Below are 71,762 nucleotides of genomic sequence, written 5' to 3'. Positions count from 1 at the left end.
TTTTAAAATATTTTTCAAATGATTTTTCAAAGCAAATTGAAAGATTTAAATGAAATTTTCAAATAATTTTGAAATTGATTTTGAAATTAATTTTCAAAATATAATTTTTCAAATGATTTTGTAATAATTTTTCAAAGTATTTTGAAGTGATTTTCAAATGTTTTTAAAATAATTTTTCAAAGTATTTTGAAATAATTTCCAAATAATTTTTAAAGGATTTTAAAAAGATTCTCAAATAATTTTTAAAGGTTTTTAAAATAATTTTTCAAATAAGTTTTAAAGAATTTTTAAAATAATTTTTAAATAAGCTTTAAATAATTTTTAAAATGATTTTCGAAATAATTTTTAAAGGTTTTTAAAATGATTTTAAATAATTTTTAAAGGATTTTTAAGGTAATTTTTAAAATAATTTTAAAGTGATTTTTAAAAGAATTTTTAAAGTGATTTTAAAAGATTTTTAAAAGAATTTTTAAAGTGATTTTTAAAAGGATTGTTTAAAAGAATTTTTAAACAAATTTTTAAAAAGAATTTTAAAAGAATTTTTAAAGTGATTTTTAAAAGAATTTTTAAAGTAATTTTTTAAAATATTTTTAAAATAATTTTTAAAAGAATTTTTAAAGTGATTTTTAAAAGAATTTTTAAAAGAATTTTTAAAGTAATTTTTTAAAAGATTTTTTTAAAAGATTTTTTAAAGTGATTTTTAAAATGATTTTTTTTTTAAAAATGATTTTTTTTAAATGATTTTTTTAAAAAATAGTTTTTAAAAGATTTTTAAAATATTAATTTTAATTAAGTAAGTTGATTTATTTGATTAAATTGAATTTATTTAATTAACTTAAATTTATTTGAAGATTAATACTGTTGATTCAACCTAGATCCATCTCACCCAATTCTAAGTTATCAATCTAGTAATCTTAAATAATTTTGTGAGATGATTATCTTTAATTTAGGTTATGTCTAAGGATTAATTTACATTTAAGTTAAACTTAGGTTTTTCAATTAGTCAATTAAATATACATTTCAAAGATTGGTTCCCAGTCAGTGGCGAGGCACTAAGCCTTCTTGGGTATGGGAACATCCACCACTTTCTAGACAGAGTCGCTCAAAGAAATTACATATTTAATTTTCTTTTTGAAACCCCTAGGTTTAACTAACAAGTGTAAATTATGCCTAGGTCCTTAAACTATCTAAACATGCATAAAAACAAATAAATAAACAAGCATCAATCAGTTCTATCTATTGGTAAAGATGATCTTTCTATCGGCTCCCCCTAGATCATAGCCTCGATATGGTCTATCAAGATAATGGATCTGATCCTTGGGGACCCAATATTGTCCAAGTCCAACTTGATTAACCAAGTTTGACCTGGGGACCCATGCTTGAATTATGTTTATATTATTTCTATTAACTAAGGATAGATATGATTTATATTTACTTTTGGTTTTGAATCCAAGTCCGGACTTGTTGTAAACGGCTCGCTGTTTTCCAAGAATCAGATCCAAATTCTTAGAACCCATGGTAAACCGTTCCAACGTGTCCTTGAGTTCTTTAATTTGAGTTTTCAAATTGAAATTTTCTTCCTCAAGTTGTTTGACTTGAGTTGAGTTTCCAATTTGAACTGGCTCAGTTAAAGAACTCAAGTCAGTCGCTTCCTTAAGGGTTGCTACCTCCTTTTGGAGTGACTTGACCCGAACGTTGGATTCAGGCAACTTTTTTTAACAAGTAAGGTACTAATTCTTGCAATTCATCTAAATGAGTTTCGGCGAGTAGGGCACTTACAGTGGAGTTCGGTCCTTCGGAAACGGATGCGGATCCGTGGCTTCGCTCAGACTCGGTTTCTAACTCGTTCTCAGTTTCTGAATCAGTTTCGACAATGTTCGCTTGCACTGGTAACGCGACGAAGCTCGTCGGTTCTTCTTCATCAGTCTTGGATTCATCTGATGACTCGGACCAAGTCGCCTTTAACACCTTCCTTCTTTTCTTCTTGTTTGGACAATCTGGCTTGTAGTGCCCCTTCTGGTTACAACCGTAGCAGATGACTCCAGTCTTGTCCTTCGTCTTCGTTTGAGTCACTTTTTCAGCTTGCATATCTTCCGTACGAGCTTTACCAGTTCGGAAATAGCCTCGTCATCGTCTTTTGCGTCTGATTCGTCTTTGGACTCGGGTTTGGTTTTGCGATTTACTTTAGCTTCCCGGGTTCTGCTTGTGCCTGCAATTAAGGCAATACCCTTCTCGACCGGGCGTGCATTAGTCTACTCATGCAATTCCAATTCAGAAAAAAGTTGATCTAATTTTATTGACGAGAGATCCTTGGATACCTTGTACGCATCTACCATGGATGCCCACAAGGTATTCCTCGGAAAAGCGTTGAGTGCATACCTTATAACGTCCCTGTTCTCCACCCTTTGGTAGATCGCATGAAGCGCGTTGACTAGGTCTTGTATCCGGGCGTAGAGTTGGGTAGTCGTCTCACCTTCCTGCAATTTACTATTATACAATTTAGTCAAAATTAAATCGTGTTTACTTACTTTAGCGTCGGAAGTGCCCTCGTGCAGGTTGATCAGCTTCTCTCATAGCTCTTTGGCGCTTGAGAAGGGTCCAACTCTGTTGAGTTCTTCTTTTGTAAGTCCACATTGTAGTGTGCAGGTTGCTTTGGCATCGGCTTCAACATTCTTCTTTATGCTAGCTTCCCAGTTGATACATGAGACTAGTTCTCCCGCGCCGTCACATGGAAGTTCGAGACCGGTCTGGATAATAATCCACATCTCGACTTGCGTCTTGAGGTGGTATTCCATCTGGTTCTTCCAATAGCCAAAGTCGTCTCCGGTGAAAAGCGAGGGTCGGGTTGTACTGAAGCCTTCTTGGAGAGCCATGAAAGCAGAATCTCGCACACAAAGAAAAATAATGCAAAAAAATGTCACAGGACTTAATCCTGGATTAGTAGTGCGGGAAAAAAATAGAAATGGAAATTCATAAATTTTAAGAAAAAATAATAATATAATATAATATTATTAAAATAATATTAAAAAATATTACCACAAATTTTTGAAAACGCAATATTTTGCTAATACGGACCAGTAGTGAAAAGATGACAGTGAATTTTTCAAAATTAATTTTGGAGGGAAAAAAATGAAAGGCGTGAAGTGCTAGGGTAATTGTACCAATTCAGAGCAACCCCACTTTGATACCAATTGTTGGATCGAGAAGTGCTAGGGGGGGTGAATAGCGCTCGTGGCTTTCACTCATTTCGGAATCGGAAAACAATCGAATAACACAGCGGAAATAATAAAAACAAGCAACACAAACACAAGATGTTTACTTGGTTCAGAGCCTGTGACGACTCCTACTCCAAGGCCCACACTCGTTGAGCATTTACGTTGGGAAACAATTATAATCTCGAAGAGTATTACAAACTAAATACAATCATGAACTGAAATAAACTTTATACCGACAACAACAAAATCGAAACTGAAGCTCCGAGTCGTCGGGATGTCGCTACAACACTTCTGAAGCAATTCTTGAGCAGAACACAAGAGAAGGAAAGTTTTGAATTGATCTGCTCGGTCACTGCTCGAGATGTCCTTTTATTGGACGTTTAAGGCGCCTCCAATGCTAGCCCAAGGCGCCTCAAACCCAATTCTTATCCCGGATAGAACGCTGAGATGAGCTTCGGATCGCTACCTCTTATCCGCCTGGAGGCGCCTTCAACACCACTCCAAGGTGCCTCCAAGCAGCGGTCCAAGGCGCCTCCAAGTCCCATGGAGGCGCCTCCAGCTCCACTTCGTAGCCAGCTTCCGCCTTGTACCTGAGGCGCGTCCAAGCTCCATGGAGGCGCCTCGGGTACTGTTCATCCAAGGTGTAAGTTGCTCCTTTGTTCTTGCAAAATGTGTTAGTCTCAAACACATACCCTGCAAAACAAAGTTAGCACATAATAGATATAGTAACTGAAATATCGACAGTCAACGGACTGTCCGGTCTGACTTCGGATCTCCATCCGGAAATCCTAGGTCGACCCGACTCCTACTGTTCCCTCTACGGGGAACGCATCATCACCTACTCCACTCAGGAGATTTACCTTTTGCCAGTTCGGTCCTCCAGACCGACTGGACTTTTGCTTTGTGTCCGATGCTTCCGGTTTTCATACTGGATGTCTGGTCCTCGACCCACCCAGACTTCTACCTGGTTCGCGACACCATGATTTTAACCTAGGATTATCGCCCCCTAGGATTTTTGCCCGAAGCTTCGACCCGCCAAGACTTTCCGCATAAGGTTACCACCCCCTATGACCTAGGGTTACCACCCCCTAGTGTTTTCCATTTGCCTAACCGCAACTAGGACTTTCCTGAAACACTCAAACATACACATTAGATAACAATTAAACTTAATTTTGGATCACTTTGCCATTATCAAAACTTGAGTTCGATCGTCGGATGCTTCCCGCACCAACACTATGCTCAGCCTCATATATCCATCACAATGAAAATTTCTAATATTCTATTATCTCCTCATCATTTTCATTTAAAAAAATAATACTTTTAAGAAGAAACTCCCCCTCAAAACATGTTCCAATATTTTATCATTGCACCAATAATGATTTGAAGTTCCTAAACCTTTAGGAAACCTAAAACTGAAGTCGTGAGGTTAAAAGTTCAACTTTGAATCTAAACCTCCTCCTAAACTCCAAATTAGTCTCCTTTAACTATTATTTCTTATTTTCATCAAAAAAATTACTCTTAAATATTTATCAAAAATACTTTAGAGGGTTAGGGATGGTTAACTCGACTAAACGTAACTTAATGGACTATAATTACACCACTTAAACCTAAATCAGCCTTTCTAATCAATTAGTTTCAGCTATCAATCGATTCAGAACCAATCGATTCTGGCTTGTTTGAATCGATTGGCGTTGGGTGCCAATTGATCACTCCATGCAATTGATTTTGTTAATCGATTACACCCACTTAATCGATCACCTGATCAGTTCCGTGAGTCTCTATGCTCATGGAAATTCACCCTGATCAATTGAATCGATTGATTAGTGTGAGGTAATCGATTAGTCTAATCGATTATCGTTTCTGATTTTTTTATTTCTAACAACAATTTCATATTCAATTTTAGAAAATCATAAATAATTCTATGATTATAGAAAAATCATGAAAATTTCCATAGACATTACTCATGTTATATACTATCAGGGAAAAATAATTTTATATGAAAATAATTCTCATTTCAAAGATTGATATAAAATTGGAAGTCATTGAAAACTTCAATATTTCACTCTACTTTGTTTCCAACTAATCAATTGTGATTCCTATCAAGAGATATATTTCATCAAGGTTTTTTAAAATAATTTTAAAATATTTTTTCAGGCTAAAGTTTCCAATCATGATCTTTGGGCTAAATGCACATGATTTGTACACTTGCTTTCTCTATGATTGGATTTCTCAAAAATCATGTATTTTGATGAAACTATAAACTTAAAAAGATATACTAAATCAACATCTTGAGTTTTATTTATCCACCTAACACCTCACTTTATCTAATGCGTCTCAATACACATAAAAGGTATCCTTATGGTCTTGTGAGATGTTAAATAGGTTTTCCCTAAAACTAAGGGATCATGCATATCTAACTAGGTAATTTAACTTTGATCATCCAACCTAGGATGTCAATTGATGTCATTATCCTTAATTTTAAAAAATTTAAAATAATGCATGATAATGAATATGACATACATCAAAATGAGTATTTTTTAAAAGGAAAACTATCATATCTAAATGGTATATGTATGACATGACATATATCAAATATCATGGCAAGATGTATGATATGATAACATGTCATGTGATAGGGCACACAATCATGATAATCTTAGCATAAATAAAATACCTAGATTTTCTATCTAAGTATCACTAACTAATTGCTAAACTAAAAGTAACCTAAGTTTTCCCTTATCTCGTAAAAAGATATCAAAATCTCAACATAACATTTCTTTAACTTCTATCATAGTTGTGTCAATTTGATCAAACTCAATTCATAATAATTTTGATTGGCACACTTTTACCCTTCAAGAGTAAAAATCAACTCTTCATTTTCAAGGTTGACCACTACCTTGAAAATGTCTTAAAAGAGTCAACTTCCTCACGGTTGGATTAACCACCCTTCTAATTAGAGTTGACACACTCTAAATCCACCTATGATGTAGTGAACACACTCTTCGGAATCCAAAATCTATTGGTACTCCTTGGATTTGTAGATATTCATTAAGGATAACTTCCCTAAAGACCTTCCTAGTGACTTTCCTAGGCTTCTTAGAAGTCTTATCACACTAGTCTCCTTAAGGTAAACTCTAGGGATAACTTTCATTGTAATCTTGGCTTGACTTCTAGACCTAGGATTAGTTCCATAACCATATGAAACTCTATGATATGAGGGTACATTCTTCTTGGCTTTTGGTTTGTAATCCAAACCTCTCTAGCCATTGAGTAACTCTTGTTTTCCTAGACCTATGTTTTGTTCTATTGACCCCTTAAGTAAATTTTCCATTCTTTTATATGATTTTTCTAATTTCTCAAGTTTTGACTTCAAAACTTGATTTTCCATCCTTAAATCCTCAAAATTTGATTTTCTATTATTGCTTTGGATATTTCCCTTTTTGGGCACATATATAACTTGTTTTGGTTTCGCTTAAACTATTCTCTACTTTCCTATCTTTAGGTAAATTAGTTCTAGCATGAAAAGACTTGTAATTGTCTTTAGATTTTTCGTACTTTTTATTTTCATGATAAATAATATTAAAATGATAAAAAATTATTTCTAACATACTTTTTTATCATGATTTAAATAAGTAATATTAACTAATGATACCTTAGTTTGCCCTTGAAAGCTCCCTCTTGATTTGAGCTTCCTCCCTTGTTAAGCCTTCCCTTTGGACATTGATTTTGGTAATGTCTCTTTTGATTTCATATAAAGTACATAATATGCTTCTTGCCTTTGCGTATCACGAGTAAGGCTTCATTTGGCTTCTTCTTCATCTTGGGTGTCACTTGGGTCTTTATCTTCCCCAATTTAGGATATTTGCTCCTATAATGTCTTTTTTCCTTACACTCAAAGCAAATGATATGATCTTTCTTTTTTCTAATTGAAATTTTTATACCTTTGCTTGTAAGGGTGGCACATGATCTATCTTCATTTGACCTAGAGACAAAGGCTTCTTCTTGCTCCGGTGTCAATGATTGACGCTCCCACTCAATTCTTAAGGTGGATATTGTTGGAGCAATCTGGGTACCCTAAGTTTTGATGTTTGGGCAAAGATTTAAGTTAGGATTATTGTTGTATTTGATATGCATTGTGAGTGTGCATGATACAGGTACAACAAGGAAAGTCCAAGTGTGATCTTGGCAAAGGAGGAAAGTCCAAGGATGAGTCTTGGCGGTGTAAGTCCAAGCATGTAGTCTTGGCAACGTAAGTCCAAGTGTGACTTGGCAATGGATGAAGTCCAGGAGACGCGACCTCTTGGCAAAGGAAGACCCGACAACAATGACAAGGCCGATGGAAGCTTCAGAAGTCAAGACGTGAAGGATGGGGAGGCATCCGAGGGACGCAAGGCTGATAAAGGAGGCTAGAAGGCTAGGTCTAGGTTGGTCGGGCGAGAACGAGTGCTGAGTGAATGTACTCGGGGTAAAATCCTAGAATTAGGGTTTACTGTAGCAATACTGTAGCATCACTGTAGTAGTACTGCAGCGTTACTGTAGCAGTCGACTGGGAGCGAACAGAGAGTTGGTATCGAGCCGTTGGGTTGCAACGGTCGAATTTCCACGAAGGGCAGTCGACTGGTAGGCGGGGTTTTCTAACTTATGGTCTATTTAGCCAAGCATTGGAAGCTTGGTTAAGGTTGACGAAATAGAGGTGGTTAACCCCTATTAGTAGTCTACCAGTGCCCTATCTTCTCAAGAGTCCTTGGTGAAAGTTTGTGGCGAGGTTTCTCCACCCATAAGGAGCTACACGAGCTAGCCGGAGGTTTTCCGGGAAGTCATCCACCGACGGATCGGGATTGTCCACCTTACGAACAGCCGTGGAGTAGGAGTTTCATCTCTGAACCATGTTAAACAACGTGTCATTGGGTTTGCTTCTTGTTTATTGTTTTCTAGGGTTAGCTTTGCTTTTGTTTGTTAGTATTTTTGTTTCCGCTGTGCACTAACAAGTGTAGGAAGCGACGATTTGGGTGAGACGCTATTCACCCCCCCCCCCCCTCTAGCGAACGTCAAGGTCCCAATAGATATCTCTTCAACTTCATCCACGGATGTTGAGCACCTCTCAACCTCTGAATCCTCATGTACATGAAACAAATAGTTTCCCTCTTTGCCTTTCTCATTGAATTACATTAAGGATGGACCTTTATTAAGCTTTGCCAATTTGCATCATAGCTCCTTTGGCATCTTGAAATTCTCTAATTTTGCACAATATGATATTTAACAATAAATTAACTAATAATTTGATTACCTTATCATTTGCCTCGCACCTCTTGACTTTCTCTTTAGTTCATTTCTTCTTCTTGAGAAACTTTCCGTTCTCATCAATTGGAGTTAGAAATCCCTCCATTAGAATAAATCATTGCTCTATGTCCATCATAAAAGAATTTTCCACCCTTGATATTCAAAGATCAAAGCTTCCAATTCCAAATGGTGGAGGTGCTCAGATATTGTATCCAAATCCATCTTAATACTCTATTTTTTAACTTGAGCTCCTTGAATGATAATTTCTTGACTCATTGAAATTAGGGTTGTTGGTTGCTACTCAGAATATCGTACTGGTTCCCCTATACAAAAATTTTGTACGAGTCCTGAACCATTCCTAACAACCTATTGTGCTCTTTAGAAATTAAATTTGGAATCACAAGCAGAACTTAATATTATTGATTTCAAATTCAATTTATCTGTTCTTAAAAGTTTAGGCTTGGATCGCAAACGATGCTTAACATTATTAATCCAAATCCACCTATAATACAAATTTGATTAAATATTTATTTCAGAGATCGACTTCCAAGTTAAACATGGCGAGGCACTAGGCCTTCTTGGTTATGGGAGCATCCACCACTTCCTAGACAAAGCCTTTCAACGAAATTCAATATTTAATCTCCTTATAGTAACCCTAGGTTTAACCAATAAGAACAATCGAATCACAAAATCGAAAAACAAAAGAAACACAAATTCGAATCATAAATCTGAAACCTAGAATCATAAGCCTCTTGTGTTTGGTATTTCAAGATCTAAACAAAAAGATGAACTAGTTATGATGCGGAAAATAATAACTAGTTATACCTTTTGTAGCTTATAGATCTCACGATCTTCTATCATATTCTTCTTCTTATCTTGGACGTCGTGTGAGCGACGATCTACCGAGACGAGAATCACTTCCTAGACAAAGTCTTTCAACGAAATTCAATATTTAATCTCCTTATAGTAACCCTAGGTTTAACCAATAAGAACAATCGAATCACAAGATCGAAAAACAAAAGAAACACAAATTCGAATTATAAATCTGAAACCTAGAATCATAAGCCTCTTGTGTTTGGTATTTCAAGATCTAAACAAAAAGATGAACTAGTTATGATGCGGAAAATAATAACTAGTTATACCTTTTGTAGCTTATAGATCTCACGATCTTCTATCATATTCTTCTTCTTATCTTGGACGTCGTGTGAGCGACGATCTACCGAGACGAGAATCCACCCAAGCTTCCTTCTTCTCCAAGCAAGTTTCGGCCACCACCAATCTTCAAGAGATGAAGAACTTTCGGCCACCAACCAAGCTCCAAGAGATGCTAAGAAACAAAGTCTCCTTTCTCTACATCTTCTCCAAGCAAAGTCCGGCCACCAACAAGCTCCTTGAGAGTTGATGTCGCCGACCACCAAAGAAGAAGAAAGGAGAGGAAGAGGAAGAGAGGGTCGGCCACCACAAGGAAGAGAAGAGAGGAATACTAGATGATATCTTGTTGTGAGGTGAGACACCTCTATCCTCTCTTTTATATTCCTTGGTCTTGGCAAATAAGGAAAGTTTTAATAAAAACTTCCTTATTGTCCTTGCTATAGAAAGGAAAATTTAATTAATAAAAAAAATTCCTTTTCTCTTATTAATGTGGTCGGCCACCTCAAATCCTCAAAAAAGGAAAGTTTTAAACACAAAATTAAAACTTCCTAATTTGTTTTCAGAAATTTTTAAAATAAAAATTTCTCTTTAAAAATTTCCTTCATAGTTGGTTATAAAAGAAAAATTTTATAAATTAAAATATCTCTATTAAAACATGTGGATGATTACAAAAAGAAAAGTTTTCTCCAAAATTAAAATCTTTCTTTTAACTACAAATAAGGAAAGATATCAAATCTTTCTCTTAATATTTTGTAGAAAGCTATAAAAGGAAAGATTTAAATTTTAAAACTCTCTTTTAAAATCATGAGGATGGTTACAAAAAAGGAAAGTTTTATAAAAAATTAAAATCTTCCTTTTAACTACAAATAAGGAAAGATATCAAACCTTTCTCTTAATCTTTTGTAGAAAACTATAAAAGAAAATATTTAAATTTTAAACTCTCTTTTAAAACCATGGTTTCCACATAAGGAAATATTTTAAAATAAACTCCTTTTATTATTTTTTATGTGGTCGGCCTACTAAGCTTGGGCTCCAAGCTAGGGCCGGCCACACCTCAACCCATCCAAGCTCTATCTTGGCCGGCCCATGCTTGGGCTCCAAGCTTGGCTTGGTCGGCCACCTTGGATGGGTAAGAAGGTGGGTTTAGGTGAGTATAAGACTTTATAAATAAGAGGCTACGACAAGGACCAAGATGAGGAATTGGTTTTGGTCTCCCGATGAACTTGAGCTTCCCGTGTTCGCCCCGAATACCCAACTCGAGTTCATCAATAATATCTCATTCCACTAAAAAGTTATTATTGAACTACCGCACCAATCACATATTACTATATGTGCTCCTTCTTATCATGAGTGTGTTAATCTCCCTGTGTTTAAGATATAGAATGTCCACTAATTAAATGAGTTACTAACAACTCACTTAATTAATATCTTTCTCCAAGAGTAGTACCACTCAACCTTATCGTCATGTCGAACTATGTCCACCTGCAGAGTTTACATGACAATCCTTATAAGCTTCTCTTGGGGACATCATCAACCTAGATTACTAGGACACAGTTTCATTCTATAATCAACAACACACCATATAAATAATATCATTTCCCAACTTATCGGGCATATTGATTTATCGAACTAAATCACACCCTTTGATAAATTTAAGAAATGAATATTGAGTATATGTGCTTGTTATTATATCATGATTAAGAGCACACACTTCCATAATAACAAAGGTCTTGTTCTTTTATGCAGTCAGTATAAAAAGAACTAATCTTAAATAGTCCTGCTCAATATACTCAGAGTGTACTAGTGTAATTTTATAGTCAAGATAAACTAATACCAAATTATACTGCGACTATTCTAATGGTTTGTTCCTATCTATCTTAGTCGTGAGCTACTGTTTATAATTTATAAGGAACTGATAACATGATCTTCTATGTGTGACACCACACACCATGTTATCTATAATATAAATTAATTGAATAACTACACTTAGCATATAAATGTAGACATTTAACCAATATGATTCTTTATTTCAAAATAAATGTTTACAAAAAGCTAGGCTTTTAGTATACACTCTAACAAGGGCTTCAAGCTTCAATGTCTTCTTCTTCCTCTCGCTCGTTGCTCTTTCGGAGATTAGTCCAAGAAGAGCAGTCTCGCTCTGATACCACTTATTAGGATAATTTGGGAGCTAAAAGGGGGTGATTAGATTTAATCGCTTCGTCAATGATGATTTACAGTGGAAACTTGAAGTAATGTTAACACCCTTTATTTTACTTAGTATCCACCTCCTTAAGGTGACTAATCCAAGAGTTCACTCTCCTCACTCATAGATATACTATGAAAACCTCCTTCCAAGAGGCGGAAAAGCCTCGTACAGTCTCAACATGAGAAATACAACGAGAGATACAACAAAGATACAACAAGAACAAGAAAAGTATATACAATAATGTGGAACCTTGCTCTTGATCTCTTGCTCTAGACTACCTCTTGTTGACTCGGAAATACAGCAACACTTCACCTTGAATCGTCTAAGAATCAATGGAGAATAGAGTGTTGGTCCGCGGTGACTGGCTAGAAGGGGGGTTGAATAACATGCACAAATCAAAAGAAAACTACCCTTCTCGGACTCTCAGAATAACACTTGCATAAATTAAATAAGCAAAAAAATAACAAAAAGAAGAGGCACCAGATTTGACTTGGTTACAACCGAGGAGGTTGTTAATTCAAGGAATGTATCGCACTAGTATCTCCTTCAGGTAGAGAAACATCTTACAGCAATGACGTACAAAAATAGAAGCTCAACTACAAATGAAAGCGTACAAGTGTTGGAATGCTGATTGCTTGAGTTGATTTAAAGCTTCTAGACCAAGGTTGTATTTATAGCCTTGGTCGGGGGCGTTTGGAAGGGTTCCAGGCACCTAAGAGGGGATAAAATTTTATCTCCTTCACAACGGATCACATTTGACTGTGATCCGATCAAAATCCAACTCTGGGCGCTCGAAATCGCTCCGGGCGCCTGGACTGGTCTGGGCACCCAGAATAGTTTCGGGCGCTTGGATCACTAAAGTCAACTTTGTTGACTTTTGGTCCGGGCCCTCTGCTCCGGTGTTGCTTGCCTCAGTCCGGGTCTTCCACTCTGGCTCCGCTCGTTTGGGTGATTTCAGCCAACCGAAATAAGTCTCACCCGAACCCAATTTCGGCCTTCTCGAGCAACCTTCCGCTCCGACTTCTCATCCCTCGGAAACGTCGCGCGCTTCCTTCTTGTCCGCTTGCGTACTTTTCTGCAGCACCTCGTACCTCAGACACACTGAGCCCGTCGGCTCTCTCCCGTGTCGTCCTTCTCGCTATCTACATCTTTTGCTCGACTCCCTGTGCTCCTAAGCTCTTGCACACTTAGACACAAGGTTAAAACACCACATGACCTAACTTAACTTGTTGATCACATCAAAACAACCTTGGGGTTCCAACATAGAGGAGAAGAAGAATAGATTTAAATCTTCGTGAAATCCTTTATATCGCCCTTATTTAGGGTTCTCAATTGGCCTTACCCCCAATCGATTACCATATTAGATCAGATCAAATTCAACCATACAAAACACGCAACGACTCTTTTCTATTTCTCTCAATTGATTACCCCAATCGATTCCTCAACTCTATGTGTTTTCGCAAACTAGCCCTTAATCAATTACTCTAATCGATTAGGGATTCCAGAATTGATTGTCCTAATCGATTCCATCGCTTCGTGACAAACTGCTACCCAATCAATTGACCCAATCGATCGGCAATAACTAAATCGATTGAGTCAATTGATTTAGCCTTTGTTCTCGCAAATTTTCTTCATGAAACCCCCAATTGATTGAGATTTCTTCCCAATCGATTTAGCACTGACTAATCGATTGAACCAATCAATTAGATATGTCGGAATCAATTACCCAATCAATTCTAGTACCTTGTGTGCTCTATCGAATTAAGCCCTAATTGATTAGCTTAGGGTTAATCAATGGATCAACCCTAACTTACTTAATCGAAGTCTAGGGTTTCCTTGCCCAATATCTGGTCAATCGTGACCTATTAGGACTTTTTTACTAAGTGTTCGGTTAATCTTTGACTCACTTGGACTTTACATCTCATGCCAACTTTCCATTGGACTTTTGATCACCAAATGTGGTCTTCCTTAACCAACTTAGATTTTCTTCTTGCCTAACCACAGTTAGAACTTTCCTTTGCCAATGTGCGGTCCTCCTTGACTCACTTGAACTTTCCTTTATCTAACTACAATTAGGACTTCTCTTTGCCAATGTGAGGTCCTCCTTGACCCACTTAGACTTTCCTTTGCCTAACCACAGTTAGGACTCTCTTTGCTAGCGTGTGGTCCTCCTTGACTTACTTGGACTTTCCTTTGTCTAACCGTAGTTATAACTTTCCTTTGCCAATGTGTGATCTTCCTTAATCCATTTAGACTTTTCTTTGCCTAACCGCAGTTAGAACTTTCCCAGTCTAGTATCCAGTCCTCCATAACCTACTTGACTTCTCTCTCACATATTGTCAAGTATTCGATCAACCTTGACCTCTTCTTTACATATTGTACCTAAATATTGAAATTTAAGCTCGAACCCACTCGAGTTTAGTCAAATTGGTCAACCTTAACCCGAGGGTGATTGCACCAACAATCTCCCAATAGAAATTTCTTACATTCATGTACATGAATAACTCATGAACAATTTCCTTTGAATCCAATGGAGGATCTGATATCTGACTCGAATAGAGGAGAGTATGAAGGGATTTTTAGACATGATTAAATAATCAGATAATTGGATATTCAGGTAATTAGGGATAGAGGCGGGTCTAGTAAAATTCTATCCATACATGATTTGAATATCAGATTAAATAAATATACATATAATAGATTTTTTTTTTTTTTTGCCAAAATCCACTAACTATTTTGTTAGTGTTTAATCTATTTTTATTGAATATTATTAAATTAGGAGTAGACTATACATATTTAATCTTTTTTTTAATTAAATTTTTTTTGGATATGATATTAATTCTAAGATACTTTTGTTAAAAATGATACTTAGATACAATGAAAAATAAATATTAATATAGAAGATAATCGATCATCTGATGAGTATGAATATCAACGTATGATCTGTGATAGATATGAGGATTATAATGAAAATATATGGAAAATATGTGAAAAATATGAAATATGTTCCAAATCCGATCCATTATCACCCCTATTTATCAACCATCTAATAATATTTCTACAACCACATTTGTCCACCTTTGCGATATCCTTGGGATATGTTTTATACTAAAGACTCAAAATGGCTTCTTCGAGCTCTCTACTACTCTCCTTAGATGGACCACAATAGAGCATCATTTGCCTCAAAAGTCACCTTGAACTAGTTTGAGAAGTTGATGGTAATTACTAAACACTCGGATATCCTACCCTCCATGATTTCGAAGGCTCAAGAATCCCATAATCAAGATTTTGAAGGTTACTTTACTTTGGTATTTCTTTAAATTTTTCAATGGCCTCTATCATTTTGGGAATGAAATATATCTCACTTCACATATACACATACACATAATTTTAGTGCATTATTCCACTCGGATGGGTATGACACAGTGATGAAATATTCAAAGGAATAATATAAGAAAGATTTGAATGTCAAATGGGATGAATATTTTAAAGGCGGGCTTCATAAATTGTGTTCTAAATTTATCTATAGATAAATTAAAGAAAAAGATCATCTGTCTTTATGATTTAATTCCTAGATTACTATTTTAGTGCATTATCTCATTTAATCCGCTAGGAGATGATATCTTTCATCTCGATATCATCGATTCTATGATCCATCTTTTAGATGGAAGGGTATAACTGAGAAGAATAAAATAAATATTTGCCCCTAGTGTTTTTGTCAATTAGGTCTAGTCTTTAAAATAATGACTAATATATAAAAAAAAAATTTATCTCAATTTTATCGAAATTTGAATATCAGATTTTATGATTATAAGATTTCATGTGTGTGCTGATGAAATTATTGTATACTTTTAACAAAATATAAATTGTGGTAATTAGGGTATTAACACTAAAGCAAATAATTAAATATTTAAAGCCCCCCCTCTCTCTCTCTGTTCCTTTTTATTTGCCTCTCCCCTTAGAATATTCTTTGTTCCTCACTCTCACAGACACAGACACAGACACAGACACACACACACACAAACGCAGACACTATCACACTGCCTTCTCTTCGCTTCTCTTCTCCACTCTGCTCTCTCTAAAGCTCGCAACTTTTAATGGTCGCTGGCTCTATCTGCAGAGGTTGATGTCACCGCCTCTCGAGCATGACTACATAGGCCTATCCGAGCTCCACTCCCCGGCCGCCGTCGCCGTCGCCGTCGGCGCAGCCGAGGATGGGGCCCTCAACCTGAAGGAGACGGAGCTAAGGCTCGGCCTCCCGGGGTCTGAGTTGCCTGACCGGAATGACTTGGTGGGCAGCCTCAGCTTGGGCCTCCTCCCCAAGCCCTTGGTATCCGGCGCAAAGCGAGGGTTCTCCGACGCCATCGACGGGGCGGGAAAGTGGAGACTCGCCGCCGTTGGAGGTAGATCTGAGGTGGATGCTGGTAAAGGTGGCGCCTTGTTCTCCCCCAAAGGGGAGAACTGCGACGGGCAGCTGCCTGCCCTCGGGAATGCGGGAAAAGGCAAGGACGCGGTGGCGAAGGCGACCGAGCATGAGAGGAAGGCCGCCGGACAGGTAGGGATTGCGAATGGGAATGAGCGTGGCGTCGCGCCTGCTGCAAAGTAAGTGTCTCGGATTTTCTCTAGCGGTCTTTGATTGAGGAAATGTGTTTTTGCGATCTTTGTCTCATCTTTTATGTCTTTTTTGATGGGTCGTTTTCTTGCCTAGAGTGTTCATTTCTTCTATGAAGATGTTCTTTTTTTGGGGTTTCATCCAGAAAAAAAATACACATGTTCTCTGTTAAACATATACTGCATTTAATTGATTGCCCAAAGATTATCTGAAAGTACTGATAAACTTAGTTATTCATAGTTCTTCAGCATGGAGTTTCTTTCTGATATTTGCTTTCTATTCTTCCTTCTCATGCAGATAAGATCCATCTACTCTGACTGAAAATAGTTGAGATTAAGATGGTTTATTGTTGTTGTTATTGTCAAACTTGGAAATATCGCCGTATTTGTTGGGTTTTTTCCCTTGTTCAATTTCAAAAATATTTTCACTTAGTTTTGTATCAATTTTGCTGGCATGCAAAAAATGATGAGCATAACCGTTACAGGGCGCAGGTAGTAGGTTGGCCACCAATTCGTAATTATCGTAAGAACAGTATGGCTACAAATCCACCAAAGAACAAAGAAGATGCTGATGGAAAGCAAGGATCAGCGTGCCTTTATGTTAAAGTCAGCATGGATGGAGCACCATACCTTAGGAAAGTTGATCTGAAGATGTACAAAAATTATAAGGAGTTCTCGTTGGCACTAGAAGAAATGTTTAGTGGCTTCACCATTGGTGAGCGCTGTTTTTTCTCCAATATTTCCATATGAACTCACAAAATATTATTCCTTGCGTTACCTGTTCATGATAATTGCTTTCTTACTTTTTTATAGGCACCGTTTCATGATGAACATAAGGTTTCTTTTGTGCTATTTGATTTCCTTTTTTCTTTTCATTTTTTGTATATATAATATCTTGTTTTGGTTACTCTTCCATGTTGCTATAACTTCAAAGGAACGATATCTATTTTTACTAAAACATTAGATTTTTTTTAACATCTTTCTATTTCTTCTTTTTCTTTATAACCCATAGATGAATTTAAATTGTCAATGAAAAGTTTGTAGTTTTCTTCGTAGATGACATAGTGAAAATGCATATTATATAGATAAATAATATTATTATCAAATGAGGAAGGAAGCCAACATTAACAACCCCCATGTGTCATCTAATTTCTCCCTTCCTGGATCAGTCTAGCCCTCTTGCGTGCAAGTTTCCATTTGATTCCAACAACCCTTGCAATATTTGATGGATCGACTAGATTGTAACTGTCTCTTCTGGAGCTTCCCTTAGAATCTTACCATTGTGTTGGTTTTCTTATTTGAAAGAGTTCAAAAACAATTTCAGCCTAAACTATCTTGTACTTGTGGAAAACCGTATAATGTATGGGATTCTTATTGTTTATGAAGAATCTTTTGTCCTTTTTGTTTTTCTTGAATAGAAAATCTTTACATACTGATATTTCTTGGTTTCAGGAGTTTACTTGTTCTGTGTAATTTGTGTCACTGTAGGCCAGTGTGATTCTCATGGAATACCAGGGCTTTGCGATGGATTAGCTGACAGCAAGTTGACTGATCTTCTGAGTGGATCGGAATATGCACTCACTTATGAGGACAAAGATGGTGATTGGATGCTTGTCGGGGATGTGCCATGGGAGTAAGGACATAGTTTCTTAATGCAATTTTATTAACTATTATTTATTGGTCAAATAGCAAAGACTATAACAACGCCACTGACTTGTTACTGGTAATGATTTTTCATTTTTCTGTATATTTTGGTGTTGACCACAAGATATTTTGTGACTGCGATCGTTTGAACTATTGGGTAGCTGATTTAATGTCTTATTATTTGCCTAAGCTTGTTTTAGGTTGTTCTTTTTTCCTTCTTGCTTTTTCTGTTCCATATTTTATGTCTCGCTGTAGCTTAAAATTTTACATTTGATTTTAAATTTCAGGATGTTCACCGACTCTTGCAGGAGGCTGAGGATAATGAAGGGTTCAGATGCAATAGGACTTGGTGAGTACAAATAAACACATGAAGCTAACCTTAAGGGTCATTAAGCTTTCATGCACCATTAAAATTTATTCCTGTATATGAAGATTGCAGCATGACCAAGCAATATACAACATAGGACTCCTTTAGGCAAACAATGAACATGATTTATATATCATTGCATGTATGTATTTCTACTATGCTTTAAGTTTCACCACATATTTGGAAGCTTTTTTCTCTTTCCTCTTTCAAAGGAACATGCATTTTCTGCTCGATCCAGGATCCACTATTATTGCCTGATCCATATATCTTGAACCTTTTAGGCTCATGCCATACTCTATTATATATTCATTAGCCTTACCCTTCTTCACCTTCTAATACACTGCTAAAACACATTATCTGCTCTGCCAACTGTGTTATAGAATAATTATAGGTGCTGATGTTCCATCAACTCCAAAGTCCTAGAACTTCCGCTCAATACTACATAGCATCATACTCTTTGCATTTCCCTACTGGCTTTGCTGTTATGACAAAAATGAACCATGATATATTTCTCGCAGCTCCAAGGGCCATGGAGAAATGCAAGAACCATAACTAGATTCCGATGTTGGATCCCTAATGAAAGCAAATGCGACCAGATCATGTTCAGCAAAGCTCTCCTTGATACTGAAAGGTTTAACAAGGTTCTTGGCAAATCGTAACATACCTATTAAACTAGTTGGTTTGCTACTTCTTTACATGTACTAAGACTGTTAGATGAGATTCTCTAGGGACCTAAGCTTTCTATGATGTGAATTCAGTGTTTGTATGAGTCGCAACTATTGTGTCTTTATGTGTAAACACTTGGCTTGCTGTTTGGAACTGCTAAAATCATATTTTCTGTTTGCAAATGTTGTTTACAAGTCTTGTTGCTGATCTGAATCATGGCTTACCATCTCCATTCTGGCTAATACTTCATGTAAGCAGCTCTCCTCTGGTCATCTAAAGGTTATTACACTTCATGACCATTCTTATAGCTTTGACTTGCTCCCTAAATGAGTCTGTGTATATTAATTGATGCAGATATATCTATCTCTCAGAAATGTTTTTCAGGTGGGTTTCTGAAAGTTAATAATTTCATACAAGTTCCTCGCATTCATGTCATTTTTTTCACTCTTCTCAGTATCAGACATGCATGGTGAACTCTGCAGCTTTTTGGAGTTGTGTTGGGTTGGAACCTGCATTCATTACCTTTCTTTTAAAGAACCATGATAGATGCTGTGACTGTAGTTTACAGGCTATTGGTGGTTGGTTCATTCCCGTTTGTAACTCGGAATCAAGCTTCCTTTTAACAAATGATGGTGCTACACTCCACTTTCTTTTACTCATGATGTCTCTTGTTGGTGGCCTTTAAAGTAATGTAATTTACTTAACACCACTAGAAAAATCGCAACTTGGTATTCCTCTCGCAAACATTTAATATCCTACAAAGTTCTTAAACTTTGATGCTTCCTACCACATTTATGCTTATGAGGCTCACTGTTTGTATAGTATTTCCTTTGTCCAAAGTAAATCAAGAAAATTCCATATGTTGGCAGGCTGGATGCTCTCAAAGAACATTGCTTCTGGTATATTACCATCATGTCAACTACCTTTTTCCGTTACATGCTGCAGATATATTTATGCTGATTCTTCCTGGAACTGCACTTGTCGGATGATTTAGAATCTCACAAATGTTTTTAGCTGAGACTTCTAAAAGAAGCTAGACACACAATAATGCTCTTACTTTATTCCTTGTAATCGATATTCATTATCCTATTGATCCATCCTGAACAAACCTGCAAACATCCACTTCCACTTTTGAACTTTGTATAATATGTAACTTGTCTTCCATTTTTATTTATGCTATTTTTTGCATCTTGAGATTATGCTGATTCTTGATGAACCTACTGTTGCTGTTACCATCTTACATGTAATTTTGTGCTAGGACTATTTTTCAGATATCGAAAAAGCTAACATCTGCAAGCTCAGTGTTTTCTTCATATCAACCAAACAGATGAACAGAGTTCATCCACTCTGTCTTCCTTCAACTCCACTTTTGTCACTTCAGGTAAACATCTGCTAGCCTCAGTCATTTCTTTTCCTTTATCTGAAGCTTCTAAAGGAAAGCTGCAGATCAGCCAAAGGCCATGGGTGCTTTCCAATGCACCAGACAAGAAAAAAGACTAAAGAATACGAAGATGAAGAAAAAAAAAGATGATCCATCATCAACCATGTCTGATAGTGATGAGTGAAATTGAGTGGCAATTGATGGAAGAAACCTTGTGAACTGTGGATGTTGATAAGTAGGAAAGTGATGGGGAACAGTGACATGGTGCCATGAATGAGGGCCCAATGTGGCATGGAGAGTCGGAGACTGGCAGTGGGTGGGGGAACAGCCTTCGCTTAATTAAAAGAGTAGAAGGTGCCTTCACGGGAGTAGTGTACTTAGGGCTCTGAATGAATTAAATGTTCATGAGTAAATTTGATGTTATTCATGTTCATTTAATATATATAAAGTCAATTCAATAAATAAACTTAAACAATTCATTAACTTAAATAAATTTAAACAATTCATTAACTTAAATAAATTTAAACAATTCATTAACTTAAATGAATACATTTGAACACATATTTTTGTGTTTGTTAATATCCATAATAAAGATTGTAACTCCTAGGTTAATGGTCTAGCAGCAGGCATCTTCTTTGTTTTCCAAGTATTCTTTGTTTTCTAAGTATTTAAGGATCGAGTTTTAATTTTACGAACTAACAGATGATTTTTCTTAATGAATGGTTGATTTAAGAATAATGGACTAATGAATTGCCTGCAATGAGTGCTTCTTGATTTATATTGATGGTTGATGGAAAATTTTTGTTGGAGTCGGACTGATCATTCCATGATCAATCAACGTAAGTTGGATATTTGGTGTCAATTAAAAGTAATAATTATTCACAAATAAAGTTTGTGAATTATGTTAATCAATAAATTTTTATCAATGGTAAATAAGTAAAAAAATTTAAAATATACAAATAATTTTTATTGTCAATTTCAATAATGAACCAAATAAGTTTTAAATATAAAAAATTTAAATAATCAAATAAATAAGTTATTAAAAGAATCAAATTCAAATCAAATTTAGTTTAAACTCATAAAAAATTCATTTTAATAATTTGATTTATTTTAGGTTTAACTTGATTTAATTCGATTATTTTATCAAACGAACTTGAACATCATAAAATTTAACTCATTTATCTCCCTAATTGTAGTGTAAAAGCACTTATAGATAGATAGATCCTCTAAGTAATCTTGAACATCATAAAATTTAACTCCTTTAACTCGTTTACCTCCCCAAGTGTAGTGTAAAAGCACTTCCAGATAGAGGAACTAACAAGGAAGGCCGTTTACGTTCAGATTAGTCAGACATAAGGTGACTGATTGAATGCCACTACTAACAACTCTGTCCCTGAAACTAAAATATAGCTGACCACTAGAGTAGAATGTCATTTGCTCAAACATGATGAATTCAATTCCTGGGACCTGAAGCTACGAGTTATGTGGACTTTTGAGGTTCCTGAATCAATTGATTGGCATGTTATCAGCTAGCCATCATTCCAAAATCTTATACAGTATGACAGATCACGGCCACCAAAAGAAGGAAAATGACAGAAGAAACACAATGGCCTACTTGAAAATTTAGAAGAGTATTTTTTTTTTGCAACTAGTTAATAAATAATGATTTAGCCCACACAAGAAACAAGTGAGCAGTATGCTTCCTGTTTAATTAATAGCTAAGTAGACTCTTTCCTTCATCTTTTTCTCAATGTCACAAAACTCGGAAGGATTATCTCTCTTCTTCCAACCAAACCAAGCTTTGAGAACTTGTTACGACTCTGCGATGGCCTATTTCTTTCCATGGACAAAACTAATACGAAGGAGTCTTCGTCATGTATGAAGTCTCCCACTCCTCTTCCCTTGATTGCGCGGTTGTTAAAAAGCAGCTCCCACGGACTAACACAGTTGATTTATCTTCTTTTCAGATCGCATGAGATATTCCTAGAGGAGCTCCAAGATGAGAGTTATCACCTTGTACTACATTAACTGTTAAAAAATAAGGTGAAAGAAGGCTGGTCGCAGAGGAGATAGAGCTGATAATCAACTTCCTTTTCAAATCGCATGAGACATTTCCAGAAGGGCTCCGAGATGAGAGTTATCATTTTTTACTATCGTAGTTGCTAAAAACCCAAGGTGAAAGGCTTGTAGTTGCTAAAACCCCAAAAATGTGCGTAAAACATGCTCATGAACAACTTTTGAAAGGGAAAAGGTTATGGAAGAGGAAAACGGGATTGAAGTAAAAGGATAAGAACTTACAGACACTTCTTACTTCAAGAACTTAGACACTTCTTTGCATGAGTAAGGCTCAAGTTAGGCTTGAATGCCTTGCAAAGGCTCCTCAGCTCGTCTTATATAGAAAAGGAGAAAGCCTCGGGTGCTCAGTGGGCCCCATCGATAGGATTTCACCTTATCTGATAAGATCGAGTATGAGATGGCTTATTTAAAGAAGGATATTATTTCTTCTGTGGCATGACTAAAGAAGGATTCGATTCCTTCTTTTACAAAGCACACAACACACTTAGGTCTATTGACATGACTAAAGACTATTGACATGACTAAAGAAGGATTTGATTCCTTCTTTTTACAAAGCACACAACAGACTTAGGTATATTGACATGACTAAAGAAGGATTTGATTCCTTCTTTTTACAAAGCACTTAGATTTTGAAATTAGACATGCGTCGGAACGCATCACTTAGTAGATACGCTATCTGCTCCAGCTGTTGATCAATTTGTCTTGTTGCTGGTAACCAATCATGTCATCAGTTATCCTTTGTACTAAGAGATTCGCACTCCCGTATCTTAAGCATGTGTACTATACGTAGGCATTGGAGTGCATTTTGTGCTTGTACCGCCAATTGCTGTTGTATTTGATGAAGTTCTTCTCGTCTTTTGTCGTCAACCTCAAGGCTGATAGGGTATGATTTTGACTTGAGGTTCTGCTGGTATTATTCAACCAATGAGAGAGGTTGTTGAGTGCCTTCGAAAGAGTCTCCTCCGCCTTTGGTGTTGGTGTTCGTTGAACTTCCTGTAGAGCCCGAGGGATTAACCCCAGACCATTGAGAATAGCTTCCGGCCATTCTGAAATAGTCAGGTATGTGATTAGTCAGGATAATGAATCCGCAAGTAAATTATCCTTGCCGTCAATATGTTCAAATTTAATAGGAATGCCAGTGTTGATTATATAATTTGTGAATGCCAGCCATCGAATTCTTGGGGTTTATTGGTTGTTGTTTTTCCGAAGAAGCTAATGATAGCTTGACAGTCGGTTCTGATGAGTAATTCCTTCTTATCAAGATAGTAAATCTTCAATGCTTCCAGCGTGTTCATTACAGCATAAATTTCAGCATCTATAGTGGATTTTGGTGGTGCAAATTTTCCACTTTTCCACTAGCATAAGCACATACCTTTTCTAGGGATCGGGGGTCAAACTTATAATGTTTCCATTTGCAAACTCCGTCCTAGCCATCTAAGCAACCATCAGTTTCAAGGATAATAAAACTTTCTTCAAGAGGAATTTCCAGATTGGGAAGATTTCGAACCGTGTTTTAAATTTGTTTGACTAGAGACCAATCTTGGGAGTTCATACGCTTATCACCAGTTGGGCTTATTTTTGCATATAAGGGGTTTAGTAATTTACTCAAATTAGAAATATAATTCCTTGCATAATTAAGGATGCCTAGCCATGAACGCATCCCCTTCTTTGTCATAAGATCTTTTTCTTGAAATTCGGTAATTTTGGTAATGATATGAGGCTGAAGTTTAATTTGTAGATTGCCCAAGACAGCACCTAAAAACTCAATTTCTGGAATTGCAATTTTTAACTTAGTTGGGCTCAATATCAATCTATTTTCTTGACAAATAGTAAGCATGATTTTTAAATGCCTTGCATGCTCTTGTTCCGATTTTGAGAAAACCAGTATGTCATCTACGTATACGGTGATGAAATCTTCTGTGCCTTTGAAGCATGCATCCATTTTTCTTTGCAAAATTACGGGTGCATTTTTTAGACCGAAGGGTATAACGAGCCATTCATAAAGCCCATTTGGTACCCAAAAAGTTGTCCATTCTATGGACTCAGGGTGCATTGCTACCTGGTGAAAACCGCTCTTTCAATCAAATTTGGAATATAATGAACTTGTACCAACCTTTTGTAGTATCGTATTAATCCCTGGAAGATTATACTAGTCTTTATTTGTCAGATCATTAAGCCGTTTATAATTAAAGACCATTCTTTCTTTGCTTTTCCTTTCTTTACCCGTGATGGGGTCAATAGTTGTACCGGAATTAACAATGATTGTTGTAGTACGATGTCGACTCTTGTTGGGTCGTATAACTTGGAGCTTAAGTAATGCATCAATATGTTTAGTGAAAGCTGATTTCTACATTGGAGTTAGATGCTTAATAGGCTAGTCTTCAATTATGAAATCTGGATTTTTAATATCCAAATAGCACAAGATTTTGTTTTTAGCCCAATGTTGTAATGGGTTTTCTCCAATATAACCTTATTGTTCCAATTCTTTTAGCAAAGCCCCAAACTACTCAAAAAACGCTTTGGAAGACTGACCAATAGAATAGAATACCACTTCTTTTATTTGCAAATATTCTTCCTCTTCGAGATCAAGCTCTTGAATTGTTTCCTGTGTATTTACTGCGAGAAGAGTGTTTACCACAGTCAGATTTTTGTAAAAAGTAACAATGTTACCTTCTATACGTACTCCTCCATTCATTGCTCGAATAAAATTACAACTGATAATCATCTGAATTTTGTCTCCCAAGATCATAGGAAAACTGTAGGTGTATGGTATTAGGAAATTATTATCACCAATTGTCATCTTTCCTGGTTTCAACTTTAACCTTGCTGTTTGCTGTGAATTAATGCCAGAGAAGTGTACTAGAAAGGAATTTTCTTCTAGTGCCTTGCTTGGTACTGAATGTTGATCTACACAGCAGGTAGTAGCTCCAGTATCTAAAATTGCTTTTAAAATAAATTTTGGGATACCTGGAATATCAATTTCCACCTGAAAATTATATAACAGATTTTTGACGAGTCGAGGACTTGGACTTCCTTGAGTTAAAGAACCTCTTTCAGTTGTTTCTGTATAGAGCACATGAGCAAGTTGTGAAGAAGTAACCAAATCATTATCTTCATCTCCTTCTTCTTCAAGGTGTGTAGTAGCAAGATTATCAAAATCACGTTGAAGATCTCGTTCTAGGTTAAGCTCTTCATAAAGATTCTTATAATAAGAAACTTCCTGCTTTAGTCTTTTTATCTCAGATTCACACCTGGAAATGTATTTCTGTAGTTCCTGTAATAATTTGTTAGGAAAGAAAGGAGTGGAAGAAGGAGGTAGTATTGGTACCTTTTACCCAAAATAATATGGGTCGCATAAATTGCATGTGATTATTAAACAATTTGGGCAATGAATCCGTGCCCTCTTCTGGGTGTCCCTTTGGCATCCTGTGCATTTACTTGATTGCGGGGGGTAAGTGTCCACATTGGCTATCCATTGATGGACACACTCATACTGCTGATCTGTCACTTTAATCTGTGGTCGATAACCACCATCTATTTGTCCCAGCATAAAAATATTTTCAGAGAGTATTAACGTTTGTATTGACCTTTGTAGATCATTCGTTTCTTCTCCCTCTGAAATGTTGTAAATGGCATCACTAAGGTTTTCACCTTCTTGAACAGAGAGGATTTCATAGTTATCAGGAATATCAAGTTGCTCGAACATAGCAACTCTTTTACTGCTCCTTTTGTCGTTCAGACAATCTCGTGCAAAATGTCCTTCCTGTCCACAAAGATATCATTTGTATTTTTTATTTTTTAATAAATGCTTGCGTTTTTCCACCCTTGCATGTGTATCATGAGGTTTTCCTTTGTAAGTTCTGCTTTTTCATAGGTCATACTTCTTTGTGCCTGATCCTGATCCTGATCCTTTGTAATACCCTGGGATAGGTATTTGACTACAAAAGGATAGGTCTTTTAATGATCTTTTAAAAGCAGCATCTTTGCATTCCTGCTCCAAAAATTTATAAGAAAATAGTACTCTAGGGATTACACCAATTGTCAATCCCTTGTACTTTATGTCAAAGGCTTCTTTAATCCGCTTACCTAGGTCACCAGGCATTTTGAACCAAAATTTTTCAGATAATTCTGGTCCTGTGTATAAGCATTCTGTCTTTGATGCAAGGCGCATGTAATCATTCATGTATTGGAGGATATGTTTGACGTTTTCATAGGAGAGTTTTTCAAGATCTCGATATGTTTCATCTTGTATTAAGGTTGATCCTTGCGTAGGATCCTCGGATGAGAAGACTCGTCTCATTTGAGAAAGTATATTTTGAGTGTCTCGCCTGCCTTCTGCTGCTCGGATAAGTGCATCATATTCGTTGGGATATGTCATCCTCCACTGGACCCAGACTAGCTTCCCCATTTCCCCAAGTAGATTTTTCATATATTCAATTTTTTCTACAGGATCTGTAAAGCCTTGAGCAACAACATGGTTTAGGGTAATTGATTCCCATCAAGAGAAAACATCTTGGAATAGTCCAAGTTGCTCTGGTATTACAAAGATCGTTCCTCCTTGTTACTGTGCTGAGGGAAGGGTCCACATTTCAGTGTTTCTATTCCTTTGGAATTTGGGGTTTCTGAAAACAGGTTGCGTAGCTGGTTGTTGTGGGGTCATGCATGTTCCTTGTACAGCTGGGGTGTAACCTGGCAATCCCATAGCTATATCTGCTGGTGGTTGATATGGTGAAACCACTGTACTTGTTGAGAGACTTGTTGATTTGGCTCCTCCCGTGGTATAGAGTTTATTAGGCTCTGGAGAATTGGATACTCCATTTCATAACCCATAGCTAGTAGTTGAGAGGTTTCAGTGGCAAAAGGATTGTTGAATTCTTCTTCTGGTACTTGTTTGGTTTGGGATAACTGTGCTAAATATTGGATATAGGAAAGGTCACTATCTTCCTCAAGAATTTCATCAAAAGGATCCTTGGACTGGGGTATAGAGGCCCATGGTCTTGTAATCCCTGCAAGGTCTTCGGATGTTTCTTGTGGATAGAGAGCTTCTTCCTCAAAGAATGCGGATAATGTGTGTTTTTCTTTTGGTAAAAGCACATCCCAATTTGGATTTGGGTTTTTGAATTCTTCTTCATCATCCCATGATGGCGGGGGAAGTTCTACATCTGGGAGAGGCTTGGGGATGTCATAATTAACATAATAATCAAAATTTTCCACTAGGTTGTCCCAAAGTATCCCATCTTCTTGTGGTATATTTGGATTTTGCTTTGGGTTTCTTCTTAGAACTGCTTTCTGCTGGTGCTGGTGATGAGGTATTAGTAGACCCAAAACTATCCTTTCCTCTCATCGTGGTTGATAACTGAGTTACTTCATAAATATTTAGATGAATAATTTGTTCAAAAATTATTTGTGCAATAGTCATACTCTGTGGGATAAAAATTCTTTCATCAGAATGATTAAAGATTAAAACAAAAATTTCACCTCGTTAATCTGAATCAATTACTCCCGCTCTAATATCAAGCCCAAGATTCCAGGCTATGCTTGACCTAGCTGCTATCCTTCTATAGGTTCCCCAGGGGATTTCCAGGCCGAGTCCTGTTGGGATAAGGGCTCGCCCTCTGGGCTCTATAATAGTGCTTTGATCTGCAGCAAGGTCGAAACTTGCAGCTCCAGTAGTCTTATTTTTCAGCATCACAGCAGTCTTGGTTAACTTGTGGACTAGAATATAAGGAGAATCTTCTTGGTGTAAAGCTTCCAGATTTTGTGTATAATTGTCATCATATTCCTCGTTTTCTTCAATGGCCTTATATGTTTTTGTTAAGAATGCCAAAAGCTCATGCTATATTTCATCATTTTGTTCCCGAGCTGCATTGTAGTTAGTAAAACTAACAGATATTCGACCATCTACAAGATTACGGTTGTTTACCTCAGTTGGTTGCATGGGTATGCAGATTTGTGTTGGCCTTATTACCCAGTCCAACCCCAGTAATGGTGTGGTTGAGTACCATCTTCCTGGTAAGGCTCGAACACCATGGCTGGTTAAATAATCCACCACTCCTTGAATTTCATATGCAAAACCAACGTTTGGAGGTTGCATGGGTATGCAGATTTGTGTTGGCCTTATTACCCAGTCCAACCCCAGTAATGGTGTGGTTGAGTACCATCTTCCTGGTAAGGCTCGAACACCATGGCTGGTTAAATAATCCACCACTCCTTGAATTTCATATGCAAAACCAACGTTTGGAGGTTGCATGGGTATGCAGATTTGTGTTGGCCTTATTACCCAGTCCAACCCCAGTAATGGTGTGGTTGAGTACCATCTTCCTGGTAAGGCTCGAACACCATGGTTGGTTAAATAATCCACCACTCCTTGAATTTCATATGCAAAACCAACGTTTGGAGTGTTTGAGAGGCATCCTACCATTCCTCTAGTTATTAAAAGATTTGCTTCTCCTCCTTGCCATTGGTCATAGCCTCTTGTGAGGATTGAAAGCTGTATATTTCTGTAAAAATCATTAATTGTCATCATAATATCTGGAATAATATATACCATTTAGCTGCCTCTAGTTAAATCTACTTCCATGGTTGCAAGAATAGCTTGATCACCCATCCAACGGTTATCTCAAAAGATAATAAGTGCTAAGACTCCTTCCTCCTGTCGATGAAGTGTTTGTATACACACCTAAAGAATACCAAGGTGGATATACTGCATATGGCTATGTTGGAGTTGCCTGAAACTTTCTTCTTGAATGAAATTTCCGTTAACTTGATTGTTATTGACAACTAGAAGGGGCTCTTCTGACCGATGAATATAGACTCGATGATGTTCATCATCCCTTCTTGAGTGGTATAATACTTCTGTAGGAACTATAGATGCTCGCTCAGTCATGGATGATTGTAACTCGGCTTGCGAATCCAACTGCTGTTCAATAGTATAAACAGGAGAGTGTCTTCCTGTTACCCTTCGGTTGATTCTTTGGACAACTCTCTTTACATTATGTAGTCTTCGCTGGGATTACCGATATTCTCGAATCTGATCTTCAAATAATGGGGTCGACGTTATAGATCCCATTTGTTGTTCCGTCATTATTTTTGCTTGAGCATAGCCTGCTCCTGTTTTAATATGGAATAAGGGTCTTTAAAAACTCTTAGTTTTCCGATTGTTTCTTTGGTCTTGTTTTGAGTTCCTAATGAAAAGTTTTGGAGTTTGCAAATGATATCTTCAGGAAAAGATTGGTTCCTATGTTTGGATTTATCAAGGTTGGATACACTAGCTTGGATTTCTTCTAATTTTTTGGAGATTTGGACCAAAAGTTGTATTTGGATATTGTTTTGTTTAATAATGGTAGCTAGTGATGAGTTCGCTCCCTGATAGTCACTTGGTTTTGCAAATCCTACGACTGGAGATTCTATAGGATCAGTTTCTTGGAAAGCTTCACGGTATGAGGTTGTGTTTTTTTGTTATAACAAAGTTGTTCATAACAAGCTTAAGAAAGGCAGTTCCTTGCTAGCTTAGCTCACACAATTGCTCTCCTAAGTCACAAGCCTCTTGCTGTGATCTTCAGGGTAAAACTTGCTATTTTGCTAATTTAGCTTGCATAATATCAACTTCTTAAGTAAGCCTAAATAAACCTGGCTCTGATATCAAAAATGCGCGTAAAACATGCTCATGAACAACAGGTGAAAGGCTGGTCACAGAGGAGATAGAGCTGATTTAGAGACGTCCTTAACATTAATTTATATTAGATTAAGAGACATCTACAGACTTTTATGTTAGTTGAAATTTATAATCGAAACTAGCCTTTCAATGTTCCTAATATCTAAACCGAAGAACACTGGCGTTGCTAAATATACGAGTGAGGGTCAGTCAAGGTTCAACTTAGCATATTTTTAGCAGCACAGTTATCTCGAAGTTTATAATTGTTCATGCTTGAGTCGGCTCTGAAAATTGCTTTGATCGAAACATGATCAGTGTCAAAAATGTAAATGCTTGCTTGATCGTAGTGCCATCGTGAAAATAGTGAAACGTGAAAGAAAATGCAACAGTTTGAGGATAATGAAATAATGACGATAAGTCTGGCTTTGTATTGCTTTTAAAGACAAACTAGAATCTCAAATCTACACCGCAGAGTGAACTAAATGTTTTGCTTGCTTCCATGGTAGACAAAACCACTATGTACATGATGAAAACGATAGAGGGAGGTGTTTTACATGATTTGCAAGGTTAAACGTTGCCTCCCTTAAGGAAAATTATGCACCTTGTGACGCACACAATGGTCAGTGATTACTCCAGTTCTTTGGCGAAGTCTATATTGTCAACGAAGACCTGCAAAGAATCTCAATCAGAAAAAATAACAAAGTGGGTGGCAATTTATTAATCTAAAGAAGGAAGAAACAATAAGTTGAAACATTGTCTGTATGTTTCAATAGTGTTTGGGCTGTTGCTATTAATCATGATAGCAAAACCTCTCTTTCATCGAAAGATTGATTCTAAGTGAATGTAGCTACAGAAAAAGGAAACAGCTGAAGAAACAAACAAGTAACTCGTCAAATCAGTGAATATATGAACTTATGTACAAACTAGGACCTATAACATCATATTTGAGGGCCGCAAGATATTGAAATGAAATAAATCAAGATGGTGAGAGAGGTTCAACACAAATACATACACTTTTCCATCCATCTGGATCCAGACAGGCAGTAATCTTGGTATTGATACCGGGCAAAGGACCTGGCTCGCGGGTGATCCTTCCTCCTCCGTGTAGTTTTATAGCATCAGCTGTTTTATAGACATCATCTGTGCCAATTGCAATCTTTAAAATAAAAAAAAATAAAAAATCTCAGATCCATTGTAAAATATACAAAAGTAAAATTAAAGCAACATACATCACCAAAAAAAATACTGTTGCTAAGGTACCTGTGCATAGGCATTCCCTTGTTCATATTCCTTAACCCCATAATTGTAAGTTAGTTCCAGCACAGCATTCTTGTCTTCAGGGCCATATCCCATCATTGCTATGGTGTACTGAAAAAGAACTTGTAGATGGGTAACAATATGCCCAAGTTTGTAATCTTGTATTTGTTTTAAGGAAAATAACACAGACATAGTTACTAGAAGTGGTTAAGCTTTCTGCATAAAGCAATTTCAATAAAAAGTTGCAAGATATTATGCATGATCTCTAACAAGGCTGCTCTCAACACATGGATAGGTAAATTGCAGACAAGCCCATACAACATCATACTGCAGATTCAAAAAGGAAAGCTAATGGCCAAAGGTCACACTCACGATCCCATAAACATCAAATAAGAAAGGAACCAAACAGTTCTGAGGCCTTGGTTGGCATCCAATCTTAGAACAATGATATGCACAAGAAAAAATCTCAAGGAAATGCTCAAGGATAGACACATAAATTCATGCCCGCCATTTTACTTTTTGTGGGCCCCATCATTTTATGTGTCTATTATTGAGTATTTCCTTGAGATTCTTTCCTTGAGCATATCATTTTTCATCTTAATATGGACATTTACTTAAATTTGAACTAAACTAGAGAAATTAAAGAAAACACAAGAAAATACAACCAGGAGAATATTATCAGACAATTTTCAATAGATATATAGGGGTAATATGATTACTTTGTACTCAGGATTATCTCGTTTGCGGAGAAGCTCCATTCCAAATGCCTGAAGAAAACCAACAAATTAATGGACAAAGAAATGAATACACAACATCCACAAAGGAACACAAAAAGGTAAAATGATGTAGAAATGGCCTCAAAATTTAACAGAGAAAAAAAACCTTCTCATAGAACTCTATTGAACGTTCAAGATCTCCAACACGAAGCATTACTTGGCACAAGGGCTCAGGTGTTGGGCCCCTTTCAATTAGCTCAAATTTGTAACCGTCGGGATCTTCAATAAAGGCAATGACACTTTTTCCACCTTTTACAGGCCCAGGTTCCCTGGTGACTTTTCCTCCTTTGGCTTTTATAAGATCCACTGTCTTAGCTACCTATCACCAGAAGAGAAGTAATATTCCTTGAAGAAACATATCCGACAAGAAATGATAAAATTCAAAAAGAAAACAATGCATCCCGCCTAGATCACAGAACATTCAAAAATTAGAGAATTGAAAAGGCAACACACTGATTCAGAGAGGGGTCAGCACTATGTTGTCAAGTGTGCACTGCCTACAGCACTAGTGGTTCTCGAATAGAGTAAGACATCAAACATTTGAAATCTAAGTTAGTAAAGTCAGGCATCTTAAAGAAATGAATTCACCAAGAAAATGAATGGAAGAGAAAACTAAGCTACTTATTATGTCAAATTCAGGGTGATGTGGGAGTTATGCATGCTATCGAGCAAAACCGTAGTACCTAATGTGATGTGGGCTGTGAAATGATCTTAGGTAACTGTTCCAACAAATTAAACAGTTCGTCGGCAAAAAAACATCAAATCATGAGGTATGCATTCTGAGTTCTGAGGCAATAATTTCATCATCTACAGGAATGAAGAGGATGGCCAACTCTCAAAGCATTACTAAGAGGCCAAAAAGAGCGCTTAGAATTCAGATGCAAAAAACATTGTTATGGTTCTAGGAGCTTCATTATTTCTTCGGAAAAAAAAACTCAAAGCATGCCTGACCATATAGACAAACATACATGCAGTACGACCTCTCACTAAACAAAACAAGCATACACCAAACAAGTTGAGCCATCATACTTTATGATGTGAAAAACAAACTTACATCTTCAACAGCAATACCAAAGTGCCCAAAAGCAGTACCAATATCATACTTGTCGACTCCATAATCTGCAAAATTATGTTGAAGGAAATTAAGACTCAAATACTCAGATGGACATTTTGGCATATTATATAACAGGCAAAGGAAATGTTCAAAATTTCATTCAATGCTAGAGTTTTGATAGCAATGGTATAATTTTTTTACAGTACTGTACAGTCACGTGGCACACTTAGGCATGCATCAAAGTCTACGAGATGAATTCATATGACTTTTACTCCTTTAACCCCTTCCACTTAGATTATTTATTTGACTATACTAAAAGAAAATCAATTGAATAAAATTTTCATGGTACTATAGAATGCCAACACTCAACAGCTTTGACAATTAAATTGAGATTAACTTTATTCCTTTAACCCCCTTCCACTTAGCATTTTTTTTCTCTTTTAAAAGTAAGACTAACAATTCAAACAGTCAATTAAATTAAAATTTTCTTGTGGCATACCGCGTCAACACTAGGCACACTTACCACACATTGGAGTTTGATGACATGAACTCAAATGAGTTTTAATCTTTTAATCCCCTCAACTTAAACTTGTATACTTCTAAAAAAAAGACTATATCAATGAGATATTTAATTAAATTAAAATTTCAGAGAAACATGCTAGCACAATATAACAAACATCTCAATTAATCATAAGTCCAATTCGTTTGGATTTATCTTGACATGCTGACACATTGAGCATCAGCATGGTATAGTACTCCTCGGCATGGGGCGCCAGAAAGATTAGCAAAGCTGGCATTATAAAGTTTCAACAAGTTATTGGAAAAAGGTAAACTTCACATTTAAAACCATCGGAAAAGAGTATAAAAAATTAAAAATTAGTGGGTAAGCCCATGCCACAGTAATAGCAATTGTGCACAATCATTTAAATGAAGCTACTGATATAAAAAAGAAATAACCCCTGAAACTTACTATAAGTTAGCTCAACAACAAAGTGTGAGTCTTCAGGACCATATCCTAAAAATGCATTGGTATATTTTTCCTCAGGAATGTCACGCTTCCGCAGCAACTTCATTCCCAAGCATTCTGTGTAGAATCTGCATGAAATATGTCAATGACTCAAAACCAAAGAATAAATGTTAACATCTCTAAAACAGGACCTAAAAATATAGGTGAAACAACAAAAATTATAATTGTATAATACTTTATTGTCCTTTCCAAATCGCCAACACGGTAAACAACATGAAGCAATCTCCTGTTATCCTTTTTCACCCACTCTAAAGCCTCTTCTTTACCAATAGTGGTGATTGGTTGTGCCATGTTACCAGGAGAAGAGGCCTTTATACAAGTTCCTCTCTTTATCAATCTAGAAGTTCTGATTCCAGATAAACAATGCTGATGTATGGCTGAATGAAACAAAAATAAAAAAAAGATGAAAAGGAGACCAAGATTAGCAATGGGGGGCAAAATAATAAAAATAACACTATAGGGATAGACATGAGTAGCAAATAACACTATACACAACATTTAGAGATAATGTTTACTCTTTACACACATACACACTACAAACAGCGAAGGCTCAATTTTGACACAAAAATGAAGTAATTTACCAATAAATCACCGGCATACATCAACTACAATATTAAACAAATTCCAATAAACTACAAGATCAGTAACTTTGTAAAGATCATGATTATGGAGAAGAATTGGTCTTGGCAAGCAAACAAAGACCCAGCCACAAAGGAATCAATCTCAAAAATTATTAGGAGAAAGCAATAGAAGAACAAGTCAAAACTCATGACAATTGCGCAAGTGAATAGCTAGGACCAAGTTTGTAATTGAATAAATAAATATTCACGGCCAAGTATGCAATTACTCTATAAGAAAATAAGATGGAATTTGCACGAGGAATAATTTAAGTTATTTTCCCTCTCTTTTCTTCCTCAGTTCCTATCTCCCTCTTCTTTCTCTCTCTATCTATCCTTATATCTCTCTCTCCTATTCTTGTGCTGCTTGTGGTTCCGGTCCTGGGTTTGTAAGAATTTATCTGTGCCCGCCATGGGTGACAATTTTCAACAATACATGTTGGAGATTTTCTAAACAGTTGGTGGAAGGTCTTGCCAAACAAATGGATTGAATGTGCTCAAGCACAAGCGAAATGCAAAAAAAAAATTGTCTGCCCAGATTGCAGCAGTGACCAAAAAAGTGGAAATCATCCAAGCACAACAAGAAAAATGATATGTAGCAACATTTATTTTATGTAATTGTAGCATTTGTAGAATATTTTTCTTGTAGTGAAGGTGTCTTATGAGGAACGAACAAAAGTAATCAAATTTATGGAATTTCAAGTCAGGTACATGTACCTTCTGTTCTCTTCTTTCCCTTGTTAGAAGTACCTACCCTGTTAAAAACACCTTACTTATTCCTCGTTTTTCTATGCTTTCCCCTCTACTCAAAACCACCCACATTCTTTGCACCACACTTGTAATGTAAAAGAAACTTGGTCCTACCTCATCACATTCTTCTTTTTTTTTAAAAAATATATAATTATAATAATGTTGCTCTCTCTGCCAATCATTCTCCTTTTTGGAAAAAAAACACTGCTTCTGTCCCCCATCTTCATTATGTTCTTCCTGAATAAAACAGTGTTTCTCTATCCTTTCCTCCATTACTCTCTTTTGAAAAAAATGTTATTCTTATTTCTTCGTTTTTTTTAAGAAAAAAAAAGGCTTTGAATCTCTGCTTCCTTCAAAAATAAAAACACACACACTTCCTCCACTTCTTCAATCATCCAAAAAAATTCTCATCGCTCCATCTTATCAGAAAAAACATCACCGTCTACTTTGTCCAGACAAAGGAACTCATTCTACCACAATAAAAAAAAGTAAAACAACACATTTCAACCCATTCTTTACACCCTCTTTAAACAAAAATAGAAAAGCAATAGAAGACAAATACTTCATCCTTTCCCCTAAATCATTCTTCCTACTCTCATTTTTATAAAATGAAAAAAAAAAAATCCCTAAGCTAACCTCTTTACTTAAACTACTCTTAAGGGGAAAAAAAAGAAAAGGAAAAAACCATCGCCAAGAAATAACACTCCAACAGCAGGACTACAACCAAACAAAGGTTCATGAAAGACATAATCAGGGTGAGAAAAGTGGCCCAACAGTGTGCTTGAAGATAATCACAATTTTGGTGGGGTAGAAAAACATATGATGCAGGAGAAGAATTGGTCTCAAAAAAGCAAACAAAGATTTGGGCAGTAGGAAGAGCCTATCTCAAACAGATCTAGGAAAGACAATAGAAGAACATAGGACTAAGTTGTTAGTTGAAGAAGTAAAGTGTTCTGAGCTATTCTGTAATTGAATAAATATTTTGAACCAAATTTGTAACTACTATATAAGAAATACTAAATGCAATTTCCACTAATCATACAAGTAACTTCTTCTCTCTTTCCTTTATCTGCTCCTATCTCCACGTTGCCTCATCTCTCCATCTCTATCTACCCCTACTATTTACTTCATGTTCTAGATTTCTCTCTTTTTTTTCCCCTCCTCTGTTTTTCCTTTCCCTACCATCACCCATGGTGGTTCGCAGCAATCTTCACTTGGAATAATCTTTACCAATTAAAATAGTCCATTCACCATAAATAAAAGCCAATACCAGTCAAGTGGTCACTAACAAGCAATATTCATAGCAGCATACTTCACCAAAACGAAATTTTGAACCGAAGAGTGTGCTTGACTTAAAAAAAAACCTGAGCATAATTAAAATTGTTGAAACCTGAAAAAAAAAAACTGGATTCATTGTGGGAGCAGATCTTTCACCAAACAATCTAAAATAACAAAAAAGATCTTCTATTCCTATAAGAACAAAACCATCACGAATCCAGCGATAAGATATCGAAGAACGGTGACAACTAGGACATAGGGTTCCCATAAAACACAGATTGAAGAGCTCACCGAAGCCGAGGCCGAGTAAAGGAGAGGGTGGTCGAGGAGAGGCGGAGCAGAGACCCAGATGAAGGTTACGAGAAAAAGCAACTGAAGAGGACGAGGCGATCACGGGGACGATCCGCGCCATCGACCTTCGGAGCAAATCCTCTCGGAGGCTTCGCCTTCGCAATCGCGTTCCTCTCTAAGCTCGAATCGAATCCCCTTCGCACTCTCTCCTATCCTTGTTCTCCACCCTCGCGTGACCGCCTCGTGCCGAGAGCTCCCTCTTATCGCCGGCTTCTGTTAGCACATCGACCGTCCATCCTCCATCTCGTCACCGTCAATATTTTTTTCTTTGTTTTGCACCAAGTCATATAAAAGAAAACCTCAAATTAAAATTTTCTCTCATTTTAATATGAAAATTTTTCTCTCTTTTACATAAATGCACCAAGTGCAATAGTTAACCCTTTAATTAGAGCATCCTATTAATACTTCAACGTTAATATCTACATGAATATACTATAGATGTACTATAGTATTAACGTGTTTAATTTCTTGAACATGACTTATATATATATATAATAATATATTACCATTAATGCATCACGCGTTAATAATGTCATAGATACTTTTATAGGACATATCATATTTTTTGTGCCCTCGTGTCCTATTTATTATCAAACGGATAATGTTAGATCATGCATCCTTAATATCTAACATGATTTAAATCATCTGATGTGGTTCGCCCTATAATAAATGAAACATAGGGATATAGAAAAAGTGGAACAAATCTCATCTGTAAATATTAATTGAATTTTTTCTTCAACGGAGTAAAATGAAAAAACAAAAAAAACAAAAAGCTTTTTGTGCCTTTTGGACTCTTATGGTGTCTTTTGATAATTTCAAATCTTAGATGCACCTTTTGAAAAATTACCAAAAAGAAAATTATCATCTCAATTTTTTAATATATCTTCTCATTTAAATGCAACAGCAATTATTCTTGATTAATATTGTATGGTTATAAGTTATAACGATCTTATAATCGTACTTTCCACATTGATATCATTTTCTATTCACATAATATAATAAGTCTAACAAGCATTTTATTTTATGAGACAGAAAATTTTCTTAAAAATTTAAAAGTACCTTAAACAATCATAAGTTATTAACTTTAAAAATATGCTTTAATGTTATTAATCATGAATTTAAAATTATTAAATATAAATTAATACTTCATTTTTATGTGAATCCATTAATTTATTTTCTGATTCTAATCAGGAATTCAGGTACTTAAATCCCTTGGATAAAATTGACGAAGCGCATGTTCTCAATAGATGAACATTAAAATCAGCAGACAACTGAATATTCCTTGGCCCAGACAAACTTAACTGAGCATAGAGTTCGTCTAAGAAGTGAAGACAGATCCAACGTAACAGAACAATTTGTACAATAGCTATGGCCGCAAGTTTCAGGTTCAGAGATAGGGTGGTGTCGTCGACATTCCGGCACCACCGCCGGGGTTCTGCTGATCCTTCCATATGCGGCCGGTAACCCGGAGCTTCAACTCCTTCCGATCTCCCCCTGAGAAGAAAAGTGCCATGTTCCGCTGGATGATTAAACCATCGTGGCTATCGCGAACTTTTTGGTGGCTGTCGCGGATGCTACGAGGAATGCCTTCCCATATGAGCTTCCTGCCATTCGAACCAACCTCAAGGCTGTATCTGAATTGCTTCGCTTCGTGTTCATTGCCCATGAAGCGGACAAACGCCATGTAAACTGGAGCAACGCCGAGCTGAAATGCCTCAAAGTGCAGGCAGAAGTACTGACCGAAACAGTGGAACACCTGCAGGGGAAATATAAATTTTGGACCGACTCAACTCTACAAAATTCTTGGGATGATGAAGCGTTAGTCTTCGAAGAAGTTAGAGCAACAAAAATGATATAGAAACCTAAGTAAATTTCTATAGACAACAAAAGGAAAGAATCAAGTGATGTTGGGATCGAAGATACTTACAGTCAGCATCCAGGTAGCATTTTCAACCTCTCGAGCATTGGCCTTAACGTATCTATGGTTGAATGTGCAGCCGGTATGCATATCCACCTTGTGGTAATCCCTCAAGTGTGCAACCAGGAAAGGAATCTCCCCGACCACAGAACATTCAGAACCAGCATAAGGGCAGTTGTACGGTCTGAAGTTGCATACCGTTTCGTGTTTGAGTTTGCTGTAGTATCGGAAGACTTCTGGACATCCTGCAGAAAAGTACTTGCAAGGAAGCACAAGTGATTCAGCCACCTTCTCTAAAGCTAAACACCTTATGTCCCCAAGTTCTTGTCTGCAAGTGGGGCATCGGTTATGGACCCTCGTCTTGCAGGTTGAACAAATAGTGTGTCCATTTTGACACTGCAAAGTCTCTAACGAGTTAAGAAGTACTATAGTGATAAGTAATGCGGCAACTTTTGTAGGTGAAAATAACATTTGAAGTTTAGAAATTCTGTTTCACAAAAATTTAAAAAGACAGAACATGAACCGACAAGCCATAAAGTGCAACAAATATGATCACATCTTATGTTGCATTATTCATAGGCATTAGCAAAGTATGTACAACAGGCTAACTCAGTTTGACTTGCTATTTCATTCACCTTACAATAATTTCATAAATTGTTTCAAATTAAACAACGCTTAATAATGATGAGAAACAATCTATAGTTGGTGCATACCTATGATATATATTAAAAACAATGTCCATTAGTTGTCCATAAAATTCAGTGGAACTATGCATTTTCATTCATTGTGAATAACCAACAAGATATTGCCATAGATTCTTGAATGCTATGTCATGTCCCATGTGTGCCGAACAGAAAAGTATATATACCAGTAAAAGTTAATCAATACAGAGAGATGACAGCTATGAGTCATCTGAGTGTCAATTTTCGATTAGTTAAACTTTTCTGTTAATTCAATCTTCACTCTGACCCTCTAACTTTACTATGTGCTGCAAATTACTAGGGCAAAGTATTCTTATCCTCTCTCTATCATATTATTTCTCCTCAGTTTTCTTCTCACTAAAGTCTATGTTAATTTCATCCACATATTGCTTCCCTCTATGTCACAATACCTGCTTTCATATTTGATAACTTCCTTCCTGTTATTTAATATTCTATGTTTCTATCATTATTAGTGTCGCATTGAGGGAATAATGCACTCAAGAACTAGATTACTGAAAAGGGCTTTTTAAAAGAAAGATCAATATAATTGCAGAGATTTTTAAAAATTTAAATCATCACTTTATAATGATCTCATCTTCATATTAATTTTTACTATTTTGCAGATTGATATGTGTTTTATTTACTTTTTAATATGAACTTATAAACCTGAGTGATAGACAATGAAGAAGGATATCTTTGTAAAAAACATGGTCTCGATATTTTTAAAGTAGCTTTTCCCTTGAATTACAAGTTATCAGCAATCGCTCCTTGTTTAGAGTTAGAGCAGACGATCACTTCAACATTCAAGCTCAAGTAAGATCAAAAAGTACAAAACATCAAAATCCTTTTAGCACCAAAAGATTTTATTTTATGTACATAGAAAGAATGGCCATGAGAATAAACAGATATTTTCTGATCACTGTGATATACTAGCAAACCAAATTTAAGAAGCATGAATATGCACCTTTGAATTTCATTAGTTCACACCTTTTATTTATTGACTAATTAGGCTGCAAAGGTAGGCAATGGTGAATTATAATGGCATAAAATTCACTTTTACTTATGATAACTGTTTTTAGCTCCCACCCACATTCTCTAGATATGTATCCTCTTCATCATGGACCACATACCAACTTAAATGTATTTTTCCTAGCAAAAATTTCTTCATATAGAAATTGTTGAGAGAAAATTTAGGTTCCTCATCTTCATCATTGACCATATACCAACTTAAATATTGTCTTCCTAGCAAAAAAATTTTCATATAAAAATTGTTAGGCAGCACTTTCTAGGTTTGTATATTATTGATGAATAAAAGGTATTACAAATAGCCCCAAACTTTACAAAGTTAGAGATAATTCCCAATAACCCCCCCTTAAGGTGGTTCAAATACTATAGAAAGCAACTTGTTACAATTTTATTTAATTTGATATGTTTGTGGAATAACACATCTAGCGAGAGGTTGCATCCAGGTTGAGATGTCTGTAACATGATGTACTTGGAGAGAGGACTAATCCAGATTGAGGCTCGCAAAATGACACAGAGAAGGAGACTAATCCAACTTGAGGTCCAAGAATGACACATGGTGAGACAATTAATCGGGCTTGATGTCTTTATGAAGTGATGCTTGCGAGGATACAAGGGCATCCTATGCGAACTTGAGATCCACTAAGTGACACACATGGAGGGGGAAGGGTACACCAAACTGAGATTCATGGAACAATGCTTGCCTAGAGAGAAGAGTACGCTTGATTATGCCTGCTTAAGTTCCATCTGATGGTGGTGCATATTGAGTGAGAAGAGAATGCTAACTTGAAATCTGTAAAATGATGCAAGCAGAGGAAGAAGTGCATGCCAACTTGAAATCCTCAAACTGATACACACAGAGGGAGGTCACATGGAAGGGACTCCGTGGAGGAAAAGCACTCCCACAAAGAACTCACACATAGGAAACTATTGGCTGAAGAGTTGTTGGATCTATTTGGTGAGGCTTGAGATGGAAGAGAGGCCTAACGAATGGGTAGATAAAAAAAGGTAGGCAGGTCAACCTGAGAAGAAAGAAACTAGAGTTGGCGATGCAATAATTCAAAAATGGAGGCAGAGACAGTCAGAGATTACAACCAAGGGCACAGAAGGAGTCTTGTTGACATGGCAATGGAAGAAATGACATTGGCGCAGAGCTAGAAGCAACTCAAAGCAATGGAGTGACACAGTTGAGAATGAAGTCATGGGCATACAAGAGGATAGGCGCTGTTGAATATGAAGTTGTGACACATAGTTGAGATTGAAGTCAAGGTTGCAATGGTGAGGATCACAATTGGAGTGTTCTATGAGACAAGAAATGTTTGGCATGAAAATAGTAAGGACCGACAGCATCTAAAAACCGTAAGGAGAATCTCAAGTGAAGAGAACATACAAGAAATTAACGTGGATGAGGCTCACATGCATGTGCAAATGATCAGAGCGAAGATAGGTTATGTGAGGGGAAAAAAAAGGCAATTATAATCAAGTGTGAGCAAATTTTGATTTCCTCCTTAGGAACCCTAGGTAATTCTTTCTATGTTTATGTATTATTGATAAATAGGAGTATTATAAATAACCAATTACCCCTTACATATTTGGATATAACTCCCTAACAGAAACTATGGCATTACTAACAACATCGCTTGTCACGTGTAGCTGATTGAACATATCCAAACCACTTTTCTTGAAATTCCCTTTAGCCATGTGTGCTGCCCAAATTCAATATATAAAATTTTTCCAAGAATTTTTCCCCAGAAAAGATAAACCCAACATCCTTTATAAATCATGTTAACATTCCAAAGGAGCATAATACATGATTGTAATTATTTGACGTGCAATTACTGTAAAACAGTAAAACCTTTTATTTGTTTCATTATTGGAAGCAGTTAAAGATCTGATCTTAATTGCAAGCTAATAAATAACTAAGAGTCACCTACCATCCACCTCAATTCTTACTGCCTACACTGATGGCTACCACCTCTACCACTGCTTCCAAACTTTAGAACACTAGTATCCTTCATCCTAATTCCTAACTACTAGTGTCTCACCCATGAAGTGGCGGGTGGATCTGATGGTTCCTAGCCAAACAAAATTGCAGTCACGAAACAGGTAGAAAAAGTAGTTGTACCCCACCGATTTTCCAATTCAAATATGCTTCCAATGCAAGCAGAAGAACTAATTGCAAAGGAACAAAATGATGACAATAGATACACCCAAAACAAAGAATATAGATCTTTACTGAGTCCTAGACAAAGATAATAGGTTTAAAAGAAACTAGAGAAATGAAGCATGGGATTTCCAAACTACATGATCTACATGCTCTACAGAATATTGTGACTCGATAACCATCATATGATTAGTAACTCTTGACCTTGAAACCTGTCACTATTGCTCAGCAGTTTACATGACATAAATAATACAAAATGAAAATAAAGAATAAACAAAGTATGTCAACTACGAGATGCGTTTGAGCTCAAGATAATCATGGAACAGGAGAAGTCCACGAAAGCAAGTAGATTATTTCCCATTTGATGAAAATGATTCCAAAGAGAGGGAACTGTGTATCATGCATGTTCTTATTTACAATTAGGGAAGGCCTTATCCGGCATGTATCCATATGTGAGTCAGCCATTCAAAATAACGGAAAGAAGAGAACATGGTCAACATGTTTTCAATCTCTTTCCAGGCGTCATCTTTACATGCAGCCATAATGTTGCATGTTTCTGCTTTCTTAACTACTTCTCGTCTAACATATCATATCAAACCGCAATTTGTTCAACGAAATAAGCTACTGCATTTGAAACCTACATGTCGTGATTCAAGTAAATCTCAATGGTTTGAAGTGGAGAACACAGGTTATCCTCATCATAGATCATATCGACAACTAGAGAACATATGAAGACATAAAAAGGAAAATTCACATTTGCATCAAGTATGTCTCTCTCCAGATGTATAACTAGCCATGTATACTCGAATACCAAATTCAAACGCAAGGGCACGAAAAAGCATAAGGGAGAAATCTGATGATGGCAAAGAAAACTAATTGGTATCACACAGGCTGGGTCGTAGAAAAAAAACATGAATCGGAAGTTCTGTTACATATTTCTTACAAAGAAAGTGCATTTTCATCCAGGTGAAGAATAGTTTTAGAAGCGACCAAAAATTCCTTACTTTTGGCTTCTAAAAATCGGAAATACAATGTAAACATTTCATCTTTAGCTCATCAAAACTTGCAATTCGAATGAAACTCTAATAGCATTAATTTGAGAAAGCAAGGAAAGTAAAGACCAGACGTTTCGAGCATCAGAAATCTAAGTCCTAAAAATCCAGAAAGGCGACGAAGAAGGAAAGAACCAACCTGATGGATCGGAGGGTACATCGAGTTGGTGCAGACGGGGCACTCGAGCAACTCGTGCACGCTGCTCGCCGGACTCATCGTCGTCGCCGGAACGACTCCGCCGCCGTCAACAGTCCCGATCCTGCCGCCTTGCGGCTTCGACAAGGGGACGGTGACCTCGTCGTCCACCGCCGTCCCATCCGACAGCGAGATGCACGCGATGCTGTCGGCTTCCATGTCCTGGAGGGATCTAACGAGACGCCTTTCCCCTGCCTCGGCCGCCGAAACCGCCGGGAGCGCGTTTCCCCTCTTGCCCTTCTCCGGTTCCTTTTAGGCGGCGGCGTGCGATTTGGGCCGTCGAATTTGGAGCAGAGCGTTGGATGCCGTTGATATGGAAGGAAAGGAAAGGCACCAAAAGGAGAGGGAGAAGCGACAACCATTTTTATCAAATACTGGGTCTACATTTGCAAGGGAAAAAGTCAATTGACGTCAATCATGCAACTGCACGGCGCGTTCTTAATTTTTTCAGTCTCAGTTTCATCAATTGTTTTAATACACAGTTAACCTAAAAAATATTGGAATAATCATGTCATTATAAAATCTTGAATTCGAATTTTAATAAAATTAAAATAAATATTTTTTTTATGTGTTAATCATTATTCTAAATTAATAATATGAAAAATTAAAATGTTCATATTGTAATAATTATATAATTGTTATATCACAGTAGTATTAGTATTGATAAGAATTAAAATATTATTTTAAATAAATATAAATTATTCATATGGTAATAACTTTGCGCTTTAGTGCTAAAATATAATATTATTAGTATGGATGAGAATTGAAACGTCTCACCTTGACTAACAACTTTAGTTTGGTTTTCCCTCGAGGCGTTAACTAATTCAATTGGCTCACCAAGCTTGTTCGAACCAGCCAACCTATTCAACCAAATCAGACCAACCCATCAACTCAACAAGCTCACTAATAGAATTAAGTACAATCGCTTAAATCCACCCGAATGATCCAAGCCTATTCTCATTCGATACACTAGGTTTGCCCCACCCGAATGATCCATTCAACCCATTTAACTAATTTGTCATGCCTCATCGATCCTTCTAGTTAGTCCATCCATCTTGGTTGTTCAGCCTAAACCTATTTGGGCCATTTGGCTACAATCTACATCAACCGATTCAATTTGCTAGACCCATTGGAACTACTCTGCCTTCGTATCCTATGAGAATAAGATATTCTTTAGATAATAGAACAAAGATAACATAGGTATTCCTCAAAACAGAACAAACAATAGTTATAAAGGATGATTAAGAGATAACAATTTCATAAGAACTAATTTTCAAGCTCATTAACTGACCACATACAAAATACTTATTCCTCAAGAATTCACAAGGAATAAAATAAGTACTCTTATGAGCCAATGCATCATGATAATAAAATAAGTGCTCTTAAAACCATATCTAACCATCAACTTTCATAAGAAAACTTGTAAAAAAAAAAAAAAAAAAAAATCATATGTTGTCCAACAAAATCCTTAAGAATTCACTGTTTTTGCATGGAGCAAGTATCAGGTGAAATTGCCCACCAAATTATTAAGCATTCCCTGGTTTTTGCATGTAGCAAATATAAGGTGCAATACACAAGTTTGGAGAATAAAAGTAAGAGTCAGTTGTATGAAAAGGGACAAGTGTTCTTAGATGAATCTCCAAGATTCATCTTTCATATCATGATTCTATGGTCGTCACCTGAATGATCTTAGTCTGAATCAATGTTGATTATTTCTCTGCCATCCGCGAAATTTCCAACACTTTCAGGAGAGTTTCTCACACTTTGAGTTGCTTCATCAGTGTCAGTATCTTCCATGGGATCATCTATGCAAGCATTAGCAATACTAGGGGTCTCATTCTCTGAGCCAGTTTCTCTTGACAAAGATTGGGAATCATCTGAGTCAACTTGAATGCAAACAGCTCGTTTTTCTTTCGGATCCCACTTAGCAACAAGTGTTTTGTAACTCGTATCAACCTCACTGAAATACCTCATCCGTTGCGATGTATTATCAGGTGTCTTTCGGGATCTAACAATATATTTGCCATAACTGTGTCTTGGCTTGTTTATTTCTTCTCTTGGGTTTTTCAGTGTTTGGTGACTGCTCTTGTTGTTTGCTTCCTCCAAGAATGCTGCGGTGTAGGTATTTACATTATTGATATTTCGAGGCCGATTGACAATAAGCAATCCAGAAGGAGTATGCACCTAAAGAGGAAAATGGAAATTTTAGCAAGAATGTCAAATATCTGTATATTCAGAATGTCAATACAGCTCCTACAAAGGTCATAATGCCACCAGATCAACATGAATCATTAATCCGTCATCATAGCACCAGTACAGGACCAGAAGACCTGAAATAGTGGCATATGTTGAGGAAGATTTTTATCATTGTACATATTTTGAATTCAATAGCAATTTATATGTTCCATCCGGTGTCACCTAAGTTTGGTCGATATTCAAGGTTCCCAGAAAAGGAATGTAGGTTAAGATATGGCGGCTTTCGAACCTCAGATCAAAGTGTGAATCAATTTGCACTGCTGATTAATAATGTTCCAGATTGTTTTGTGCTTAATCCTCTTTATCCAAAGGCTTCATATTAGTCACTTCTTATTGTTGCTTCAACAAAGTTTAACCATATAAGATGAGTGTCCACTAAAACAAGGGGTCTCGCCTTAGTCCTTTAATAAAACCTTCCATTTCTGGTGAAAAAAAAGCTTTTACAAGAAACCTTTGGCATGTTTATAGATGAAATACTAACTACAGCATTGAGGACGAGATTCAACTAACCATTGTGCAGTAAATATGTTATCATAGAACTATAGAGTTAAGCTTACAATTTAAATTTTTTGAAAGTATAAATAAAAGAGACAATTATCCATAAATCTTTTTAGTAACTTTAGTAACCAAATCACCATAGCTGCAAATATAGCAAGCTTTCTTATAAAAGGATCTCAAGAATTGCAACTAAATTTATTAGTATTGAATGCCAAAGATTTTTCAGAAAGTCTGGAATACCTGTGTGCTATTTGCTTTATCAGGGAAGCCAGAATCAAGAATTGTTTTGTCAGATGGGGAAAATGAATTGCCCAATTTAGGAGAAAGACAACGGGAATCATCAGTAACAGCAAGCTTTGAGGTCTTGCTGCTTTCTGCTAACAGAGCTGGGACCTTGAATCCACTTTGTCCAGACGATGTATGTGCATTTAGGGATGATGCAGGATAAAGATGTTCATTTGGCGACAATGCAGCATACGGATGTGAATTTGAAGAGGATGCAGCATATGGATGTACATTTGAGAACGAGGCAGCATATGGATCTATATTTGAAAGATGACCATGATTTAACATCTTGCTGGAAGAGCAAGGAAAAGTAGTTGTCATGATATTTTTGAATTTCTGCAGCAGGCGTAGTTCAGTTGGGGAGAACTTCCATTCATCCACAACACTTGGAGTTGTATCTTTTAATACCTTGTGTATAGAGCCAGAAAAATTAGTTGGGCTGGCATTTTTGTACTCTTGCAACGGGCTTTGTTGGACTGGAAAATATTGGTATTTTTCCGCATAATTTGGAGCCTTAGCTTCGAACATTTGAGCATCTTGAACTGTAAAATTCATTTTATTTCCTGAATCTGCCATTTTACGTTTCAAACAAGACAAGAAAAGTTCCGCCTGCCAAACAACCCAATAAGTAGATGTAAGAATCTGCTAATGAACAAAAAAAAAGGTCCCTTATAAAGGGAAGGTGATAAATGTTCACCAATGGACTTAATCCTGATAATGCAAACAGAACAAGCTGTAGAGCTTTATTAATATGCTTAATGAGTTTCAAATATGCCAACATTAAGTCATAACCAAGCAGATGAATTGAAGAAAGAAAACCTTGGCCAAGTCCAACTTTTCTCTCTCAGTTTGTTGCCCATTAGAAGATCGTGAAGCAAATTCTTGTTCTGCAGAAAAAATTTATCCAATTAAAAATAGATGCAAAGCAAGATTAAAAAAATCTTCAAGGTATGCAAAAAGACTAAATTTGGAAGAACATTAAAGAAAGGGAAATCAAGAACAATAAATATAATCATAAGATTTAACCAATCAACTTAACAAAAAATGCCTTCCCCAAAAACTTATAAAGAAACCAAACCATGCATCAGTATTCATATCATTTGACAGCTTGATAGTAATGTGTTAGGGAACAGCTAATCATATCAAAACATGTAAGGTTGGAAACCGGTGAGTTATATAAGAAACTAATATTAAGAACTATAATAAAGCCTTACTAACCTTGTAACCCTAACAGCTAATATGGAAGGACATGGAAATTTAGATTTGGCAAGTTAGATTCACTAATTAACAACTGGGACAACTCTTTGAACTTTTAGTGCTCTGATGGCAATGGAAAAAACGTTTGGATCTTCCACAAGACAAATATGTAATGTACTTGGCATCTTGCTGTATGTAAACCTCATCCTCTATGTGATCTCTTGCTCGGGTGGTTATCATCTATTTGGTGCAGAAGAACTATTAACAAGTCCATAGTTTTGTGTACACCCACTCAGACATCTAAAACAATTTCCCTTTGTTGAAACATGGCCACCTCCATTCAATGTTTAACTTTCAATCTACCAATAATTCTTCCCTTGACCCCATAAAAGATCCAACATGTGTCAACCTTACTTTCTTCTCAAAAAGAACAAAAAGAAAAAAAAAAAAAAAAATACAAGACAAGTTGTTGGTGAAGACAAGATTGACAGCATTGACTGCCATTTATAGGTCACATTCCATAGTGTTATGGTGAATCTATAATTTATAGGTCCAACAAGACAGATTGATAGTGAAGAAAATATTGACAGGCACTTGTAGGTCGAATTTCATCATGCAATGGTAAATAATTTATAAAATAGTGGAGACTGAGACACTATAGCATTTATATAATGACACCCATGGTACATCCAACATTGGACCTGTCCAAAATGAAAAATGGAATAAGGCAGACGGGTATCAACCCAAACTTACTAAAACTTAAGGCTGGAAATTAAAATCATACAAGACATGATTTTATTGACCGACAACAATTATGACAGGTACATGTCCTACTTTTATTTTAAAATTACATGTCATTTAGTAGTCCAACTCCATTGCATTAAATGACAAAAAACAATTATTACTTAAACTGCTGAGACATAAAGATACATTATATTGTAGCACTTAGATACATTCAACCATACAAAAATACTATACCAATACTTTTGATTCATTCAACCATACAAAAATACTATACCAATAATGTTCCAACAATGCACCAATTTAGTGAATAAATCCTAAATAAGCATCAATTATCATAAGAGATAGAAGATACAGGAACGAATTAAAAGAGAATCAGGACAACAGTTCGAGTCCTTTTATTAGAAAATATTATCTTAAGGTAACTCTTGGGTCGTGAACCAAAGAACTCATATGTTTTACAAGATCTTAACCAAATGAGCTACTATAACACACAAGAATTATGAGCCATAGCAAATGGTAGGCCTATTAAGTAAACAAGTAGATTCTCCCAACTGGATAGAGTTGTTATAGGGTGATTTCAGACCAAACTTAGTCTTAGGCTTGGTGAAATATTCTAATTGGGAATGGTTGTCTATGATGGGCAACCATTATTGACCAGATCTCACATTTCACCAACTAGGAACTTGAGATCTTGACAAGAATGCCAAATCTAAATGCAAGACTATAACACCTCAGTTTAGTTTAAGGAATAGTTGATTGAGCAACCATAATCCTACATAGGAAAGTGAGAGCTAGTAGAATGGTCAATAAGGCTACAAAATTTTTTTGTATAGTTACCATTTTTAAGGGGGGAGCCTTGGTGCTATGGTAAAATTATAATTTGGTCGTCATGGTTCAAGTTACAGAAATAGCCTCTTGCAATGCAAGGTAAGGCTACATACAATACATCCTTTCCCATGACCCCGCATTGGCAGAAGCTTCATGCACCGAGTTGCCCTTTTACCATTTTGGATTTAAGTATTTTGGTCAATTATTGGAATATTAAGTTAATGGACCAATGTAAATTTGAGAAGGCTGTAGCAGATATATGCTACTCACTAAATTTTTTTACCACATAAAAAGGATGAACATAAAAGATATATCTAAAACAAGTAAAGAATGACCTTAAACACAAAGAATGGGGATATTCAAATATATCGACCTTATTTCATCACCATCCTTATCCATAACTATTGTTGTCAACTGAGTGATAAATAATATGAAGCAAAGAAAGCAAATGACATATGTAATGGAAGAAAAACTAAGTGGAAGAGATAACATTCAAGTGTACAAGAGGAACTCCAATAGATAAAAGGAAAGTTTTGGTTGTTTAATAATTAAGTTGCAAAAGGTGGAACCGCCACCTTAGCGGCCCCCTGGGTCCGGCCCCACAGATATCCAGAGGGGGTAAATCACGGTTAAGCTGGGCAGGAGGGGTGACTGGGGGTCGAGTGGAATTTAAAGCGCAGCAGACCGAGATTTTACGCCCGTGTGCAACTGGCGACCTTCGACCCCTGAACCTCCGTTGCAAGCATCAGGCACCCTTCCAGCTGATCCAGCCCGTGGGGGCGTTGTTGAATGATTAAGTGGAACTTATGCAGATGGTCCAGTGCACAGTGCATATATGCTATATAACTTCCTATGCAAATGCTCATGAATTCATATCAAAGCCTGTTTTAAATTAACTGTCTTATTCACATTATAAATTCTCTATAAAAGGTGCTTTAAATTTAGCACCTAACACTTTGATGGGTATAAAGCTCATAATCACTTACTAAAGCAAGCATTATTCCATGCAGAACTCCAACAAATAAATAAATAAACAAATATATATATATATATATATATATTGCAGAACTCCAACAAATAAATAAATAAACAAATATATATATATATATATATATATATATATATATATATATATATATATATATATATATATATTTGTTGGAGTTCTACATGGAATATTGCTTGCTTTATTCTTGAGAAGAAGTTTATTCAGTAAATGGTATCATTACCATAACCACCATTGAATTATTTTAGTTGTTTAGGTGAACGAAGGCCGAATCCGATAGGTTCTCAAAATTTGACCTGGTGTAAATTTTTTTAATCGATCTGAAACCATGCTTAAAACCAAGTACATGGTTACATCAAAGTGATTATTAATGTTTACAAATATTTAATTCAATAAATTAAATTATAATATTATAAAATAAAATTCCATAAGTAAAGATACAAAAAGGCAATTAATGTTGTATAATTATAAAGCTAAATACATCATATCTAAACATGTCACGAAATACAATATAGTCTCCAAGAGTAAATCCATAGGATTCTCTATCTCTGAATTGTAAATTCCTCACTATTAATATTATTACAATCTACCATAAAAATTTCATCTAGTAAATTACACTTATTAATTAGAGATAGGGATGGAAAATTAGTGATTTACTATGTACGTAACTAAATTTTGAGAAAATTATAAAAGGCAGCCTGGTGGACAAAACTCTCGCTAATGTGGGGTCCCGAGGAAGGGTCGGCCCACATTAGGTTTATTGTACACAACTTTATCCTACATTATAAGAGGTTATTTTTGAGACTCAAACCCGTGACCATAGAGTCACACAACAACAACTTGACCATTGCCCCCCTCTTGAGTTGAGTTATTTGATATTTTGAATTAGATATTAATATCTAAACTTGTGAACAAACCTAAAATCAAAATAACATAATTCTTTGTTGGATTAGATCAGGTAAGATCCCATGGAGTCGGATTATATATCCATTAGATAGATTCTTTTACCCACCCATATAACCATCACTGCCAACGATGACTACCCATACATAAATCATCACTGACTCACGTTTGTTCTCTAACTCCAACTTCCAATAAATCAACATGGTAAAAGGGAGAAAGAGGAATATGAAGACTACGGTAACCTAAAGAGAGGATGGTGAGATGACTTTAACATGGCAAGACTTGTTAACCACCTTCAACCCCACTCTCTTCCTATTGCATTGAGACACCTATTTCTCTAAATCACTAAAACATTATTGTTGAGTCTAAGATAATGAAATGGGCATTCCTAGTATCCAAATTGAAACCAAACCAAGATATGGATCAATCAATTTTTTCGATTTGGATAGGATTGGTTCGATTTCGTTTATCAGTTTAGATTATAGATGTTCGCCCATATTTGACAATTTAAGAGAGGAAAAGGCATGGGCGGACCCATCAATGTGAAGCGAGGAAAAGAAGATCACTTTCATATGGGAAGACTTCCTAACCAACCATCAACTCCGCCCTCATAGTCATCGTCATGTTTCAATAAGACAAGACAAACTCAATTATTGTGTGTTATTTGCACCTTGGTTGTCATCAAATTTGTGTCTCCTTTCCATAAAGTTTTTTCATCATACTTCCCTATTGACTTCGAGATTCCACTCCAACATGTTCACCTTGCTTCTTTATCGTAATATAGAGGATTTGTACTTTCTTCCAATCATGGTTCAACATCTCTAACTTAGCACAGTTTCATTTTGACTAGAACTATACTATTTTGGTATTGTGTCAAGTTCCAATGCATGGTGTCAATGACGGATTAGAGATTAATCGAGTGATATCAAATTTTAGTAATTTACCAGAATGATACATTTCGACCATTTCACCTCGCATGGTATGAGATTTCAAACCATGCTTCTAATGTAATAATGCTAATTTAGTTTCCAATCTATCTGGTCTAGTTTCCTTACACGATAGCTATTATTTACTTTTATTGGATCAAATCTAATTTCAAATGAATTTCTCATTTTCCGTCCTTTAAAAGTTGTATAATATAGGACTCATACCAAATTTATAAAATCAATTCACATGCAATGATCATAGTTCTCTTCGACTCTAGTTCATATGTATGATAGATATCATTTTAAATATAAACCATATCATATTTTAATGACTTTCTAAAATTATATATCATATTAATCTATTAGCATAGTAATGCTATTAAATTAATACATTCTCAAAATTTACATATATGGCATTGCATAATATGTTTACTATCAAAAAATACATATTGTAACCAATACATAATACCATATTATTCATAACTTCGGATTATTAATTAAAGATAATATTATAATATATTTAATAAATTATTGTGTAATATATATATATATATAGAGAGAGAGAGAGAGAGAGAGAAATTTTTTATCCTGGGCGATCAGGTAATATATATATATATATATATATATATATATATATATATAACATGGTGTGTATACATATATTGGCTTTGATCAAGGTTTACATTTACGGTTATATTCAAGTTTTGATCAGCCACTAGAATAGTATGATTTTAATGTCATGTCGAGTAGATACCCAGTTTCCATTGGTATGCTCCGAAGTGCGCCAAGATGAATTTAAGTAATTAAAATAGCAACAAGTGAATGTTGCAAGAATCTCGTTATTACACCTTGCTAACATAAACAACTATCATACATCGAAAGAGAGTAATATATAAAATATTATTTCTAATTGCACTTCGCGTCTTCGATTGCAGCGGTATGATTACAACGCCGCGCTAAGTGGATATTTCATATGCTTCGGCACATTTAACATATGCTAGATAGTCAAATGAATTTAAATTTTATTGTAATATGTTGTGTAGAAGCACTTCAATATGTATTAAAGAATAATGAGATGAATTAAGGTGGCTTATACTTTTGATCATACTTCACTTAAAAATTTTACTTTTAAAACAACTACATAATTAGATAGCCGAATTAGAATGATCAAACCCGTGACCTCCAGGTCACACGGCAGTAACTTTACGGTTGTATCAAGACTTCCCTTCTTCAATATAGTTGAGATGATCATATAATTTTTACTCATGTAATTTTCTTCCAATTTAACTTTACTTTTAAAAATAAAAGAGTAATTTTGGAGAATTTCACAAAACATAACAAGATTATTTGAATTTATTTTGACACATGTTCGAACGTATCAAGTGTTGGCATGGTACATTACTCATTGATAAGATTGACATGGGCAACACAAGAGAGCTTATTTGTGAATAATAGGTTTCATGAATTTATTAGAATGATATATTTCAAATGTGTTGCCTAATATGCCATTGGGATGCTCCCTCTATCACACACTAACGTCGACTATGAGATCATGGGTCATTAATATTACAATTTCTCCTGATTCATTTCTTTGTTCAATTTGATATTATGTGAAAAGGTGAAAGGGTTGCTTAGAAGATTAGGTCGGTTCAGTTGATGGCTTAGGTTTGGACTTGGTCTCACTAAGCTTGGTTGAGTACAACCTAATGTTCATTGTGTTTGAAAAAGTAACTTTTTCTCGTCAATTGTGAGAAACAAAGGGATCATAAAATCAAGGCTAACAAAAAACATCACATTCATAGGAAAAATATTACACCATATTTGGCCAATGAATACATTCATCTCAATGGGAACCACCGACTCTCTATAACCAAAAGGGATGTATGATTTACCCATGCCACATTATAGGGTGTGATTTGGGCATTTCTAAATCTTAAAAAGGGTGTATATCGAAGTTATGTTCATAAAATTCCCACTGTTGATAATATTTTTTAAGAGTTACTTCCACACTACATATGTATAGAAAATACCACGATTGAATCCATGTATTGACTAACATGGGAGTGAAAACAATACAAAGCACTACGTTTAAGTCTTAAGTCTCTCCCTCATGTCCCCTCAGTCTCTTGCTGCTTATTAAAGGGTTCAACTTTTTCATCACCATCAGAAGTTAGGAAGTACATTACCTCGTCTTTAAAGTTGTATTCCAACTCAAATGTTAAGACTCTCTAAGGAAGCTTTAATGTTACAAGGCCTTTGCCATGACATTTATAGCACTAAATGTTGGCGTTGAGATTATTTTCTTTTCAAGGGCCTTGTATGTTAGTCACCCCTTGTTGGATGATAGTCCTAAGGTGAGCCAAATTAGTGAGTTTTCTCAATTATGGTAACGCCCTATAAGTAGGAGCATTACTCGTTGAGGAACCTAACAGTAAAAAAGATAGAAGGTTTCACAAATTAATCAATATCTTTAGGCTTACCGGTTCGAGGGTCCACAAATGGCAAGCCTCTTCAATCGAGATCAAGAGAAAAACACAACTTGTCATTGGATTTCATGCCTAAATTCATTAATAAAGTGGATCAGAGTTTCCTTAAGGTCTAATTTGGCATTACACCACATGCATAAATTATCAAATTTGCTTTAGTATCTAATCACACTCATGTTTGATTGTTTTAAGTTAATCTACATAGTGTATTATTTCCATAAGGTCTAATCTAGTATTACACCACATGCATAAATTATCCAATTTGTTTAAGCATCTAATCACACTCATGTTTGATTGAGTTAATCCACAAAATGTATTACTAATTTTTGAAGTGTGTTGGGATGTCTTTCTTATTCAATATTTGTTTTATATCTACCTTGTGATTGGGTTTTTCTTTCCATTCATAGCATATTGATCTTAGATGCTTTGCTAGTATTTCTACGTCGAGTCCACGAGTTTGATTTTTACAAATCGTGTTTATTCAATTCGGTCAGTACAATATCAGTTAAGTAATCCTCCATTTTAGCAACTCAATCAAGAAATGAATTTAATCTTAAACGACCATCAAAATTAAGAGCTTCAAATTTAACTAAGATGGTAGTATTTGTCTCATGTTTAGGCCTAGGTTAAGTATAAGTAGCAATGTCAAACAGGCCAACCTGTGATGGGGCGGGATGACCTGCCAAAAATTCATCATATGGCAAGGCAGAGCGGGTTGACCACCATCCTAGTGAGTTGAGAAATCCCCACCCAACCCAACCTAAGGCGGATTGTAAGTCAGGCGAGGAGTCAGGCGAGCCATCCCACAAGCTCACCAAAAAATATAAAATATATATAGAAAAAGTTGAAATTTTTAAGTTTGGATTGTGGATGAGACAGATCAAGTCTACGAGCACATTGAGTTTTCCACTTTAGTTTTAAATTTTAAAAGAATTTTTTTTCTCAACATGCAGGCAAATCTAAGCCCACCACGGGCTAACCCGCAAGGGTGGGTCGTGCCCGAGCGGGTTGGCCTGGGCTTGTCTTAAAATAAATTAATAAAATTTCAATCCAACCCGCTTAAATTGTTTAGTGGAACGAGCCAACCCAACGGGCCCAACCCAAATTGATGATTATAAGGGTTCAAAAAGTGGTCCTCTTAGTCAAGAACAAAACGATGGTCTCACAATAAATAATGTTTAAGTGACATCTATGGTAAAAAAAGATGATTACGCTCACCTCAGGCACCCCTCACAGTCCGTCCCTAGATTATGTGAAGGGAGGTATATCGGGGGTCAACTTATATAGTCAATCGCAAGTGATGTTTAAGTGACATCGTGGAGTTACATGAGATGTATGATCAGGACTCTTGTCCTTTACATTAGCAATAAAATTCCTAAATCTTCTACTCTAGATCCTAGACCTAAGATTGTATTCCACTAGCTCACACCTATTATCTACCTCACACCCTCTCTAATAGTAAAGTTTTTCACCATAGCCAATGTGAAGGTTGGCCAAGTAATAAAAATTATAAAACTATGTAACACAATAAATTAAGAAAACAAGTAAAAAATTTAAACAAATAAAAATAATGATGAAATAGGAAGAATAGATAATGTGTAAGGAAAATTAGTATAAAAATTAATTAAATCAACTAAATGATTACTCCAGTAACTCACTCTCTCTCTCTCTCTCACAGGATTTGTGCTATGAAGTCCATGAGCAAGTTGCCTCAGATTAAGAAAACAAGTAAAAAATTTAAGCAAATAAAAATAATGATGAAATAGGAAGAATAGATAATGTGCAAGGAAAATTAGTATAAAAATTAATTAAATCAACTAAATGATTACTCTCTCTCTCTCAGGATTTGTGCTATGAAGTCCATGAGCAAGTTGCGTCAGATTAAGAAAACAAGTAAAAAGTTTAAGCAAATAAAAATAATGATGAAATAGGAAGAATAGATAATGTGCAAGGAAAATTAGTATAAAAATTAATTAAATCAACTAAATGATTACTCTCTCTCTCTCTCTCTCTCTCTCTCTCTGGATTTGTGCTCTGAAGTCCATGAGCAAGTTGCTTCAAATTAAATTTTCCCTATTAAGTCAAAAATCTAGTTGGAGCCCAAATCCAAAGGCAAGTTACTCTTTTGCTTGGTACAGAAATTGGGTTTGTTTTTCGTTCTTTTTTTGAAAAATCTAATCATAGTTGATCTTAATTTGGGATTCAATTTGGGAGCAAAACTGTGAGATGAAACTCGCTAAGCTCTAGTCGTGCATGAGGTCAATGTCGGAGAACTTTGGTCCATTGTTAAGCATCCAGAGGAAAGTAAGATGGGCTATTGATCGATGTCAAGCAACACCAACAACAGGCCTAGAGAAACTTGATAGATGTAGAGTGGCAAACAATGGTGCAATGAGAATGGAGATAAGGTTTCTTCACTTGGCAGGTGATTGAACAGACAAAGGGTTGTTTGGTGCTTGATCTTGGGACTATGGAAGGACTTAAGCAGTCAGAGTGGCAAGGACTTTCAAATTGAGACCAGGCATTAGTGTCCAAGATTAAAAAGTGGTAGCAGCATTCTCAGATAGAGAGTCAGTAACTCAAGAGAAAGGGGTATTAGTGTTATTTTTCATCTTGGTTCTTCAACAGGACAGTTTATGCAACGAGAATGGTATTTTAATCCATGTGGTGAATGATATTAAGATAAAAGCATAGGAGTCATTTCTTGTATAAGATTTTGAGTAAGTGGTCAACCAAACAAACATGGATGTAATCTAGAAGCCAAATAGAATAGAAACTTTTATTCTGGATACTTTTGGTAATAATTGACTGATGGTTGACAAAAAAAACTGACAAAAACTTCCCAGGTCAGCAGCAATTTAACTGAAATGACTAGATGCTAAACACAATAGAAACTTATTATCAAGCCATCATATGATGTTTGGATGATTAGTTTGATAAAATCAAAAAAAATCTCCTGTGTGCAATGTCTATGTTTTCCTAAGAAAAAATGCAAATCATCTGCCCATAAATTATTGTAATTACCTATTTGGCTACAAAGACATCCTAGATTCTAGAGATTCCATGTGGCAAACATGGAAATACATGTCAAGTGGCCATTGAACTAGTTCAAGTAATAATATGTATTTTTTGTATGAAATACATAGCAACTCCGCCCATGACGACCGGTCATGGCCGGTCCCAAGCCCGGATAAAGGAGGAGGGTTGTGTTAGGTTGTCAGCCAGCGTTAAAATTATGACAAATATTCAATGAATGGATTCATTAAACTATTGTGTTAATGCTAGATTGTTCCCCGAAAGGAACGCGTTGCAGGGTCTGACTGTAACGTCTCGGCAAGGACCGCTACATCTCCAGAACTCAGGTATAGTGCTAAATATGGTCCGACTGTAACATCTTAGTAAGGACCGCTACATCTCGATAAGAACTTGGGTGTAGTATTAAATAGGCAAAGTTTCTCACACCATAGGTTGGATAAGAAAACATATAATAGGAAAACTAATCATTTAAGATTTGAAACATGGAACATAGGAACTCTCACTAGTAAATCAATGGAAGTAGTAGATATGATGATTAGGAGAAGAATTAGTATTTTGTGTGTACAAGAGACAAAATGGATAGGCGAGAAGGCAAAGATGATAGAAAACTTGGATTTTAAGTTATGATACACTGAAAAGAGTAAAGCAAGAAATGAAGTGGTATTATTGTAAATAGTTTGTTAAAGGATGAAGTTATTGGAGTAGTTAGAAAAGGGTATGGAATTATAACCCTTAAAATAATAGTGGCGAAAGAAACTATAAACATAATTAGCGTATATGCACCACAAGTAGAATTAGATGAAGCTACCAAATTAAGGTTTTAGGACGACTTTGATGAAATATTACAAAATATTCCACCAAATGAAATGATTTTAATAGGAGGTGATCTAAATGAGTATGTCGGAGTGAAAAATGAGGAATATGAACGGGTGCATGGGAGTTATGGGTTTGAACAAGAAATGAGAAAGGGAAAGCTATATTAGATTTTACAATAATATATGACCTTATATTAGCTAATACGTTTTTTAAGAAAAGAGAAGAACACTTAGTCACATTCAAAAGTGGAAATAATAAATCGCAAATTGACTTTCTTATAGTTAGGAAAAAGAATAGAAAGATTTGTAAAGATTGCAAAGTCATCCCTGCAGAAACCTTAACTACCCAACATAGGTTAGTAATGTTGGATATACGCTTCAAACATAGTATCAATAGAAAAAAAATATACACGATTCCTAAAATTAAGTGGTGGAAGTAAGGATGGGAAGCAAAATATATTTAAGGAGAAGGTAGAAGTACAAACATTAGGTGAAATGTACGATGACTCTAATAAAATATGAGATAAGATGGTATCAAAGTTGAAAATAGTAGCTAAGAATGTACTCAATGAGTCAAAGGGGCATGCACCACTAAGGAATCTTGGTGGTGGAATGAGAAAGTACAAGAGAAAGTGAAGGAAAAAACGAATAGCTTATAAGGAATTATGTATTTGTAAGAACGAGTAAAAACTTTAAAAAATATACAATAGCCAAGAAAGAAACTAAGAAAGTAGTGAGTGGAGAAAAAAATAGAACTTTTAAACGATTATATCAAAAATTAGATACAAAAGAAGGGGAAAGAGACGTTTATAGAATAGCTAAAGTGAAAGAAAGGAAAACAAGATATCTTAGCCAAATAAAATGTATTAAAGATGAATGTAATAGGGTATTAGTATGGAGAAATAAAAGAGTGGTGGAAGGCGTATTTTCAACTTTTTAATGAAGGTTTAGGTGACCAACTTAACTTAGGTAATTTAAGTAGGTCAAATGAGCATAAAAATTTTAATTTTTATCATAGAATTCCAACTTCAGAAGTAAAACAAACTTTAAATGAGATACATAATGGAAAAGTCGTTGGACTAGATGATATTCTGATAGAGGTATGGAAGTGCCTAGGAAAACAAGGTATTGAATGACTTATAAAATTATTTAACATGATATTGAAAACGAAAAAAAAATCTGATCAATGGAGGATAAGTACTCTGGTTCCCTTATATAAGAACAAGGGAGACGTACAAAATTATGCAAATTATAGGAGTATTAAACTAATGAGTTATACTATGAAACTTTGGGAAAAAGTAATAGAAAAAAGATTAAGGAAGGAGACACCAAAAATCAATTTGTGTTCATGCTTGAAAGGTCGACAATAGAAGTTATACATCTTCTTAAACAATTAATTGAAAAATATCGAGAGCAAAAACAAGATCTACACATGGTATTCATTGACTAAGAAAAAGCTTATGATAGGAAAGGGAGCGGTAAAGTTGTTGCTTTATAACCAAAAGGTCACAAGTTCAAATCCTAGAAACAACCTCTTACAAAAAGTAGGGTAAGGTTGCGTACAATGGATCCTTCCCCGGGACCCTGCATAACAGGAGCTTAGTGCACCGGGCTGCCCTTTAGAAAAAACTTATGATAGAATCCCAAGAGAAATTATATGGAGAATTCTAGAAAAGAGAGGTGTTAGCGTAACACATATTGAACTAATTAAGAATATGTAGGAGGATGTAACGACAAAAGTAAAGACTTCGGGAGAAGTAATTGAAGCATTTTCAATAAAGATAGGGTTACATCAAGGATCAGCTCTAAGTCCCTATTTTTTTACACTAATTATGGACGAACTCACTGCGCGCATTCAAGACACAGTACCGTGGTGCATGTTATTTGCAGATGATATTATTTTGGCAGATGAAACACGTGAAGGAGTAAATGCTAAACTAAAATTTTGGCGGAAAACACTAGAAGGGAAAGGTTTTAAGCTTAGTAGATTAAAGACATAATATATAGAATTTAAGTTTAATGAGACAATTGTTAAGATAAGAAAAGATGAGTTGCCCGGAACCGAGAGATTTAAATATTTAGAATCATTTTTGCAAAACAATGGAGGGATTGAGAGAAATATCTTACATAGAATACAAGCAGGATAGTTGAAATTGAGAAGAGTATCGAGTGTTTTATGTGACCGTAAAGTACCTTTTAAACTTAAAGGTAAGTTCTATAAAATCGCAGTTAGACCTGCTATGTTATATAGAGCTGAATGTTAGGATATAACTCAAGAGAGCAGAAGATGAGAGTTGCAGAGATAAGGATGTTAAGGTGGATGTGTGGACATACGAGTATGGACAAAATAAGAAATGAGAACATTAGAGAGAAAGTCGGAGTTGCATCTATTGAGAAAAAACTCCGAGAGACACGTTTAAGATAGTACGGACATGTACTTAGATACCAATAAATGCTCCAGTTAGGCAATATGAAACTATGATAAACATGCATATCAAACGAAGAAGAGGAAGAACAAAAAAGACTTGATTAATAACAATAAAACAAGATAAAATTTATTTAAATATAGATGATGATATAGTAGGAGATAGAGCTCAATGGCGTAAAAAGATTCATACATCCGACCCCACCTAGTGGGAAAAGACTTGGTTGTTGTTGTTGTTGATGTTATATATAAGCATAGCAACAGGAAATTTTAGATGTCAACCAAAAAAAAAGTAGTTATGACCCTATTCAAATGTAGTTTCCTAGACTATTCATTGCTAAACCAGCATATTGTGATGATAACATTTCGATTTCTATAATCCTAGCTATACAAATAAGAGACCAGTGTCACATATAAAGATGCAGAATAAAGCATTGTCTAAGATAATTAGAAACAGAAACACAAACTATCAACAGAGTTGTAATGTAGTATATTATGAAGCAACAATTGCCTAGCTGCATAGTGATTCATTTTGGTTTTACTGTAAGAAAAAAAAACAGGAAACAAATATCTTTAGTACAAAAGAATTCAGAGAAGGGTACCTAAAGAGGTCCCAGTAGCTGGAGGAGGCAAAGGACTACGCTCAGTTGGTCTATTGTCTCTTAGAGGACGCCCATGATTAGTCTCAACATGCATTAAAATAGGTTGTAGCTCTTCAGGAACTGGCAATGGTTCTGATTGTTTCACCCCTGGAGGTGATAGATATGATTGTTTCATCCAAGTTGAAGTTGCCAACGTCGGCACCAGACTGGGCTGCATGGAATATGGTTCCTTACTTGCAAAGTATTGCGGCAGCATGTTATCTGGTTGTTTCATTGAGAGTGGCAATGCAAGAAGTGGCTCCTCCCCAGGTTTAATGGAATATGGTCCAGCATATAAAGAGTTTTCTGGCAATTCGTTACCTCTAACAAATGGCATGGTCTCTGATTGTTTCATCGAAAATGACACTGGCACTGGATCTGATCGTTTCATCCCTGAAGGTGATGGATTTGATTTTTTCATCAAATTAGGTGATGGCAAGGCCAGCACCGTACCGGGCTGCATGGAACACAGTCTAGTACTTGCAAAGGTTTTTGGAAGCTCATTTTGTATGACAGAAGGCATGTTATCTGGTCGTTTAATTGACAAAGGCAATGGCAGGGTTGGCTCCTCTCCAGGTTGCATGGCATATGGTCCTGCATAAGCAAAATCTTTAGAAAATTCATTACCTCTAACAGAAGGCTTGCTTCCCGATTGTTTCAAGGAAAGGGGAATTGGTAATGAATCTGATTGTTTCACCCAAGTGGGCAATACCAAGGCCGGCACCACATCAGGCTGCATGGAATCTGGTCCTGAATTCTCAAAGGTTTTTGGAAGTTCATTCCCTCTGACAGAAGGCATGGTATCTAATTGTTTCATTGATAGATGCAATGCCAAGGCCGGCTCCTCTCCTGTTTGTGTCTCACATGGTCTTGCATATGCAAAGTTGCTTGCCGATTCATTACCTCCAACATAAGGTATGGTCTCCGATTGTGCTGTAGGAATTGGCAATGGCAGGGTCAATGCAACTCCATGCTCTTCCGGATCTACCAAACCAGTCGAAGATGGCCCATGAAAAGCTATTGTAACAAGTGGCATGTTTGAGCCAGGATTGGACTCCTTCGATTGAGAAGATTGCCCAGGTATAGCTATTGTAACAAGTGGCATGTTCGAGCCAGGATTGGACTCCTTCGCTTGAGAAGATTGCCCAGCTACCAGATCATCTTGATCTTTCTTCGTTTTCTTCCTAGGGCCATGCTTGGCAACGGCTCTTCGGTTCCCAAACCAATACTGAACTTGCATGTATTCCAGCCCCGTAATATTTGCTAGCTCCCTCTTCATATGTGAAGATGGTTGCGGCATCACTGCAAGAACAAATAGAAACACCACCACGCAGCAAACCAACCATCGGCACGGTTTCAATAACACAAAAACGTCAGATTTATCATATAGAAATAAAAGTCCACAAGAAACTAGAAAGAGAGAAAAAAATCCAAACTTTAAAATGATATGACGAACCTTGATAAGCCTCCTCGAGGATGAGCCTCTGAAGCGGATTCTTTCTCCTTTTTTCCCGAACACCGACCTCCACAGGACAGTCTTCACGGCCTCCCTCTTGCTTCTCCATCTCAAACTTCGAATTCCGATCACCAGAGCACGCATAGGGTGGTCGATAGCACACCAGGAGCAGCAGCGGCCCTCCCGAGGCCAAGTGCCCGCGAGCGCAGAGCACAAGTTTGGGAAAGGACGAAAAAAGCAGGAATTTCCGTTGGGGAAGCGAGAAAAAGAGGAAAAGCGAGGGACGAAAGAGAAGATATGCTTCATAATTTGTAGGGGGGATGCGACGACAACCACAATGCGAAGCTCGGCGACGGGTGGCGATGGAAGGGAGATGCACTAGGGATAAACGCAATTAATGCAGTGAAGAGGAGGAGGAGGAGGCCGGAGCGGATTGGAATGGGAAGAAAAAGGAAGGTTTTCAAAAGGGGGTTTTGGAGGCAACTGAAGGGAAGAACAGCGCGGAAGAACTGCCAGAAGACGACAATTCGACGGCATGCCCTTTCTATTTCTAGGGTTACCTTTATCCAATTAGAACCTCCATTGTTTATCATATTAGGGTCAGACCCCTCATGAATTAAAAAGAAATCAAATTCATTTTTAAAATTTGATTTTCTGATGGCAAGAGAATTTACAATTACAATTCTAAAACTTATAAAATTGAACAATTTTTAAAAAAATAATTTCACTGGTAGGAATAACTAAATAATTATTATGAATAGTTTATTTGTTCTTTAGAATAGAATAAGTGAATAATTTTGCACTTGTTATATTTTAAATAAAATAAAAAGAAATGCAATGGCGATATTAGAGACAATCGACTGATTCACTTTTGATAATAATCAAAATAGAGATACCATTTTGATAATTTTAAAAAATAATGAAAAAAATGAAAAAGACGCTTCTTATTATGATTTTCATTAAAATAGACTGTTTTTTTATAAATAAATAAATAATTTTGAAACGTTAAAATATAAAAGAGAGTATTTTCTATGTTGGAATTTTATTTTGACTCTTTTGAAACAATAATGGGAGAATAGTTTGTCATTTTAAAAAAATAATAATATAATTTTTATGTTACTGTTACATTTAAGGCCCTCCTATATTTATAAATCATTCCCCAAATAAAATACCATAAAACTCTCATGTGCAAGAAGGAAGATGACAAGGCATAATAAGAGGTGCAAAATATTTTACCGGAAGTCTAAAATCCTCATGTAAAGAGGAGTTGTTAGAATAAAATGTCTTTATAATTTATTTATCTATATTTAATAGAGGAGCAGATAATACTTAGACCGTCTCAAATGAGCGTTATCATCTTTACTTAGAAGGTAATTAAAGACAAAAATAGACCATATTAAAAATAATCATGAATTAATTGTGATGACATAAAAAATTAAATTACTACCATTAACATTAATATTATAGAAATTTATAATTACATAAGAAATAAATATGTTATTAAAAAATTCAAGTATGATGTCAAAAAAGACAAATTCCAGTAATATAAAGTACTTTTTTTATTTGACCACAAGTTTCTCATGAACACTATTCCTCAATTGGATAGAAATAAATTTAAATATTACTATTACATAAAAGTAAATGCCATATATTATTGCAAAAATGTCTTCATATAACTCGGTAATCTTGACTAAATAACTATGGATAATAATATAGTAAGTTCTATTTATAAAATATTAAATAAAAACTATTTACCTTTTTTAATATATTTTAAATAAGTGTACAATGTACTACAACTAATTTATATAGATAAATATAAATAAATAAATATATATATATATATATGCAATAGTGTAATAATACAAGGGTGACGTTAGAGAATTCAACAATAAACTACTGTAATGGGATTCCTTATGCAAAAAATTATTTTAATTTAATATTATACTTATCTTAGTAAAAGAAACTAAGAAAAATATATTTTTTTAACATCGTCAGCCTAAAATATTTATAGAAGCTTTTTTGATCATAGTGTTATTAATTCTAAGATGTGGGACTAAAAAGACTATAATTTTTTATATAAAACAACCAGAGAAAATTAATAATGAGAAAAATTCATAATAATACGTCATAGCTGAGTCTCGAAAACTCTAGATCACTGATTGTTTTACTTGTGGAATTACTAATAAACCTTAGAATTATTTTTAGTGTGAATAGAAAAAAGACAATAACATAAATTTATTTTAGGCTTCACCAAAATTAATTAGTAAAGGAGGAAGATTTTTAATAAAATAGTAAGATTATAAAAATCTATTAATAAGAATTTCTCATTAATACTTTATTAGTTGTACCTATAGTTGTCATTAGGTGATAGTGCTGGTGTTCAGTGTAATAAATTCAGTTAGTTTCATTAACTATTTAAGAGATGATCGATCTAATCCTGCGAAAACTTCCTACCAATCATCAGGATAAATTGAAAAACATGCACGACGATCAATATTCTTTGATTACGATCCCTAAGGAAAAATGGACATCCTTTGCAAACCTCTCACTTAGTTTATGAACATCGATAGCTTTTATGTTTTTTTTATTAATTTCTTTCTCAATTTTGTATTTACTGTATTTTTCTTGTACAATTGGGATAAATCTATTTTCTTTGTATTTACTTAGAAACCTCACATATCAATTATATGCAGGTTCATTGTTTGGCAATGGAGATGCACCAAATTGCTTCTATTCTCAATAAAAATTCTGGTGTAGAAGGTATTTATTTTACATGCTTTCACATTTGTTTGAAAGGTGTAGCAAAGGTCCTCTTTTCTGTTTTTAATCGTTGAGGTTCTCTTTGTCAAGACATTTTGTTATCATTTTCATACCGCAAGAAATAGTTTCTTAGTATAGGTTTTCCAAAAGTTAAATACTGTCATCACATTATGCATACTTGACCATTATCACAGGATGCATAATTTTGATTGATGCATAAAAATATTTTCTTAGTCATTATTCTTATATTGCTTCGTACTTTAAAAAACTAGTTATTTCTCTTGTATATATATATAAACTCTTGCCTTTTGTATTGAAATTTTTTGCTGAAAACTATATCTACTCTTTGTACCAGGGGATATGACACCAGTTGTGATTGTAGCTGTTGCATTGGGAGCATTATTCTGTGGCATCAGGTGGTGGAAAGTATGTTTCTTCATATTATTAGTTTCTTTTTGTTTGTGGAAATTCTGTTTTCTACTGAAATAATCTCAGTTACCTATGCAAAGTAATTATGTCAATTGGATATTAGTTGTTCTTCCTAATTTTCTTTATTTTGGATAAATATCAACTTAAAATATATGTTATCTTGACACCTCATTCTCTTGTGGTTCTTGGTGAGTTGTTTGGTGGATTTTGATTTATATAATTTAGGTGACCTAATATACTTGTTATTCTCTTTTATGTTTTTGTTAGGGTATCTCCTTTTATGCATTTATGTATGTTACTAAGCGAAACATGGCAAATGGTGTAGCAAGTATGACTACGCATCTAGATCAAGTCTCTGCTGCCCTTGTGGCGAGTATTAGTTTTTTTATTTGCACATTTTGTTACTTCATCAAAGAAATGCTATCAAAAAGATCATTTCTTTCTTTGTGAGCGTTAACGCTCAATTGACAAATTTACTTATTAAATTGATATGGTCCTAAAGTTGAATAAGCTTGTAACAAGTTGAGTTTTTATAATCATCTGTGTCCAAAAATTATAAAGAAGGTTAATTAGGAATGTGACTCTTCAGTTGTTCATGTGAAGATTCGGTTTCGATCTGTAATACAAGTAATGTCAGTGTCGGATCAAGAAAGGGATCCCCCACTTTGGTCTTCCGACGCTCAAGTTAGTCATTAGAATAGTAGAACAATGCGGAGAAACAGTGAAAGTACAAACGTGAATGATGAATAGCGCATACCTCTGCGCGGTGCATGGACCCCCCTTTATATAATGCTACAGTAAGTAACGTGCACGCTCCTCAGGGCACTGACACATTTTTTCAACTGTCCTATAAAAATACATGTCAGAAAAGTGTCTCTGTTACCATACCTTAACAGGGCATGCAAATCCCTAACATGACCGTAGAAGCTTCCATCGTACGATTTGCTTGTTGACCATGCCCTGTTGTCAGCGACATTACCTCCCAAAGGGATATTATGTGTTATGGGAGAGGTCCCACTGTTTGGCCAAGCGGGTAGCCACTTGGCCAGAACTCCTCGCCCAGTCGATCTCAGCTGCTCTTCTCCCTTGCAGTTTGGTTCGGTCGATTGTCTCTAACCCGGCTGAACATGAGCTCCAGTCAACCAGGTACTCGCTTAGTCAGTGGTGCGCCATCTGATTTTCTTTCTAGATGACTTCGTCCAGGAGAGCGATATGTTAGGGCCCTTAGCGACCGAATAGAGGGGGGTGAATAGCCCGTGCACAAATCAAGCAAACGAACCTTTCTCAGACTTATAACTTAATTAAAATAAACACTTGCATAAAAGAATAATAAAGAAACTAAAAGGAAAGAGGCACCGAGAATTTACTTGGTTACAACCGGGGAGGTTGTTAATCCAAGTAAGTTAAAGCGGACTAAAAATCTCCTTAAGACGGAGAAGCCTCTTTACAGCAATAAACGCACAGAAAGACGAAGCTAAACAGAAAAGTAAAAGCGCACAAGTGTTGTTTGGATATTTCTAGTTATCGTTAGCTTCTGGGAGCAGGGTTGCTTATATAGCCCTGCTCGGGGCACCTAGAAGGGTTCCAGGCACCTGGAATAGGATAGAATTATATTCTCAACGTAACGATCAATCGCCACATCGATCTAGATGAAACTTGGGTTTCGGGCACCCCGGACTGCTCCGAGCTCCTGGAATGGTTCCGGGCACCCTGAAGGTGAAAGCCAACTTTTAGTTGACTTTCTCTTCGAGCCTCTAGCTTCGGTTCCACTTGTTTTGGTACGGGTCTTCCGATCTGGCTCCGCTCACTTGGGTAATTTCGGTCATCTGGAATAGGGCTCACCTGAATCCAACTTCCAGCCTTTTCCTCGAGCAAGCTTCCGCTCTGGCTTCGCGTCCCTCGGAATCGCATCATGTTTCCTTCTCATCCACCAGCATACTCTTCCACAGCTTTTTGTCCCTCAGATACACCGAGCCCGTGGGCTCTCTCCCGTGTTGATCTTTTCGCTAGCTGCGTCTTTTGCTCCTCGAGCAATCTTCCGCTCCTAGCTTCTCGTCCCTCGGAAACACCGCACGTTCCCTTCTCGTCCGCCTGCGTACTCTTCCGCAACACCTCATCTCTTAGATGTACTGAGTCCGTCGGCTCTCTCCCGTGTCATCCTTCTCGCTAGCTGCATCTTTTGCTCGACTTCCTGTGCTTCTAAGTTCTGTACACTTAGATACAGGTTTAAACACAATAAAACCTAACTTAATTTGTTTGATCACATCAAAACTACCTTGGAGTACCAACAATCTCTCTTTTTTTGATATGAGCAACCCATGTTAAGTTAGGGTAAACCAACATAAAGTAAAAGCGATAAATTTGCAATAAAGTGCAAGAAGTAAAAAAGAATTTAAACTACCTCCCCCTAGATTTAATCTTCCCTTCTCCCCCTTTGATCACATAATGGGGTAAAAAAAAAATCTAAGAGTAACTTTTCAGAAAGTTTGTTAGTTATATTTAAAAAAAAAACTCTGATTTTCCAATAAAAAACTTATCAAGTTTTTGAAAATTTTTAAAAAAATTGAAAATACTTTACAATGTAAATAATTTTAGAAACTTTAAGTTTTGCAAATACAATTTCTTAAGTTAAATAAATTTGCAAAAAATATTTGAGTAATTTTGGTGAAATAATTCTAGTAAAGTAAAGCTGATACTTCTAAAAAAATTTTGATAAACAAATAAATTTAAAAAAAATTAAGTTTTTTTTTAAAAAAAATTCTAAGTTAAAAACACTGAAAAATGTTTTAGTAACTATTTAAAGAATTATTTAATTACAATTAAATACTTTATCAATTAGTGAAATAAACATTTTATTTCATTAATTGACTTCCAAGCTGTGGCGAGACACTAAGTCTTCTTGGTTATTGGAGCAACAACTACTTTCTAGACAAACCCTCTTAAGAAAATCAAACATTTAATTTTCTTGCTGAAAGTTCTAAGTCTAATTAAAGTTCAATTTATACAAGATTTGAGAACCCAATATAGTTCCTTTCAACTGGATTAATTAGAAATCTCTTAGGAATATATTTCTGAAATTTTTCCTAATTTATCCCTTGTGGTAATTAAAATACCAGTTCAAATTATTATATTTCCTAATATTTTATTTTTTCACATTTAAGCATGCACGATTTTCAAATCTTCTACCTGTATTTTCAATTTATCATTTTTCAATTTTAATTTTTCAAAATTTTCTAATAGACAAGATTTGGCTAGAATTAATTTTAATTTTTTATTTTCTTTTTCTAGTTTGTAACAGTCTTTAGATAATAATTTAACAAATTTAAATAACTTATAGGAGGAAAAGATTGTACTTGACTTACCTTATCGATCTCGTTATCCGTAGCTCCTCCTGAACTACTGCTTTCTTCCGATGTCGCTCCCCTTTCATCGATGTTCTCGATACTTATTTCGGACGAGCTTGCTTTGTTTTCATCTTCTTGATGACTTTCCATTAACGCAAGTCCAGAGAAAGCCTCAATCTCTGATTCAGACGATGTTTCATCCCACGTCGCTTTTAGCGTCTTGTACTTGTTAGATTGGACATGCTTCTTGTTATTTCCTTTGTCCTTGTCCTTGATCTTTAACTTAGGGTAGTTATATTTAACGTGCCCTTCTTTGTTGCAGTAGTAGCATCTGATTGTTCTTTTTTTCTACCCTGCAGATGGTTAGTTTTTCTAGATTTAACTATTTTTTTAAATCGCCTTACCATCATTGCCGTTTCTTCGTCACCGAGAGAGGATTCTAAATCTTGTTCGTCCATCTTTGCCTGAAAGGCAACGTTGTGCTTTGACTCCTTCAGATCTGCACATCTCGTTTCATGAACTTCAAATGTTGAAAACATTTACTCTAAGGTAACAGATTCTAAATCTTTAGATATATAGTAAACATCTACTAATGATGCCCACTCTGTAGTTCTAGGAAATGCATTAAGCGCGTACCTTAGCGAATCTCAATTGCGTACCTTTTCTCCGAGATTTGTGAGTCCGATAATGAGTTCCTTCATTCTCAAGTGAAGATGTGCAACAGTTTCTTCTGTTTCTAATTTCTTAACTGGTTCCTTAGCAGATCCCGTCTTACGAGCTAGGCTTCGGATGCCCCTTCGTGTAGCTCAAGGAACTTCTCCTAAAGCTCCTTTGCTGAGTCATAGGCGCCGATCCGGTTGATTTCTTATGGCAGTAAGACACTCAGCAGATAGAACTCTGCTTTGCCGTTTGCCACGAAGTTGGCCTGCTCCTTATTCGTCCATTGATATTCTTCCTTACCTTCAAGTGCTACAAAACCGAACGTCATTATTAAAAGTAATTCAAAATCAGTTTTAAAGAATACCTGCATTCTCTTTTTCCAACTTGCGAACTCCCCCTCGAACTTCGATGGGTATATGTTCGGTCCGACCATCAATTCGGTGCTTCGATCGACAATTAGTCCTCCTAAAGCATCCTAACTCTAATATCACTTGTTAGGGCCCTCAGCGACCAGCTAGAGGGGGGTGAATAGCCCCTGCACAAATCAAGCAAATAAACCTTTCTCGGACTTATAACTTAATTAAAATAAACACTTGCATAAAAGAATAATAAAGAAACTAAAAGGAAAGATGCACCGGGAATTTACTTGGT

At 35.8% G+C, this 71,762-nt stretch overlaps 5 protein-coding genes and 1 long non-coding RNA gene across 7 annotated transcripts; 3 read left to right on the top strand and 3 right to left on the bottom strand.

Moving 5' to 3' along the window:
• Nucleotides 1-15,811: 15,811 nt before the first annotated feature.
• Nucleotides 15,812-19,323, top strand: LOC122009494 (auxin-responsive protein IAA17-like). The gene is made up of 5 exons (XM_042565676.1): nucleotides 15,812-16,455; nucleotides 16,950-17,179; nucleotides 17,953-18,097; nucleotides 18,396-18,457; nucleotides 18,994-19,323. Exons 1-5 carry the CDS (start codon nucleotides 15,980-15,982, stop codon nucleotides 19,029-19,031), a joined length of 951 nt encoding a protein of 316 aa, XP_042421610.1. The 5' UTR covers nucleotides 15,812-15,979; the 3' UTR covers nucleotides 19,032-19,323.
• On the top strand, nucleotides 19,251-20,997 carry LOC122009495. 2 transcript variants are annotated; one of them, XM_042565677.1, is made up of 4 exons: nucleotides 19,251-19,391; nucleotides 19,496-19,525; nucleotides 20,400-20,522; nucleotides 20,593-20,997. In XM_042565677.1, exons 1-4 carry the CDS (start codon nucleotides 19,323-19,325, stop codon nucleotides 20,704-20,706), a joined length of 336 nt encoding a protein of 111 aa, XP_042421611.1. In that variant the 5' UTR covers nucleotides 19,251-19,322; the 3' UTR covers nucleotides 20,707-20,997. The 2 variants fall into 2 exon arrangements, with proteins under 2 accessions (XP_042421611.1, XP_042421612.1); XM_042565678.1 differs by having other exon boundaries at nucleotides 20,588-20,997.
• Nucleotides 20,998-21,647: 650 nt separating this feature from the next.
• On the top strand, nucleotides 21,648-22,825 carry LOC122009496. The gene is made up of 2 exons (XR_006119580.1): nucleotides 21,648-22,398; nucleotides 22,490-22,825. It is a non-coding gene; the product is annotated as an uncharacterized LOC122009496 (long non-coding RNA).
• A 7,824-nt stretch (nucleotides 22,826-30,649) lies between these two features.
• On the bottom strand, nucleotides 30,650-37,569 carry LOC122009493 (probable lactoylglutathione lyase, chloroplastic). Its single transcript, XM_042565674.1, has 9 exons — nucleotides 37,303-37,569; nucleotides 34,542-34,743; nucleotides 34,310-34,434; nucleotides 33,340-33,404; nucleotides 32,392-32,604; nucleotides 32,229-32,276; nucleotides 31,513-31,620; nucleotides 31,265-31,408; nucleotides 30,650-30,921 (listed from the first exon to the last, which is right to left on the bottom strand). The coding sequence occupies exons 1-9, from the start codon at nucleotides 37,421-37,423 to the stop codon at nucleotides 30,880-30,882; spliced, it is 1,068 nt and encodes a 355-aa protein (XP_042421608.1). The 5' UTR covers nucleotides 37,424-37,569; the 3' UTR covers nucleotides 30,650-30,879.
• Nucleotides 37,570-38,584: 1,015 nt separating this feature from the next.
• Nucleotides 38,585-44,734, bottom strand: LOC122009492 (E3 ubiquitin-protein ligase SINAT5-like). Its single transcript, XM_042565673.1, has 3 exons — nucleotides 44,360-44,734; nucleotides 39,290-39,676; nucleotides 38,585-39,118 (listed from the first exon to the last, which is right to left on the bottom strand). Exons 1-3 carry the CDS (start codon nucleotides 44,573-44,575, stop codon nucleotides 38,750-38,752), a joined length of 972 nt encoding a protein of 323 aa, XP_042421607.1. The 5' UTR covers nucleotides 44,576-44,734; the 3' UTR covers nucleotides 38,585-38,749.
• Nucleotides 44,735-45,850: 1,116 nt separating this feature from the next.
• LOC122009491 lies at nucleotides 45,851-64,421 on the bottom strand. The gene is made up of 5 exons (XM_042565672.1): nucleotides 63,919-64,421; nucleotides 62,424-63,764; nucleotides 48,275-48,342; nucleotides 47,411-48,064; nucleotides 45,851-46,600 (listed from the first exon to the last, which is right to left on the bottom strand). The coding sequence occupies exons 1-5, from the start codon at nucleotides 64,025-64,027 to the stop codon at nucleotides 46,106-46,108; spliced, it is 2,667 nt and encodes an 888-aa protein (XP_042421606.1). The 5' UTR covers nucleotides 64,028-64,421; the 3' UTR covers nucleotides 45,851-46,105.
• Between the last annotated feature and the right edge of the window lie 7,341 nt (nucleotides 64,422-71,762).

This window comes from Zingiber officinale, chromosome 8A (genome assembly GCF_018446385.1).
Source record: "Zingiber officinale cultivar Zhangliang chromosome 8A, Zo_v1.1, whole genome shotgun sequence".
Classification (NCBI taxonomy): domain Eukaryota; kingdom Viridiplantae; phylum Streptophyta; class Magnoliopsida; order Zingiberales; family Zingiberaceae; genus Zingiber; species Zingiber officinale.
The sequence above is the reverse complement of the archived record's forward strand: the minus strand, read 5'-3'. Positions and strand labels throughout refer to the sequence as shown.

Coding starts and splice junctions, on each gene's coding strand:
- LOC122009492 (XM_042565673.1), bottom strand. CDS start 44,575: ATGGAAGCCGACAGCATCGCGTGCATCTCGCTGTCGGATGGGACGGCG. Junction 39,677..44,359: donor TGTACCCTCCGATCCATCAG/GTTGGTTCTTTC, acceptor GAGACTTTGCAG/TGTCAAAATGGACACACTAT. Junction 39,119..39,289: donor ATGCTACCTGGATGCTGACT/GTAAGTATCTTC, acceptor TTTCCCCTGCAG/GTGTTCCACTGTTTCGGTCA.
- LOC122009491 (XM_042565672.1), bottom strand. CDS start 64,027: ATGGAGAAGCAAGAGGGAGGCCGTGAAGACTGTCCTGTGGAGGTCGGT. Junction 48,343..62,423: donor AGCTACTGGGACCTCTTTAG/GTACCCTTCTCT, acceptor TTTTTTCTGCAG/AACAAGAATTTGCTTCACGA. Junction 48,065..48,274: donor AAAAGTTGGACTTGGCCAAG/GTTTTCTTTCTT, acceptor GTTGTTTGGCAG/GCGGAACTTTTCTTGTCTTG.
- LOC122009493 (XM_042565674.1), bottom strand. CDS start 37,423: ATGGCGCGGATCGTCCCCGTGATCGCCTCGTCCTCTTCAGTTGCTTTT. Junction 34,435..34,541: donor GATTTGGAAAGGACAATAAA/GTATTATACAAT, acceptor TATTTCATGCAG/ATTCTACACAGAATGCTTGG. Junction 30,922..31,264: donor ATCCAGATGGATGGAAAAGT/GTATGTATTTGT, acceptor GATTCTTTGCAG/GTCTTCGTTGACAATATAGA.
- LOC122009494 (XM_042565676.1), top strand. CDS start 15,980: ATGTCACCGCCTCTCGAGCATGACTACATAGGCCTATCCGAGCTCCAC. Junction 17,180..17,952: donor GTTTAGTGGCTTCACCATTG/GTGAGCGCTGTT, acceptor GTGTCACTGTAG/GCCAGTGTGATTCTCATGGA. Junction 18,458..18,993: donor TTCAGATGCAATAGGACTTG/GTGAGTACAAAT, acceptor TATTTCTCGCAG/CTCCAAGGGCCATGGAGAAA.
- LOC122009495 (XM_042565677.1), top strand. CDS start 19,323: ATGTTGTTTACAAGTCTTGTTGCTGATCTGAATCATGGCTTACCATCT. Junction 19,392..19,495: donor CATTCTGGCTAATACTTCAT/GTAAGCAGCTCT, acceptor TAATTGATGCAG/ATATATCTATCTCTCAGAAA. Junction 20,523..20,592: donor CTCCACTTTTGTCACTTCAG/GTAAACATCTGC, acceptor GCTGCAGATCAG/CCAAAGGCCATGGGTGCTTT.